At 50.4% G+C, this 70,445-nt stretch overlaps 1 protein-coding gene across 1 annotated transcript; it reads left to right on the top strand.

Moving 5' to 3' along the window:
- Positions 1–30,096: 30,096 nt before the first annotated feature.
- PAX1 (paired box 1) lies at positions 30,097–35,812 on the top strand. Its single transcript, XM_066314466.1, has 5 exons — positions 30,097–30,242; positions 30,942–31,624; positions 33,014–33,159; positions 33,353–33,566; positions 35,467–35,812. The coding sequence occupies exons 1-5, from the start codon at positions 30,097–30,099 to the stop codon at positions 35,556–35,558; spliced, it is 1,281 nt and encodes a 426-aa protein (XP_066170563.1). The 3' UTR covers positions 35,559–35,812.
- Positions 35,813–70,445: the final 34,633 nt, after the last annotated feature.

The raw sequence follows: 70,445 nt of genomic DNA, 5'->3' as shown, positions 1-70,445 counted from the left end.
CTCCCCTCGCGGCGCCGGGGCTCGCCCTCTGCCCTGAGCCAGCGGGCACAGGCTCCTACGCGCGTATCGCGTATAACACAGCGCGGTATCACCCAATGTAATAATAGATATTATAGGAGGAAATGTAGGAAAGGGTGTTGGGCAAGAGCCTGCCTCCCTCCTCTCCCTGCCCGCACCGACCCCGTCTCCGTTCCCACTCCCGCTCCGCGGCTCCGGGAGCGGCCGGCAAGTGTATCAATTTATTGTTTGATAGACCCAAAGATGCGAGATATTGTTTTTCCTTCCCTCCAGCTCCGCAAATAAACAAACGGAGCGGAGGGCTGCACCTTGCCGCTCGGCCCGGATTAGCGGAGCCCACACAAAGCCTTTGTTAAGGGACAGGTTGATTTTATCTCCTAGAATGAGATCCACTTGGAATGAATGGGGAAAGGGAAGAGCAGCCCCGTGTCCTGATAATTGTCGTGAGGAGCTTCACCTCGGGCACATTCCTGTAAGTAACACCCTCTTTGTTTTAAAGTGTGGCGGAGGAAAGCGAAGCCGCCACATGAAAGGAAACAACTGTCCCTGGCCGTAAAAATATAAAACCAAAATTGAAAAAATCAGAATAAAAACGATGGCAGCGAAATAAGCCGCGCATGGAAGGCTTGGAACAGCATTCTCCAGCGCTGGAGAGGAGATTCTGCTGCTGATGCTCAGCAGCGGCTCCGGCTCTGAGGGGACCAGCCACACCAGGCGATGGGCACGGAGCCCACGCCGAGGGATTTCCTCGCAAAACGGCAGCCCGGCCAGGGAGCGAGAGAGACAGAGAAAAAAAAAAATCATATTTCCTAAAATCAAGAGGAAGCGGATCCTCCCGAAACCTCCAGCGCTTACAGGAACTTAATTGTAACGGAGTTTCTGCGGGGTGAAATTCCAGGGTCGTTTCCTGGATGGAAAAAATGGCATTAGCAAAGGCGCTAAGGATGTTTTGGGAGAAAGAAAAGAAAGGAAAAAAAAAAAAAGGAGGGGGGACGAGGGGGTGGGGGTGCAGATCGCCCCGCACGCAGGAAAGGAGTCAGCAGAAGCATTCCCAATGGAAGCTCCAGGGAAAGCCCCCGCCACCCCCAAAAAATCCCCGCGCCGGCCTGCCATTCTCCAATAGACAATTAATTCTCCTCCAGGACATAGGAATCTAAATGAGCTTCCCTATTCTCACGATTGCTCTATCTCCTTCCCCCCGAAGCTTCAAAGGCGGAGAAATCCTTCCAATTCACCGATATTTCTTATAAATCTATAGATGTGGATCTGCCCCGCAGCCGATCTCCCGAGGTGGCGAATTGTCATAGAAATTGGGATTTCCACCCCCCCGCCCCCCCGCGCTCCCTGGGGGCCCGTAGGGTTATGGCAGAGCCGGAGGGCACATGTTAGGGCTTTGATAAATGCACTTTAATGAGATTTTGGAAATTATTGCCCATAGTGATGGAGGCAATGGGGTACGGGCACAAAGCCGGGAGCCCGCAGCCCCCCGACACACATTTTGTCCTATTTAATTCCCCCTGTGCGCTCGGAGGGAGCTCTAAGCCCGGCCAGGGGCTCCCTTTCCTTTTCCAGTCTATTCTAAACCGGTTTATTCTCCGGACAAAGGGGGGTGTCCCCCTCTGGAGCCCCCCGGCTCTGCCCGTCCCCGTCTCTAATGATTAAACGTGTCCCAACGAGATTAAGCTTTGTCAAAAATGATTTTTTTTCTCCTCGGCCGGGAAATGCCGGCCCTCTGGCCCCGGGGCGAAGGCAGACGGCGGGATTTACTCTCTTATCTGAATTCACTTGGCGCTCTGGAGGGCTCTGCGTCCGGGTCACCGCCGGCTGCATATCGCGAGTGGGCTCCGGGGAGCCTCCGAGGCAGCCCACGGTGCCCGCACGCCCCGCGCGGTGCCGCGGACGAACCGGGGCCGGACGGAGACGGGTCCGCACGGGTGGGCTTGGCTCCAAAAGCCGGGGCCCATCCGGGGGCACACGCGTGGCACAGGCAGGGAAGGGAAGGGGTGAAGGAGGAGGGGGGCACCGCCAGGGCCGGGGCCAGTCCCGGTCATTCCCGGTCCTCTGGCGGACTCTGCCGTCGCAGCCGAGAAGTGTCCTGCGGCCGGGGCAGGGGGGAGAGCCCCGGGCTCCCCCGCCCCACTCTGCCCCGGCCCCGCGCCTACCCGTGGCCGTGTCGCAGCCGCGCCGTCGAGGCCGGGGCCGCCCTCCCGGGGCGCTCAGCACCGGCTCCTACCTGCGCGGCCCCCAGAGCCCCTTCCCACCTGCGGCTCCGGCCGCCGGTACCCCCTCTGTCCCCGAGGCTGGCCTCCAGCCTGGGGGCCTCCCGCTGCCCGCCGGGGCTCACCTGTGCGGGTTCCGGCGCCGGGGGAGCCCCTCGCCGCCCCCCGGCACTCACCTGGGCGGGGGTCCCTTGGCTGCGGTGTTGCCCCCGCTGTCTTCCTGGCAGTCACCCGGGCAGGGGACGCGGCGGGAGAGGCTCCCCTGGCGGGGCTCACCTGGCCGGGGCTCCCGAGGCGGGGGGTCCCTAGGAGGGGGGGCTCCGCCGGCGGCCCCCCGCCTCCCGCATTGTCACCGCTGTGTGTCGAGGCCGCTGCTCGTCCCTCCGGCCTCACGTCCCCCGCGCCGCTCGCTGCCCTCCCCGGCGCCTGCCGCCGAGCGGAACACCGGCCATATGCTCCGCGGCCATAAATTGGGAAGAAGCGCAAACACGCCGGTTCCTGGGTGGCTCTTTTAAGGCTGAGCCGGCCCCTCTCTCCCCCCGGGGGGCAGAGCCCTCCTCCCGGCCCCCCTTCCCCAGAGGAGCTGCTGGCTGCGGCCCCCGCCGCCCCCCCCGCCCGCAGCCCCGCTGCTGTGCACCCCCCTCCCGGGCCGGCCGCCCTCCGGCCGTGCGCTGATGGCTCGGTAGCCAGGGCGCCGCGCAGCCAAAAAGCCAGATGTGGCACGTTATTGATGTGGGGAGGCTCGTTGACATTAGATACGCGGCTGATCCGGCCGCTGATAGCGCCGGGGAGCGGGAGATCAGAGCTGCCCTGCCACGGCCGCCTCCGACCGCTGCCCGCCCCCCCCGCCCCCGGCCCACCTTTATGGGGTCCTTTTTGGGTTTTAAACCAAATTTTTAATTTTTTTTCCCCCGATTATTTGTAAGGCAATGAAGAGAAGGCGATGGAGTTGGTGAAGGAGTGCGGTGCTGCGGGACTTCCCCGAAGGATGAAGAGCTGTCATGGCATGCTGGAATATCCTCAGTTGAGGCTAGTCAAGTCCAGCTCCTGGACAACTCCAAAAAACATCCCACATACCCCGGAGCGTTTTCCAAATATCCTGAGGCTGGTGCCGCGGCTGCTTCCCAGCGGTCCTCGGTTGCAGGAGGCTCTTGCTAAAGTTACCATCCCACTGGGATTTCAGGGAGGAGGGAGAGCTCTCAGGGCCACAGGGGCTTCCTGGGCATCCCATGTCCCTTCCAAAAACTTCGTGGGTGACATGCAGATGAGGGACCCGCCCGTGGCTGCTGGGGACAGAGGGAAGGTGGCAGAACCCCTTCTCCATCTCACCTGACCCCTATCCTCCCCAGCACCTGCTCTGTTCCTGGAAAGACCTTGGAGTCCTGTGTGAAAGTCCCAGGGGCCAGGGCAGATACGGCTCAGTGAAATTCCCTGGTCACAGGCAGCTCTAGCAGAGCTGCCCGCAGATAAAGTGATTGATCCTCACCCCGATCAATAAAGATCTTGTTCCACGCAATTAATAACTTTGCCAAGCTTGTTTTTTTTTTTTTTTTTTTTTGGATAAACTGCCTGGATTGCTGACTGAGGGAGTGAAACTCGGGGAGAAGATAATCCTCTAATTTTGTGTCACCCACATAAAACTACCAATCAAACGATGGTGATTTGCAGACGTATTTATTTGCATAAAGAGTCTTCATTTCCAGAAATCTGCAGGGTCTTTGCTTTCAGAGCAGAAAATTCAGGGTGGATGTCCAGGACATGTCTCGCTCCATCCCCAGGGAATGCCGCACGGAGGGATTGGAGCTCTCTAAGTTTGGTCGTAAACCAGCTCCAGCTCCTGTCTCCCCTCATCTAGGAAGGAGAGAAAGTGCAGGAAAAGGCAAGGGAACAAGAGCTGCGTTTGGGGACCCACAGGTGTTCCTTGGGACAGCTGTCCCAGACTCTGCTGTAAAACTTCGGCTTTGCTGCAAACCAGTTCCTATTTTATGAATCAAAACTCCCTATTTTATTATTAAGCCCATTTTTATTAATTGTTTTTACTTGGAGGGTATTTTTGCACCCAGTGTGTGTGTATCTCACCGTGTCCCAGAACTGCTGGAACCAAACCAGCAGGCCTGGGCCAAGACAGTGAGGTGGGTTTCGCTCAGCCTCAGAAATTTCGTCCTTTTTGTTCCTCAGACATCCCGTATGGAATCTCCTGGAGGGGTTGGTGTGAAGGTGGGAGGCCTGGACTCCAGTCTGGGGAGGTTGGGATGGGCTCCACCTCATGACGGGGTGGTTATTCCCAAGTATTTGCAGTCACTCAACTCCTTTTGAGCAGAGTCCGCTGGCACCTCTTTGTGTTGCAGTACTGGGAGCTCCAGGCTTGGAATGCCCAGGTGGGGTGAAACACCCCGAAAATTCCCTGGCTGAAGAGATGTATTTCCGCTTGTTATCCACAGCCCTTTCCCAAAAGTGAAGGAATCCGGAATGCCCTGAGGGCAGAGCTTGTGAAGGCAGCATTGGGACAGGGCAGGGAAGAGCAGGAATTGGGAAGTCTGGGCCGAGTGCCTTATTCCAGCCTGGTTTGCAGAAGGAATTAAAAAGATGCCCAGTCCACCAGAGCAGGGAATGGGAGGGAGGGGATGGGAGCAGGCTGAGGGGCTGGGGGTGCACCCCAACACCCCACCTTCTCCCTTAAGATCTGGGTGTGTTTGGGAAGCCTGAACCATGTCCCTGCCCCGGGCCGGGTGCACACCTGGGGGTGACAGATGGCCACGGGCTGTCCCCGGGCTAAGCACACAGCACAATCTGCTGCAGCTTGCTCCAGCTCCTGCTCCCGGCACCTGGAACACGGCAAGGAAGGGGGAAACCTGGGCAAAGATGGGGATTGCCCCATCCAGACAGGTCGTGATTGGAAGCAGGCACCCACTCCTCAGTTTCCAAAATATAGAATAAAATTTCATTTTATTTCACATTATTCTGATTTTTCCTGGGCGTTGCCCTGGGATGCAGCAGGAGCAGGTGCTAGTGGGAGCTGGTGGGGACACAGCAGCCCCAGGTCAGGACACCAGCTCAGACAGCAGTGCTTGCCCATGGGAGGCTCTGTGGGCTGGGGAGGTCCTGTGACAAGAGTGATTTTGGGGACACCGTGGGGACACTGTGGACTTGACCTTGTCTCACCTGCTTGGCAGAGCAGGGGACATTTCCCAGTGGTCTCATGTGGAGGCCCATGTTCCTGGGGAAGCAGAGGGAGTGGGAGAATGTCCCAGTGACATCAATGACATTCTCGCTTGGACTGGTTTTCTCCTCCCCTCTTCCCTGTCTCCAGAGCCAACCTTGGCTATGCACACCCAACTTTTTTGGATGAAATTCACCGCTGCAGCATTGGGCTCAGAACCCCTCAGGAAGCTGCTCTCCATGGATTTAACTCCCAGCATGATGGCACGGAAAGCATCTGCTCCAACTTCCCCGTGCCCACCCACACTTTCGGATGACGGCTTTTGCCCTGGACACTTCACCCAAGTTCACAAATCCTGCGGGTGAAACAGATTTCTTGGTGGGAAAAACCAAGCAGGGTGGGGAAAAAAAAAAAAAGCAAGCCAAGTGACAGTGATGCCGTAAACCCTGGGAGCGACGCAGAGACACCGGCAAGGCGCAGATAAGGAGCGCTCGCGCCATATCACGGGCACCCCATCAATCACTCGTCCATCTCCCGGCACCCAGACCCTGGGAGTGGTGGGAATGAGTGGTGGGATCACTGTCAGCTGCATCAGCCAGCCTACCATCGGGAACGTTGTGCCCAAGTGGACACTGCAGTGGTGGCCTCAACCTCGGACGGTGGCTTCCTGGGAAGAGAGTGGGCAGTGTTGGAGCCAATGTCGTCCTCAGTAGAGACAGGGCCACAGGGGAGGTTTGAAATGGATATTAGGGAAAGGTTTTTCATCCAGAGGGTGGTCAGGCACTGTACAGACTCCCCAGGGAATGGTCATGGCTTCAACCCAACTCAGAGATGCTCAGGGTGGGACTGTTGGGATGTCTGTGCATCCAGACCCCCTCTGTTGGGATGTCTGTGCAGGACTTGGATCGGATGATGCTGGTGGGTCCTTCCAGCCCATGACATTCCTTGATTCTCTGGTATTCTGGGAGATCACGCTGCTGCTTGGCTCATTTTCCATCTGGACTTGCCCATCACTAATGGCTTCCACGTGGAAAGCCAACGTGGGAGCGTTGGTTGCCGACCCTCCCCGGAATTCCCTGTGTGCCACAGCAGATCCCAGTGGGAGCAGGTCAGCGGTGATATGTGCTCCAAGGACACTCCTGGGAAAGCCTGCCACATCACAAGTGACAGCATGGCAGAGATGCTTCAGGGGCTCTTCAAAGCTGGGCTGGGAGGGGCTCATTCCCAGGTTCTTCCCCTTCTGTGGGAATGGCTGAAAGGAAAAGTGAAACCCCAGTGGAACAGGGCAGCTCTTGTGCAGTGGGAGGATGGATAAAATCTGTCCTTGGGGGTCTCTGTGCCTCGGAGCCCAACCCTGAGGGAAATCGCTGCCATTGCTGTTCAGCCAGGAAAAGGAGAACACGAGGAGGAGGAGGAGGAGGGAAACAGCCACGTCTGCTGCTGAGGAACGGGGATGCAACATGGGTTCCTGCAGGACATCTGAGGAAGGCACAGGGAACCAGGGGGCTCTGAGCAGGACTTGGCCCACTCAGGATGACCTAGGAGCGAAGTGCTCCAGATTTCCCTCATCCCTGACACCAGGGGCAGGACCCTCCCTGCCCACCTCTGCCTCACCCCCTACCCACTCAGCGTCCCCTGAGGGCTTCAGGAGCCCTGCCTGGGCCCGGCTCAGGCTTGGTGCCTCCCCTGGCAGCTGTTGATGAGCAGAAGGTGAGGGAGAGGTGGCAGAGCTGGGTTTACACATTAACCAGGACAGCGGCTGCTCTTTCCTCCTGTCCGGGAACTATCCCCGGCCCTGGCCTGCCCTGGCTAATATGTAATCCCAGCCCTCGCTGTTCCTTCCCACCAGGATGTCCCAGTAGCTAGGCTGGCTCAGGGAGATGTGATGTGCGGGGAAGACTATTTGATGTTCTTGGGTTTTATGAATAAATGTTTTTCCAGCACCCCTGAATGCTTCCTTGTGGGCACGGAGCGGCCCGAGGGACAAAAGCACTGAGCCCAACACGCACAGAGGCTGTCTTCCTGCTAAAATCGGCTTGTTTTCCTTGTCACGGTGGGAACTGGGCTGCTGGAGTTTGTGCTGCTCCCTCGAGATGCTCAGGTCAAGGTGTTGGGTGGCTGTTGCTTGTCTCCACACAGCTACTGCTGGGCACAGCCCTGCCACAGGAATAACTAAAAAATACCTGGATTGGCTCTTCTCCTCAGTGCCACTCGAGATTTTGGGGCTGTGGAGGTGCCTTTAGGGATGTGCACCCCTTTTTTTTTACCTGCTCAGGCTTGAATTTCTGGGACTCAAGCCCAGGGAGAAGCAGGAGAAGCCAGAGGGGTGAGGGGATGAGTGGGGATGGGATCCTGCAGTTCTAGCAAGAAAAATGTGCTCATTTTGGCTGCTTTTTTCTCCCCCTTCTTTTTGTCCTTTAATAAACTTAGCATTTATGTTGAATAATGCCCGTCAAGGGTTTGTTTCCTCCTCTTGCCTCTACTAAGCAAACTCTTTTGCCCAGGAGATAGCACTGCGCGCTTCATTTGTTGCAACAGTAGGTCACATTCCTACTGATCAGGATGCCAAATGCTGCCTCTAACCCAAAGTTTTCCATCAAAGAGAAGGACCTGAATCAAGTAATGAATATCAAGAGGGTTCTACTCCTCAAAGGTGGAAAAAAAGTTGATTCTTTTTGAGATAAAAGCTCATTGGTTGAAAAAAAGATAACTGGAAGTAAAGCTAAAAGATTTCCTTATCACCAAATATTATTCGCAGCAATAAGAAGGCCTGGTTTCCTCCCCCCTGGCAGGCTGGGGGCTCACAAAACCCTGATTTGAGTAAGAGACAGAGGAGAAATCGGCTGGATTTGGGATTTTCCAGGAATCTGGGGGTCTTGGAAACGCTCCTGGCTGGGCGTCTGGAGGGGCTGCTTCTTGGCTTTGCTGAGAGGGGAGTGGCATTGGCAAAACTGGCTCCATTCCCTGGGATTTGCTGTAAATTTGGGAGAAAACTGGGAATTACACCAGTGTTCAATTGCTATGCAGGCAGAGCAAAGCAGCAGGGAGGCCTTAAAAATGAGGAAAATAGGTGGAAAAGAGGAGAAAATAGAACCACCAGCATTCTGAGCTGTACCAGGGGTGCCCCATCCCTGGGAGTGTCCCAGGCCAGGTTGGATGGGGTTTGGAGGAACCTGGGACAGTGGATGGTGCCTGCTGGGCAGGCGGTGGCACTGGATGACATTTAAAGGCCTTTCCAATGCAAACCATTGTGGGATGATTCCATTAATTCTTCCCCAGTCCAAGCTTTTCCAGGGAGCAGGGATGCAGGTGAGCTGATCCGGCCGGGGATTAGCTGGGTGCTGAACAACTGACCTGTGCTGCTCTGAGGGTAATTACCGGGCTGTGCTGGAGGCAGGAGATTCCTGGGCATTTCCTCACCGTGCTGAACCCATTTGGGATTTTTTTTTTTTTTTTTCCCCTCTCAGGTAACACTCAAACGCAGTGGAAGGAAACTGAAGGAGCTTGGAGTCCCTTTTGTGCTCTGCCTCTGTAATCTCAGGGTTGAATGTTCTCCTCGCGGTCATTTCCCGAGCCTCTCTCCCTTTTCATGTCTAACATCTCGTGTTGAATAACTCCTCGGGCCCTGTAATTTCGGGATCAACCACAATGCTGACAATGGAGAACAAATTACACGGGGAGGAGATCCCGCAGCCCCAGCTTTATTCTGCTGCATGTGTGCATCCCTAATCCAAATTAACACCGAGATCAACTTTCTCCCAGGTTGCTTGGGCTCGGGTTTGCACAAAAGGCCGAGGTTCGGCCACATTAAATAACTGATAGCACCCCGGGGCTCCGGAGCCGTGGAAAACACACGGCTGCAGCGGGGAGAGCAGAGGCTCTTTGGGAAAGGGGGATATTGGGGAAGCAGGAAAAGGGATTGGAGTTTCTAAAATCAGGCTCTATGGTTCCCGCTTCTCCAGCTCCCAGCAGGATGGAGCTGCTGGATGCTTCCACTGGGAGTGGAGGGGGGGAAGTCCGTGGATGGGGAATCTTCGTTTTCCTTGGGTATAGGGATGATCCAAGATCAGGGATGCCCAGGTGGTTTTTTATCCCTAGCGGGGCACCCTGTGCGATACAGGTCCTCTGCCCTCCTGCCTGTCCCTGAATCAGCAAACAAGGAGGAGGATCGTTATTTGTAAAAAATAATCCCAAGAAACCCTAGCAGAGGCATCACCTCCCTCGCCCTCGGTGGCCGCCGCCCAGCCTTGCCTTGGGTCACTGTGTTTGCCATTCCAGTGCTCAGAGCTGCTCCTGAGGCACGGCCACCCCAATTTGGCCCTTGAAACGCCTCCAATTTGGGGGCTGCAGCCCTGGCTGTCGCTCCCCACCCCTCGCCACCTTCTGCTCCCCCAGGGAGGTGTCACTCAGGTGAGCAGCATCCCCGAGCAGGCTGCGGGGCTGTTCATTATTCACCGAGGCAGGAGCCTGTCTGCAGGCAGGCGAGCCCGAGGAGGAGGTGACAGCTCGATGAGAGAGGTTCAGTGACTCGTTCTTCACGTGCTGGCCACCTGGTAGATTTGCCTTGAACTTCCCGCACTCGCTCCAAAAGCCCTGCATTATTTTCCTGAAGGACACCCGAGATAATTTCATTCACCATGGAGCGAACTCTAGGGCTGTCTGTAAAAGAATATATGAAGAGACTTAACGCAGCGAAGGACATGAGATGTGTCAGCACTGCTGCGGCTCGCTGAATATGCAGCGAGTCCTCCTCAACTTCAGGGGATGGAAGAGATTGAAGAGCTTGAAATAAATTCACCAACTCTCCTAAGCACACATACACACCAAAAAAAAAAAAAAAAAAAAAAAAAAAAAAAAAAAAAAAAAAAAAAGAGAGAGAGAAGCAAGTGCATTACCGGCGTGGCAAGTGTCAAGTGACTCGGCATTTTAACATTTTCATTATGCTCGGCGAGAGTAAACAGTGAAGCCAGCCAAGGTTTTTTTTTCCTCCCTGCAAATTGCGAAATTGCCTTTGGGTTCCTGAACGCCTCGTGGTGAACTCAGGGCCAGCATGAAACTCCTGAGAATGGGCAAGGGAAGTTGGGTTTCTTCCCAGGGTGACAAGTGTGCAGATGTATTTGTCGCAGCTCAGTTTCCATGTCCCCTCCTCAGCCTCAGCCCCTGCCAAAGGAAGCGCTGATCCCAGAGTCCAAAGCTTTGGGAAGTGCCTGGGGAGGCTTCCCAGCTTTTGGGGCCTCTGTTAGGGACAAAAGATGGGGGTCCTGTTGGATTTGACCCCTGTGGCACAGAGAGGGAAGTGCCGAGTGGGATTAGGGAGCTTCTGGGTGCTGGGGCTCCCACCACTGGGGTCCAGTCCAAGGTGTCCTTTGGAGTCCTCTGGAGGCCGGGAAGTTCTGAGTGGCTGGAGAGGTTTGGGAGAAGGAGCTTTTCCCTGGAGGCTGATGCATAGCGATGACACTTCCAAATAATCCAGCGGGAAGTGTTTGTTCTCTGGCCCTGGGGATAGAACGGTGGCCAGAAGAGCTGCCCACGGGTGGGTGCCGGCCTATGGTGGCCAAAAGCTGCTGTGGGTCACTCGCTGCTGGCACCGGGGCTTTCACCAGTGAAGGACGCCTGGAAAACTCGGGATGAGCTCCAGCTCGGGCGGGATGAATGAGCCGGGGCTGGAGGCGTCCACGGCACAAAGCGGCGGCTCCTTTGTGCCTGCCTGGCTCGGGAGCTCTCGGCATCCGCTGCGGGCTGAAGTGGCTCTTGGGCTGTTTAAAGGTTGAGTGCTGCTGCTCCGAGTGACGGGAGGCAGATTCGGTTAAATAAACACGGCGGCTTAGAGAGAAATTGAAGGTGACGAGGAGAGCTGGAGCAGAATTTAATGTTGGCAGCCGCGTTCCGGCGCGGTTCTCCAGCCGCATCCCTCTGGAATGGAAACACGTTCCCTGGAATGCGGAGGAGGGCGGGTGGGGGCTTCGGACGGGTACCACGAATCGGGAACCTGCTGCAGGGAACTTGTGGTGGTGCTGCAGTGGATTCTTGCGGATTTCACGTCGTCCCTGAGCTCTGGGAGGGCGCCGGGCTGTCCCCGTGCTCTGTCACACCACAGAGCCTTTCAAAAGCCATTTTGTCCTTTAATCACCGCCGGCTCTCCTTTAGTGCCTGGCAGATTATCCAGGTGTCGTTCCCGCGAGTTCCACCCTCGCCCCTCATAAAGAGGTGTCTGTGCTGGGATTGTGCTGGCGAGGCCGCGAGGTTTTGGATTCAGAGATTTTTGGGGGGACCCTGGGCTGTGGTTTGCTCGGGATCCGAAGCACATCCCCTCTTTTTCCCTGCCCTGTCAGCACATGGAAAATCTCCTGCCTGAGGGTCATGGGAAGTGTTTGTACTGGAAACAGGGAGAGGAGAATCTCAAAGGATGGACAAGAAGTTTCCCCTCTCTCTGCTGCGCCACCGTCCCGGGCGAAAAATCCCATTGGATTTTCCTGTGCGGAGAATTTTCCAACCGAAATATTGGATGGTGTTGAAGCAGAATTGTTTCTCTGCTCCGAGGATCCCCCTGGGACAGCCCCCTCCGTGCAGCGGTTGGGTGTCGGTGGAATTCCATGGTGGATTTCTCCAGAGCAGGGATAATGCAGGGAATGGCTGAGGAGCCTGGGCTCCTTCCTAAAGTGCCACCAATTCCCAGGCTGAGGAATCTCAGCAGAGATCTCAGCACTTCAAGTGCCTTTGCAGGAAAACAGAGTTTTGGTCAACACCAGAATCCCGAAACAAGTGCAGTGCAGAGTAAGGGAAGTTTTCGTGGAATTTGGGTTTTTTTTTTTTTCAATCCAAAGCTCATGGAACAATTCCACCTGGTGTGTGCTGCTCCTCAGAGCAAAGCTCAAGGTTCTGCTGCTCCTTGCCTTGTGCCAGTGTCTGCACTGACGGACTTCGTGTTTTCCAAGCCTCGGGAATTCTGGCGTGCAGGATTCTCTGTTTCGGGAGGGGTGGAGCTGGGGAATTTCTCAGTGCCTCGGCAACAGTGTCACTAAAAATCCCATCGAAGGAAAAGGCTGGATGAGGCTTGGAGCAACCTGGACTAGCGGCATTATCGCTGCCCGTGCCAGGGGGTTGGAATGAGATGAGCTTTAAGCTCCTTTCCAACCCAAACCCTTCTGGTGCTCCATGACAAAGAGAGGTTTTGGCGCACGGAGAGCAGGCCGGGGATGGAAATGTTCTGGGAACGTGGCAGCAGAGGACGCGCGGGACAAGGAGCGCGAAGGAGAGGAACGAAAGGAAGGAAACACGTCGGAAAAAGGGCGGAAGGCTGCGGGATAACCGCACCACAGGGGCCATCCTGGCGCAGCTGATCTGTCTGGCTCGGGACCCGCCGGCCCACCCGTGTCACTGTTGCGGCACCGAGGGGACAGGGTGGCTCAGCCCTGCTGCCTACCGCACCCGGGTGACAGCGGTGGCACCCCGGGGTCCCCAGCGCAGGTGAAGCGGGTCCGGAGGAAGGGGACCCGGGCCCCCTGTGTCCCTCCAGGCCTGGCGGGGGACACCGATGGGGCTCCGGCTGCAGATCGGGGCCGCGGATGTCGCGATCTGCGCTGACACCGTGTGGCCGCTCCCCGCATCTCGCCCCGGCGCCCGGCAAGGGGGATTCAGTCCAAACAGTCCCGAAATGTCCCCAAAGTCACCTCTGAGCGCAGAGGAGTGTCAAGCAGGAGGCAGGAGATGGGCCTTGCTCTGGTCCCCTGCCACCCTCGTGCCTGGATCCCTGCATCCCTCAAAACGACACTTTGAGCGCTTCCAAATGAGCTGGACCTGGGCTTTTTTTTTTTTTTTTTTTTTTTTTTTTTTTTTTTTTTTTTTTTTTTTTTTTTTTTTTTTCCCTACCGCAGTTTTAAACTCAACTCGGTTTAAAACTAAATACGATCCATTTAGATAAGACACCTATAAAAAGTGATTTTTTACTGTGGGATTACTGAGGCCCTGGCCACAGGTTGCCCAGAGAAGCTGTGGCTGCCCCAGGATCCCTGGAAGTGTCCAAGGCCAGGCTGGAGCAAACTGGAGCAGTGGAAGGTTCCCTGCCTATGGCAGAGGGGTGGAACGAGGTGAGCTTTAGGGTCCCTTCCATCCCAACTCATGCAGTGGTTTCCCAGAAGGGCCCATCTGGGGTCTGTCCCTGCTCCAAGGGACTTTTAATTCCCCCTGTTCCAGCCAGGCAGCTGATTTGGGGAGGACAAGGACTTTTTATGTCCCCTTTCAGCAGGCACGAGGCCCCGGAGAGGAACCATGCCCGATGTATTCAGCCACTCTCGGAAAAAGCCCTTTCTCCGCAGCCTTTCCAGCCGCAAGGATTTGGCAGGGAAAAGCCCAGCTCTGCCCATGTGGGAGCAGAGCCGCAGATACGGGATGCAGGTGGATGGGGCTGGAGAGGCAGGGGGGCCTCGCTGAGTGGAAAATGAGCTTATTCCTGATTTCTGCAGCACAAACCCATGGATAGAGGCACGGAGATCCTTACCCAGCGCTTCCAAGCGGAGCAGAATTTTAGGATAAATGCCCCCTCGCCATGCCAGGAGGAGCCTCGAGGGCGCTTGCCGTGCCCATCCCCTGCGGGCCCCGGCACAGGCGCAAAGCGGAGCTGAAGGAAGACTTGGAGCTGAGGAAAGAGCCCAAACAATGGACAATGGAGCCATTTAAGGAACAACAAATAACTTTCTGCCCTGTGAGTTTGTCCCGTCGGAGTCACGGGGTGAGCGCAGGGCATGAATGGGGGTTGTGCTGGAGGGAGCCAGGCTTTGCCCCACCGCCGCCACTTCAGATGCTGGCGCATTTATTTTGGTGGGTTTTTTTTTTTTTTGTTTTTTTTTTTTTTTTTTTTTTCACAGGATCAGGGCCAGAGAAAGAGCGGGGACAAAAGCAGCACATTCAGTGTGCAAAAAAACCCCCAAACAACAACAACAACAACAAACCCAAAGCAACACCAAAAACGAAGGGAGGGAGAGAAAGGGCTTCGAAATAAGGCGCAGATGGGAAAACATGAATATTCAGGTGGAGAAAGGGACTGAACCTCTCCCAGTGAAGCTGGTTCAGAGCTGGAGAACTGGGGAAGCTCCTTTCCCCGGGAATTCGGGACTCTGAGGGGCTGTGGTAAGGTTGGGAAACTGAAACCTGTGCCCAGTGATGTGCCCTGGGGATCGGGAATGTCTGTATCCCGGACACCTCTGTATCAGGAGCCTTTGGCTGGAGCAAGTCATGCGAGGAAAGGCTGAAAGAGCAGAAAATTCGGGATGAAAGAGTTACGGGATCTCCCCTTGCCTCTATGTGTTCTGCCTCCAGCCCAGCTGGGATTCGGTAGCAGCTCTGGGCAGGAGCTGTAACGAGGTGACAGAAAGACAGATCCTGCTGGAAACAGGGAAAACGAGGCGAAGATTCCTTCCTCCTGAATTCCAGGCCTGGCTGCCAGATGGAGCAGGGCCGCACTCTGCCTGGAAGCACAGCAGGGTGCTTGGGTGAGAGGTGCTGAGGCTCCTGGGCTCTGCCGTGCTGGATTCCCTGGGAACGAGCTGCGAGAATTGGAGAGCCCACAGGAAAGTTAAAGGGTGTTGTTTTGGTGTGGGTTGTTTTTTTTTTTTTTTCCTTTTTTTCCCCTGCTCTTTGGGAAGCTAAAAATAGTAATAATGCCAGAGGAAGAAATAAAAACACCCAATCAGCCAAACCAAAATTGAGCAAGGGCAGCACTGGAAAGGGAGAGGGGGAGAATGTGCTGAGTTGGGATGTGCTGCTAGCTCTGCTTCCTGTAGGATTTGGCTTTTTGAGGATTCCAGCCCAGTTTTGGATGTTGTAGGCCAGGGTTTGATCCCACAAATAACTGCTTTTATCCAAGGGAATCAGCAATGGGAAAGTCTTTGATGTTAATGAGCCCCAAAATCCAAATTCCTGCCTTTTTCCCCCCCGCCCTTTGGGATCTGGGATCACGCTGGGATCATGCCACTGCCATGGGATTGTCCTGGATCCCAGTGCGACAATCCAGGGATGCTCCACCACGCCGCCAGCCGGCCCTGGAGCTGCTTCTCCTGCAGCTGTTCCGTGTCTGTGAGGTTAATGAGCGCAATTAACAGCTAACGCTCTAATTGCAGCAGTTTAGAGGGAGACCCGACCATCAGTGGCTATGCCCGGCCCTTCATTGGCCAGAATCGGGCTGCAATTGGGCACTGCCTCGTCCCGCTGCTGCCAGGAGACCTCAGGGATGCAGCATTCCAGACTCAGGGTTCCTGGCAGATCCCGCCCTTCCCTTTCTGTCCGAGGGAGGCGGAGTTTGGGGTGAACGGTGGAATTTTGAGCTAAAATCGCCGGGTTTTAGAGGGAAATGTGCTCTAAGCCAGGTTGGTGGGCACTTACAGCGAACAAAACCTTGACATCAATCTGGAGCAGCAATTCCAGCGGGGATTTGGAGATGCAGCTCTCTTCCGAGTGGAATTAGCGCTCGCCTTGTCCAAGTGCGGCTGTCCTGGGCGATACCAAGATGTACCTCAGAGCTCCATCCTCACTCGGGCTGACACCATTCATCCAAGTTTATCTCCCCCCTGGATTTAAAGCTTTCCCCAATCCATATCAAAGCCCTTCCCTTGCTTCCCACATGAATAATGAATGCTGGCGCTGCTTCCCATAAATCATCGTCGTTCCCGGTGCCATGGCTGCTTCGAGTGCAGACATCTGCATCTCAGACCATAGAGAACGTGGAAAATTCACTTTCCCCCCTTCATCCTGGTGGGATCACAGGCTTGGTGCACCCAAGGGGATGGCGACTCCAATTCCATCCTTTGCCTTCCTTTGGTTTTGAGACCGGAGAATGTGGGCTCCTGGCTTTTCCATGCTGCTGGGACACATCCTGGCGCTGCTCTGGGAGCTTTTCCGTGCCCAGCTGATGCCCAAGGTGCTCTTGGAAAGGCCTTGGGAGCTCTTTAATCCCTAATGGAATTCAGGATTTGGGGCAGGTTGGAGCTGGGTGGGTTCCTGGGCAGGGAAGATGGTGTTAGGCACCCAAGCCACGTTTCCCTCCTTCCGTGTGGATCCATTCTTTGCCCTTGGGAGCAGCGGGTTTCTCCCTCCAGCCAGGGCACATCCACCCACATCCCGATTTGCCTTACAGAGCAGATTTTCCAAGAGAAAGCCACAGCATTCCCATTCCAATCCATCTTTTGGGGCCTACAGAGCGTGTTTTCCTCTCCCCAGCGCTCCACAGCTGGTGCATCTGTGGCTTTGAGGGATTCTCCCACTTTTGTCTTTCACCTTGGCTCGTCTTTTATCAGAAATCGTTTGGAAACTTTTTTTTCTTTTTTTTCCCTCTATTTATTTATTTTTATTCATAGGCTTTTATTGTAGCTCTGGCTACGTGACGAGGAGCCTGCTCTGAAGTGTTCTTGAGGATCTCATTGTCCCTTATCGTGGGATTGTATCTCGCTGCAATTCATCCACAGTCATCCTTCAGAGGCGAGCATCTCTCATATGAAGCCCCTTTCATCACGCGGTGACAACTCTTGGATACATCATTATTCAGCGGCGGGGTTGGGAATTATAATCATTAGGCAATTTTTCCACCCCTAATCTGATTTTATAAACTGTTTCTTTTCATTATCTTTGGGCGGCAAACAGTAAATGCATCTGTCTGGTTAGATCCTCCCCGATAGCAGTAATAGAAAAAACCTAGTCAGGACATCTCGGGGAGGGAGCAGCCCAGCTGCTCGCCCTGTATTTGCACATCCAGAGGTTATATAGGCTGGAATTTGCTCGGCTCAAATTCCCCATGCTCAGGTCTCACCCCGCTGTCACCCCTCAGGTGAATTTTGGGGCAGTGGAATGGCATTTGTACCGTTAAAAAGGGAAAAAAGGAGTGGGAAGGAGGGGATGTTTCCACACGCCGTGGATGTGTTTCCAAGCATTTCTTTAGGAATGAGTTGTCTGTCCCCTTTCACCTCACAGCCGGGTAAGGGAGATGCCACCTGTATAATGCGGGCTCCCTTGTAGAGATGATGTTTCCTACTTAAAAACTTGGGTTTTTTTCCTTTATAATAATGGAAAATCCAATCTCCATGGCTCTTTTCCCCTCAGAAACTTGCGAGAGGCAGCCAAACTGCTGGGATGGGGCTGGAGAAAGCCAACGGGCTGCTTCATTAATTCCCTGCTCCTGGAGTGCGTGGGACCAGGATACCCAAGATCCATCAGGATTTCAGCCCTCACTGCCCATTTTTGGGTGGCAACAGGTCATTAAACTCAAACGTGGCTGCCACCTGCTGCTTGTGTGACAGGGACATCAGGATGAGGCCTCCCAAGGGTGACCGTTTCCCCATTTCTTTTAAAACCTGCCCAAATTTCCTCAGAACTGGGCAGGGGAGGGAAGCTCCCTCGCTGCACGTCCCTGGGAATTGGCAGAGCCTTTTCCTGCCCACCCAGGGGCGCTGAAAACTCCAGAGGCCCCAAGCCCATCCCTGTGCCCTCCTGTTCTGCTGTGGTTCCTTCTGCCCGTATCCCGCTCCACCTTCCAGAGGTGAGAGGAGCGATGGGGATCTCGGGGAAGCGGCAGTCGCATTCCCAGGCTGTTTTTTAATCCCATATTTATACCTAGAAGCAGGATTGGGATTAAACAAGGAGCATGCTGTGCTCATCCCCTCCTCCTTTGCCAGGAGACGGGAAGCACCCCTCTCCACTCTTCCAGCCCCCCATGGAAGGGAGGGAATGCTGAGAATCTGAGTGAAATTCCCATTTTCCTCTCCCCTTCCCAAAAAAGCGGAGCCGTGGCTGCCTGGATGCTGCAGCCCAGCAGAGAGAGGAGGGAAGGAGAGAAGGACGGAGGTTTGATGTCTCATTTAGCTCTGCGGCCGCCAGCCCACAGTGACAGAAACCAATAAAACCTTTATTGATACAAGCTTAGTCCATGGAGCTGCTAATCCCGGGGCAGATGGCAAACAGATAACGGAGACACTCCAATTTTCCCCGGTTTATTCGGGAGGACGGAGACAGGTAAAGCAGCGCAGGGTAAATACCCGTTATTGCTTCGAACACGGCAATAAATCCCGCTCCTTTGGAAGGGCTGGAGCGGGATTTTCCTGCGCAGGGCCGAGCTGGGAGCTCGGGGGTGTCACGGGCCCATCAGGCTCCTTCCCGGAGCCGGGAATGCCACAAGAAGATGGAGATTGCCATCTCCCGGCGCGTGGAGATGCTGCAGCGCTGATGGGACCAGCCTGGGCGGGCTCCCAATCCCATGGGAGCACCCACATTCCACCCGCCGTGCTCTGGGAAGCTCCGCCTCCCTCTCCCGGCGGTGGTTTTTTGTTTGGTATGGTGGGGTGGTTTTTTTGTTGTTGTTGTTTTGGGGGTTTTTTGGGGGTTTTTTTCTTTTTTTTTTTTTTTTTTTTTTTCCTTTGTGGGTTGTGGTTGTTGTTGTTGGGGGGGTTTTGGGGTTTTTTGGGGGTTTTTTGGGTTTTTTTTGGTTTTGGTGGTGGTGGGTTGGTTAGTTAGTTTGTTGTTGGTTGGTTGGTTGGGGTTTTTTCGGGGTTTTTTTTTTTTGTTTGTTTGTTTGGGTTTTTTTTGTTTTTGGTTTTGGTTTTGCTTTTTTTGTTTGGGTTTTTTTTTGTTTTTGTTTTTGGTTTTGCTTTTTTTGTTTGGTTTTTTTTTTGGGTTTTTTGGTTTTTTGTTTTTTGTTCTTTGCTTTTTTGTTTTGGTTTTTTTTTTTTTTTTTTTGGTTGGCTGGTTGGTTGATTTTTTCCCCAGCAGCTGCGATCCTGGAGGATGCTTTGCAGGGAGAGGGAGGAGATGGTGCCGGGCGGGGACACGGAGTCTATGAAATGCAGCTCTGGGAAGGCCTTGAAGTGAGAGCATCCCTCAGGGCACAGTGGGATGAGACTGTTCCTCATGGGATGAGGATTTGGGATCTGGGGCGGTCCCTGAGCTGCTGAAAAGTGCTCCGGCTGTCCCTTGCTTCACGGCGACTGTCCCCACGGCTGTCCCCGTCCCTCTCCCTTCTCGGGGACATGGATAGGACAGAAGGGGACGCGTGTGGGGCAGAGGTGAGCATCCAGGTGGATCCAGGGACACTGAGCTCTGGCTTTGGACACTGCCCCACGGATATATCTCAGCTCGGCCAGGGCAAATATTTGACGAGTGGCACTTGTGTGTGTGTTGGCAGGGACACAGGGACACACGGCCAGGGATGTCCGCAGGGCTGGGATCTCTCACTTCCCACGACTGTCAGCATTTCCTGGGATTTGCCACGGCAGGGAGGCCAGGCTGGTCCCTGAGGGTCCCTGCTCCGGGCTTTGGTGGCACCAGCCGCAAATGGGGCACCCAAACGTGTCCTGAGGGCTGGAGCAGGGAATGGCTGGGGCAGGGAATGGCTGCGGCGGGCCCCTTGGGGATAGTTCTGCTGGCTGTCCCCTCCAGAGCTTTTCCTGCTGGGACGAGAGGACCCCTGGTCCCCGGCAGCTCTGGGAAGCGGCACTAGAGGGAGCCGCCAAGCTGGCAGCACATTCCTGCCTCTTTTCCCCTTTTTTCCCCCTCTCCTCCCCCTCCAGGAGACTTTCCAGGCAAGAATTCTGACCCCTGACCTGTTCCGGTGCTGTGCATGGAGACACATCCTACCTGCCATTGGAACCATCCCAAAGCTTCTTCCCAAAAACCTGCCCAGCCCTGAACTTTTCCTCTCGGAAACTATTTAAAAAGGAAAATCTACTTTCCCCTCTTATTTTAAAAATGTAAATCTTTGCTGAAAATGCACGGCTAGGGGGTGGTGCTTACAACCTATAAATATTTCTAATTTTCCCAAAGAAACCCTGGTGAACTTTATCTCCATTCCCAAATATCATATCTTTACATTTCCAGAAATGATGGCTAACAGGATAAAAGTGCCTCCTTCAGCTCTGCTGATCCATTTTTTCCTTAAATTCAGTAACACTTAAAAAAAAAAAAAAAACAAAAAAACCCCTTTAAGGTAAAAATCTGCCTTTTTACACCTGTAAATACTGATATTTGAATGTATTTTTTCCCCCAGAGACTTTTTCAGGGAGGCTTTTACAGTAATTAACAACTTCTCCTGCTCAAGGCCAGCAGCCTGGTACCGTGTTAGGTGTCCCTTCCCATGGAATGGGATGAGCTTTAAAATCCCTTCCCACCCCAAAAATTCTGGGGTTCTTTGTGGATTATTGTCGGTGTCCTGCTGAATCCAAGAAGCATTTTGGGAATTTGAATGTATCTTACGTCAGGAGCACCCATATGGAGCAGCTCCAGCTCTCCTGCCACTTCTGAGGACCTCAGGTGTCCCATCCCCAGGAATCTGCACAGGTACACAGCGAGATGCTCCTCCACACAGGGAATCCAGGAGGAATTTTTCCACGGAAAGGGACGAGTTCCCACCCAGACACCTCTCGCTGGTGCAGTTCTGGCACAACCGGTTCCCCTCAGCACGGAGATTGGGATCAAGTTTGAAGTTCAGGCACTATTGACAGAGATTCTGTCAACAAAAAGGTGTTGAAGGATGGGATATTTGTGGAAGAAGTCAGCGAGAGGTGAAAGATATCCCCTTCAGGGGGCCTTTTCATGCTCAGAAGGCCCCTGCTTGCTGAGATTTTCCGGGAGAAGCTGGAGGCAGGGATATGGTGGCTCCAGCTCCTCCCGGGCTAGCGAGGTTTTGCCAACATCCACCCGGGATGGAATAGAACCAGAGCACTCAGGGAGCAGCTGCATGCTGGAAAACAGCCTTGGAGGCTCTGCTACACGGTGTTTGGGTTTCAAATACCCTAAATTAGGGATAGGGAATCGCAGCTCAGTGTGGAGATATAACGGGGTGACGGAAAGGGAGTTTCCTTGCGTTCTCTCTGGCTCTTTTTCCTTCCCCCTGTTCCAAATTATCCTGGGATATTTGCTCACCTTTCTTGGGCTCATCATCCCTCTTTGGCTGCCTCTGAAAGGACCGTGGGGAGCACCCACAAGCAGGATCCTGGCTGAGCCCTCTCCGGAGAAAATCCCTCTGGTCAGAGGAATAAGCAGCTCTGGAGCCTTTTCCCACGTGCTGGTGTCTCCCTAAGGGAGCCCCTTCCTTGGGATAGGGAACATAGCTTGGGGTCACCCCCAGTTCTCTGTCCCACCGGGAGGAAATGAAGGTTTTGGGGCTTGAGATTGGCCAGTGGATGGTAAAGAAGGTGGGCTTGCAGCAAGGGAGCTCAGAAAGATGGATGGATGGATGGATGGATGGATGGATGGATGGATGGATGGATGGATGGGTGGATGGCTGTTCCCTGTCACTCTCATTTCCTTGGAAAACTGCAGGAGCCACTCCAGCTCCTAAGGGAGATGGGAAGGAATCCCAGAGGGTTTGAACCATTAGGCTTTTTGAGGAAAATCAATCCTGCTCAGTTTTACTGGTGCCTTTGTTAATCCCAGGGTGAGGAATTTTCCCCAGGAGAGCAGATCCTGTGCGGGTCATTGGCTCTGGGCCTCCTCTCCTTGCTGCTGCTCAGGGGCTGGGCAGAAGGAAATGCACTGGAGGTGTTTTGTCTCGGCGTTTGTCTCCTGCCAAGATAAGGATTACTTCCCACCCTCAGCCCGCACCGGGATCAGGTAACCTGGCACAAATGCGGCTTTCAGGATTTTTCAGGCTTTTTTCAGGCTCCTCCTTCCTCCAGGTGTCAATGCAAGGCCTCCTTTAACTTCCTTTTCCCCCTGTTTCCCCCCAGTTTTCTGCAAAGTTTGTTTGTTGCGGTTTTTTTGTTGTTGTTGTTTTTGGTTTTTTTGGGTTGGGTTTATTTTTTGTGTGGGTTATTTTTTTGCTGTTGTTTTGTTGGTTTTTTTTTTTTTTTTTTTTGGTGTGGGGAGAGAATGGGGAGGATGGACACGTCCCCATGGAGCAGCATCCCTCATCCCAAAGCTGGGCAGATTGAGCCTGTTTACCATCAGCCCCTCCTATCCCTCTTATCCCAGTCCATCCTGCTTCATCTCCGCAGCAGCCAGGCCTGACTCTTCTCTTGTTTAAAGAGGGCAAAAACCCCGTTAAACCCCTAAAACCTCCAGGCACTGGGAGGAGCTCCAAGGCCGCTCCATGATGTTTGAGCATTCCCGGGGATTCACTGGCTGCAGTCCCACCGTGCCGCACGCAGCCGGCCCCTAATTGCATTGTTTCTGCTGATCCACGAGGAAATTATTTATGGGCACGAGGAGCCTACTCAGCTTCCAGAGCCTTTCAAGTTTATAGGAGTTTTCCATGGGCTTGTTTGCAGGTTCGGGTTATTTTTACCCCCTCAATTACCGGGGGTTGCTCCCTCCCTTTGCAGGGGGGTTGATTCTTTCCTTCTCTCCCTGTGGGATGGGATGAATGGGTGGCTGGAGAGGGGCCAGCTTTGGCCTCAGCCCATTTCTCTCTGCTCTCAGCAGATCCAGATCCTGTTAGTCCTTTGCTCTCCTGGCTCCACGTCCCGGCCCTGGCACAGCTGATGATTCCCAGCCCCTCACAAGCACATCCATCCCCAAAGCAAATCCATCGGGAGCAAACAATCCCCCTGGAACCATGCTGGAAAGGCTCATCCCAACTCTAAACATCCATTACCCAGGAATATGAACTGCTGGTGGAGCTCCATTTCCTCTGGCTCCTTTTTAATGGGTACCTGATACCCCAAGTGCTTCCACATTGGGAAATTTGCTCCAAGACGTGGAATTGCACGGGATAAACCCCACCACCGGCAGCTTCTCCATCAGGGCAGTCTCTCCAGGCTGGGGTCTGCTTCTCTGTAGGACCCTACTGGCCCTCAACCCCTTTTCCACACCACGGGAATGGCTGGGTACCCTCGGGAGGAGGGAACACAGCCTCATTCCGGTCGTCTCCTGCCTGGAAGTTGTTTTCCATGCTCCCACTTCGGTGGGTTTAGGCACACACACGCTTTCTTGGGAAGGGAGCAGCCTGTGTGGCAGGAATAAACCATCTGAGGTTGCTTTAAACACCCCTTGGAGCAGGGCCAGGAGCCCAGGCAAGGAAACGCTGGGAGCTTGTTTTAATTTAGTGGTGTTGAAGTGTTCGGCTGCAATTAAGCAGCTGAAAATTAAACAGAACCAGTCATTAGGGCTGGTGGGACAAGCACAGCAGACCAGAGGATATAAATTATTTCCAATGGAGAATGCCAGAGCATCGTCAGGATGGGGATGGTTCCCCTCCTTGGCTGTTATCTCTTGGTTTAAATCAGAGGGATTTCATCCCGAGGAAATGAGTCCCTGCAGGTGCTGGCTCTTGGAGAAGGTAAGGAGAGGGAAAAGAAAATCATGGCAGGGGGTTTCCTGTGCTCTCCCAGTCCCTCCATCCCAGGGAATTCCTTCCTCTCCCTACCTGAGCTCGGTTTTGAGCTCCCATCATTATTCCCTGATGTTGATGCTCCCTTTCCCGGGATCCTGCTCCCCATGGAAGGATCTGGAGCCACCAGCTTCCCCTGGGACCAGCCTTGGGTCACTCCCAAGTGTGTTTTGGGGGACAATGACCTGATCCAGGCCGTGTCCTGGGGAATTTCTTTGCCACCTGGGCTGCTTTGGAGGAAGGATTCGGGGCAGGAATTGGTGCCTTGGTGGAGTGAAGGTGGAGAGGGACAAAAGCGGGAATTTGGGCTGGAATCCCTCACCTCCCGTGGGGAAATCACAGCTGAGAGGGGAAGGATGGGGCAGGCTTTCCAAAACCTGCTGGCTGGGCATATCCATGATGTTTATGCAGACAATTCTGGGATATCAGAGCTCCCAGACAATGAAGAGGGACAACCTGGATCCATGAATCTTCCAGCATCCTGCAGGATTCTTTTACAAGCCCAAAGCCAGGTAAGCCCAGGAATGCTCTTTTAAATCCCTCACCTTTCAGCAGAATCAAAACTTAAGCCTGGCTTTAAAGCCAAGCCCAGGTTTTAAGTGCATTCCTGGGATCTGTTGAAGTGAGTGGAAAGCGTCTCCCTCAGCTTCAGTGGGATTTTCCCGGCCTGAAACGAATCCAGATCTCCCGAAATAAATACCCCCGGCTCTGGAGCTGTGGAACCACACGGGGCTCTGGGAACAGTCGTAGCCAGAAAAGGATCCAGCTCATTCATCTGCCCTCATCATGTGTGTTAAATTCTGCTGACATCTCCCAGAATTCCAGGAAATAAATGGGAACCAGTGCCTGAAGAGCACTCGGTTGGCAGTGCCACGGGATGAGTGGCAGGAGCATTGTTTGTGGGCAGCCTTCCAAAGGGAGCTCCCATTTCTCTCTTGCCAGCACAAGATGTGAAATTTCATTCCCATTTTATCCCAATTACTGGCCTGGAATTCTGACATGGAGTACTTCTGATAACACACAATAGCTCCAATATCCCAGGTGCTTTCCCTATGGGAGCAGAGTTGGATTTAAGGTGGGAATTCCACCATATTCCCAGCCCTTGCTACCCATCCTGGATTCCCACTCCAGGCCTCAATTCCAACACTGCCCTTCCAGGAGAGCAGTGCAATTCACCTGATCAAAAAACACATTTGAGCTTTTCTCAAAGGAAATGAAACTTTCCCGGCCACCTTCTTTTATCTGGGGGAAAAAAAAAACTAAAAAAATAAACATACAAACTCACAAAAAAACCACAAACAAAAGCAAAACAAAATACAAAACCAAAAACACACACACACACACACAAAAAAACCCAAAAAAAAACAAAAAAACAAAAAAACAAAAAAAAAAAAAAAAAAAACCCAAAAAACCCCACAAACAAACCAAAAAAACCCCACACCAACAAAAACTAACAAGTCTGAAACCCTAAATCTTTCTCAGCTCAAAATATTTTTACTCAACCCTGTGCACCTGAAAAAAAAATCAACCCAAAAAACAACAACAACAAAAAAAAACCCAAACAAACAACCCCAAACCAAAACCCCTGAAAATCCCATTTTGCTCCAAAGAGGTTTTTTTTACTCCTGAAGAAATTAGTGACAGCAATTTATAAGGCTGTAAATAAATATTTTGTTGTCGTTTATTTGGATGGTCTCCTGTAGGTTCAGGAAGGCAGAGCAGTAAAGAAAAGAGCAGGTTTTATCTCCCTCATCTTTAACTTTAAAGGCCTTGTGCAAAGAGGAGCTGCCAGGCAGGAACGGGAAGCAGACTTTTGGGATGAAGGAATCGACTGGAGCAGACAAGGCAGCTCTTCACAGCTTTAAATCCTGTTTTATATCCCCCATTCCCACACAGGGAGAAATAAACAGAGTTTCGCTGTGATTATTCGGAGCCTTTATGATGGTTGTAATGTTCTCTGCTGCTCACCTCACCTTGGCTTTGCATTTTCACACTGAGACGAGTTTCTGCTGGCAAATGAGCCCTGAAAAGAGTTTACCTAGCTCGAAATGGCTCCAAACCCTCGGGAAATCCTCCGGAGCAGCACCGGAGAGCTCTGGGATGGCTGGAATGGCACCCTGGGCACAGCCAGGGGCTCTGGCGTGTGGCACCAGCAGGAAGAGCTGCAGAGGGGACATTGGAAAATCCAGGACTATTAAATACAGTGTTTATATATTCAATACTACCAAATTCAGCACAATTCAATTCCTATTCAGCCCTATAAAATGTTGTTCAAAACCCCCCTCCACTATTAAAGCAAAGGACCTTGAGGAAAACCAGCAGGGAATTCAGGACTTTTCTTCTCCCTTTTCTGGCTGAGCAACCTGGCAGGTTCAGAGCCATCCCTCGGGAAAGCATTAGGTTATTAATCCCGCTTTTCAGGCCACCCTCGTGTACACCGCACACTTTTTCCTACAAGACCCTCTCAGGACAAGAAGATCCTGCACTGAACGTTGCTGGATGGATCCCTGGCCTAAAGCCTGACTTAAGCATTATAAAACCCTACCGAATCTGCTCCCAACTCTTTTCCAGGAGGAGCAGATTCCCTGCTTTCCCCAGCTCTCTGGACACAAGCCCAGCAAGCCCCCGGCGCTAATCCAGCCTCCCTTAGGTGTTTTTCCAGCAGCACGACTCAATATCCCGCTCCTTGCCAAGTCCGTGGCCTTCGAGCTCCGTGGTGGCCAAGAGGAGGGATCCATCCCGCTAGGAAAAACAAGGGGAATGGCTTTAGCAGCCCCTCGGCCCCAGCACGTGCGGGGTTTGTTTGCAGAGCAGGGCCGGGGCTCGGGATCTGCTCCCGCCTGTATTTACAGCCGCCCGAGGCTTCCATGTGGGCTCAGCCTTAACCGGGACCTTAACCCCAAGGAAAATATCGAGAGGGAGTTTTGTTTCTCTTTCAGAGCACGGGAGGAGGCGAGGAATATTCCCCAGGGAGAGAGAACCACCTGGGCTCCGTAGTCTTGGGAGACTTTTCCTTCCAGCTTCAAGGCTTTCATTCCGGGGGATTTGAGGAGGAGACGAGGGCTTCCTGCGGGAAGGAGCTGCCGGTGTCTCCCGCTCTCCCCAGAGGCACGAGCCCCGCGGCTTCCCAGCGCCTCTGTTCGGCTTGCCAGCAGAGGGATGCGGTTTTCCCGGGATGCCGGGAGGGAGAGGAAGGAGCCTGCCTCCCTTCTGCCGCATTCTGTGCGGGATCCCGGCTCTCGAAGCCCTCTCCAGAGGCGGCGGCTGCTCCCGCTGGCCGGCCCCTCCTTGCAAGCGGCTCCCAGATGCGCCGAGCAGGATTTGCAGGGAACAACCCTTAATCTCCCCTCCTTCCAGCCCCAGACTCCGCCGTGAAGCGGGATTCTACCCAAAATACTCGGTGTTTTTAAATATCGACTCCTGGGAGGGAAAGGTGATATCTGGCACCGGACACATCCGGAGGTGTGGGATACGGCTGGAGCTGCACATCCCCGAGCTCCACTCAGGGTATGAAATGAGATTCCAAACCCAGGCAGAAAAGGAGGAGAAAATCCCTGTAAAGAGAAAAGCAGGACGGACTCATGCGACTTATTACGGGTTTTCAGCGCTCCGGATCAGTAACCTTTCCCACCAGGAATTTTTATGTAAAGGATCCGGGATGCCGCTCTCGTTTTCACGTTGAGAATCTCTGATCACAGAACGTAGAGGCTTTTTTAGGGGGGAAAAAAAAATCACACGGAAGAACTCCCGGGGGGTTTGGTGTGGTTTTAATCCGGGTAGGTTTGAGGAGCCTCTGGCAGGGAGGGATTTTACGGAGGAAAATTGTTTTTGACAAATATTACTGTTAAGTATGGAACCTGTGGCCCTGACAGAGATGCTCAGAGGGAGTTTCGGAGAGAGATTTTATTTTGCTGAGCTCTCAAACGATCTCCTTCAGCAACCAGGAAGTCTTTTTGCGATCCTCCAACTCCCTGCATTTGAGCAAAAGGCTGGAGAAATCCTGTCGGAATTAATTTTGCGATGTCTATGACACACAAAGCACGGGCTGAGGCACCCAGCACTAACTGGGGGTTTTGAGCGTGTTTGATCCCACATGATTTTCCAGTTTGATTTGTTCCCAATGGAAAAGGAGCTCCATAAACTCCCGTAAGAGCTGCAGGATTCCTGAATCAGTAATGAATTATAATAATAATAAAATAATGTAGCACAGCATGGTAGCATTAGATAGCAACACAACAATAGAATATATGATTGTTATTATATAATAATTCACAGTATTATCTATTACAGTATAATATTAATTATTTTATTTTGTAATAAATAATCGAGAACAAATACTGGTGATACACCCCAGGACCTCCTACCTTTGACTATTCTAATCTCGAGCTGCTGCAGCAGAGGAACATCCTTGGAATTCTATCCAATATTCTTCGTATTTCCATCTCGTATTCTTGACATTCCTATTTTAAAATATATTAAAAAAAAAAAAAAACAGAGCTCCCTGCTCCACTGGATTTTTATTCGGCAAAATTAATGACGTAAAATCGCGCCTCTGTCACCCGAGGCTCAGCCCGGGGTAAAAACGCCCACAAAATTTCAGCATCTTTGGCAAAAACGGGGAAGATTTTGGCTTTTAAAGTATTTTTCATGCCGGATTGCGTTCAAGTGGAGAAAGAAGTGCCGGGGAAAGGAAAGAGGAGCCCGAGCAGATGGAAACCATTGTTGCCAGGGCAAGGCAGGGAATGGCCAGGGGGGAGCAGTTTTGGGGTTCCGATGCTGCTCCTGGTGCTCCACAGAGAGCTGGACAGACAGTAAATTAATTGGGATTTTCCTGCCACATCTCACCTGAGCAGCCGCCCCTTTCCTTTCCTTCTTTTCGCCTCTTTCTTTTCCCTTTCCTTTTAATAATTTACTAATGTCTCTTCTTTCTCCTTAGTTCTTTTCCTCCATCCTAATTTTAAAAATTATTTTATTTTTGCCTTTTTCCCCCATTCCTTTTCATTTCCCCCGCTTAACTTACCTCTCTTCTCTTCTACGTTTTTTTTCTTCTTCGTTTCATTTTTAGTTTGATTTGCCTCCTCCTTCTACTTCTCTTCCTTCGTTTCCTTTCCATTACTCCTTTCCCTCTTCTTTCCCTTCCCGTTTCCCTCAGCTTCCTTTCCATCCCCGCTACATCCAGGCGCACATTCCCGCGGGGACCGGATTGCGGTGATGTCCTCGGGAGCCCGGCAGGGCTCCGGGGACGCGGGGAGCAGGGGGGAGGATCTTTTCCTACAGGGATCTTTTCCTTGGAAAAGCCCCATCCCCAGGCAGCGAGGGATGATCCAGCGCCGCTGCTCCGCCGCGCGCGGGCCGTGGAAGGGGGAATCCTCCTCCGCTGGCGGCAGGAGACCCCTAAACCTCCCCGAAACCCAACCCCAGGGATCCGCAGGGGTGCGGGAGCGGCGGCTGCCTTCCCCGGTGGCTTTTCGATGGCCGCCTCCCCGGGGTCCGAGCGCGGCGAACTCATCGCACCGCGGCCGTGTCGGGGCGGGCACCGGAGGCGGGAGGCACCCGCGGGCCCCCAGCCCTGGGCGAGGCGAGGCTCCCGTTTAATCGATCCGCTCTCTTTTCCGGGGGCTTTTTCCAGCGCTCAGGCCCTGGTTGGATTCAGGGCCGCAGCTCGGCCCGGGGGTGCCCTTCGTGCCCCCCGCCCGCCCTGGGGGACACGGGAGTGATGGGCGCTGCATCCCGCTTCCCGAGCCCCCCGCTTTAAAACCCCTCGACCAGCCACTTTTCCAAGCTCTGCTCTCCCCACCCCGAGCCCCCATCCTTCCAGTCGTTTGCGAGAAATACTCACGGTCTTCCCATCGAGTTCTTCGTGAGGGGGGATAAAAGTCCCCAGGAATCCCGCGGCCGCTCGCCCCATTTGCCTTTGACGGGGCCGCTCCCGGGTGGGATTTTTCGGGGCCGAAAGAAGCGGATTTCGCCGCCGGCGGCTGGGCAGCAGCCCGTCCGCGGGCAAGCCTCCTTGGGCAGGGCCCCGTGCCCTCCGAAATCGACCCCGTCCGGTCCCGCAGCCCCGGGCCATGCCCCCGCCCGCGGGTCCCGTCGGGCCGGAGGCGGGGCAGGTGCGTGTCCGTGTCCCCGTCCCGGGTGGGAACGGCGCGGGGCGGGACCCGGGGACGCGCAGGGAGCTGGCGATGGGCCCCCCGCAGTGTCCCCGCCGTGCCCTCCCGCAGGCCGGGGCTGCCAAGGGGGGGATCCCCGGCGGCGGCTGGGCCCCGAGGGGGCGGGCAGAGGGGGCGGCACCCCCGGCCCCGCCGGCCGCGGCCATTTAGAAGCGCGCGGGAGCCAATGGGCGGAGGCGCCGCCGCCGTGACGGCTGCGATTGACGTGATTCGCACGTCAAATTGATGCCGAGGAGCCGCGGGGGCTCCCCGCCAGCGGGGCTCGCTCCCGGCGCCGCCACGATCCCCCGGCCCCGCCGCCTCCCGGGCTCTCTATGCCGCGGCTGCCGAGAGACCGCCCGGCGCTGCCCTCTCCCCGCGCCGGGCCATGGGTGAGTGCGGCCGGCTCCGGACGGGCTCCGGGACGGCTCCGGAGCACGGTCCTGGCGGAGCAGGGCACCGGGAAGGGGCAGGAGGCGGCCGGGGGTCCCGGGGTGCCGTGCCCAGCCGGGAGGGCTCCGGGCTGCTCCGTCCTCCCGTTGCCTCCATTCGCTTTCGCTCCGCTCTCTCCTTGCGACCCCTTCTCCCGTTCTCGTTCTTCTGCCTTCTCTCTGTCTTCTTGTCTCACTTGCCTTTCTTCTGTCCTTTTTTGTCCCCTCGCCGTTTCTGTTTTTTCTTTTTCTCTCGTTCTTTCCCTTTCTTTCCCCCTCCCATCCTCCCCCCCCCCCCCCCGCTTTTTTTACTGTCATCTTTATTTCACTTTTTTCCTGTCTCTATTTCTTCTTTCTCTTTCCTCCTTTCTCCCTTCCTTTGGGCTTTTATCTCTCTCTCTTTCTCTCTTCCTCTCTAATTCTCGTTTTGCTTTTCTCTTTTCCTTTTCTCCCCTTACTTCCCCCTCGCCTCTTTTTTTTCCTTTTCCTTTTTTCCATTTCCTTTTCCCCTCTTCTTTTTTTTTTTTTTTTTTTCCTTCTCTTTTTTCTTCCTTGTCTTCTTTTTATTTTTTTTTTTTCTTTTCCTTTTTTCTCCCTCTCTTTCTCGCTTCCCCTCTCCCTTTCTCCCCTTTTTCCCCCCTCTCCCCTTTCCGGCTGCAGCGCCATCCCCATCCCGCGGGCACCACGACGGCTGCGGTGCCATCCCGACCCGTGCCATGCCGTGCCATCCCGCCCCGCAGAGCACACGTACGGCGAGGTGAACCAGCTGGGCGGCGTGTTCGTGAACGGGCGCCCGCTGCCCAACGCCATCCGCCTGCGCATCGTGGAGCTGGCGCAGCTCGGGATCCGGCCCTGCGACATCAGCCGCCAGCTCCGCGTGTCGCACGGCTGCGTCAGCAAGATCCTGGCTCGCTACCACGAGACGGGCTCCATCCTGCCCGGGGCCATCGGCGGCAGCAAGCCGCGGGTCACCACGCCGGCCGTGGTCAAGCACATCCGCGACTATAAACAGGGAGACCCCGGCATCTTCGCCTGGGAGATCCGCGACCGCCTGCTGGCCGACGGCGTGTGCGACAAGTACAACGTGCCCTCGGTCAGCTCCATCAGCCGCATCCTGCGCAACAAGATCGGCCCTTTGGCCCCCGCCGGGCCGCCCCCGGCCGCGCTGCCCTGCGCCCACATCTATCAGTACCCGTACCCGGCCCCCGCGGGGACAGCCGCCAAGGGCGGCCCACACCCCGGGGGACACCTCGCCGCTCCCCCGGTGGCGCTGCCCCGCTCGTGGCCCTCGGCGCACTCGGTCACCAACATCCTGGGCATCCGCACCTTCGTAGAGCAGGCAGGTAGGTACCGGCAATTCTGCTTCCCCCATTCCTCTCCTCCTTTTTTTTTTTTATTTTAATTTTTTTTTTAATTTTTTTAGCTGGTTTTTGTTTGTTTGGGTTTTTTTTCTAGTTTTGCGGGTTCTTTGTGGCTTTTTTTTTTTTTTTTTTTTTTTTTTTTGGTTTAGGGTTTCTTGATTTTGTGGGTTTTGGGGGGGAGGTTGGGGTTTTTATTGTTGTTGTTGTTGACGGGTTTTTTTCTCTCTGTGTTGGCGGTTTTTTGTTTGGCTGGGTGGTTTTTTTTTTGGTTGTTGTTGTTTGTTTGTTTCGAGGGTTTTGTTGGTTTCGGGTTTTTTATTTGTTTCGGGTTTTTGTTTGTTTCGTGCCTTTCGGCTCGTTTGGGGATTTTTTTACTTGTCTCGGCTTTTTATTTGCTTCGTGCCTCTTCGCTGTTTCGTGCCTTTTTGCGTCTTTCCTCCTTTTTTATTAGTTTCAGCTTCTTAATTTATTTCGAGTTTTTTTCTTGTTGTTGTTTCTTTCTTTTTTTTTTTTTTTTTTGCTGTTTGTTTCAAATTTTTTTTTTGTCGTTTCGTATATTTTCCTTTTTCCCCCCACTATTTCTCCCCCTTTTTTTCTCCCAAGGGCCTCCCCCCGCTCTACCAGCCCGTCGGGGCGGCGGGGCCAGATGCGGCCTCGGCTCAGCCACATCTTGAACTTTTTATGAAAAATGTGGAAAATATTTTCCTAGGGATGATAGATTGCCGACCGCAAATTCAGAGCCCTGAATTTCGCTCCGCAAAGGGGGATTAAAAAAAATTATATATATATATATATATGAAAAGGGGAGGGAAAGAGGGGAAAATAGTAGGAAAAATCAGGGGGGGGAAAGGAAGACACAGCAGCTCAGATCTGACCTCCTAGATTCTCCAGAGGAATCTGGCAATTTTGGGGGTCCGGGAGCACCGGCAGCGCCAAGGCCGAGCCTCGTCGGCTCCAGGGGGAGGCAAGCGGCCCGTGGCAGGGGAGTGCGGGTCCTTTTATCCTTCGAAAAGCCCGACTAAATCAACCGCATGCGTTTCCCCCCCGCGCAATCATTTATCCTTAAAATTCCGATGTCACTTCTCCAAATCCCCTTCGTCGGGAGAGAAATTGGGGCCCCTAAATTATGGGGGATTGGGAATCGGGAAAGGAGAGACGGCCAGAGGGGTTTGGGGGGGGACACACCACAGTCTCTCCCCACCGTGTAATCCCAAATTCCGGGCTGCAGGACGGCACGCAGATCCCCGCGTCCCCAATCCACGGGTTTACACAACCAGGCGTTTGGGAAAGCGGGAATTCCCTCTGGTTCACCCCAGAAAGTTGCTCGGGCCCTGCCCAGGGGGGGTTTGGGGCTAACGCTTTGTTCCCCAGGAGCTCTGGCTGGCACCGAGGGGGCCGCGTACCCCCCCAAAATAGAGGAGTGGCCCAGCGTGAACAGGAGCGCCTTTCCCGGGCCCAGCCAGGCGGTGAACGGGCTGGACAAGGCTGCCATGGACGGCGACATCAAATACCCGCAGGTGAGGGCTGGGCGGGCCGCCGGGGACACGGGAGGGGCACGAGTGGGGCTGCAGTGGGGCGGGGGGGGACAAGGCGGGGAGAGCAGGGAGGGGCCGAGGGCGGTGGGAAGAGAGGACAGGGAGCTCCCACCGTCCCCGAGCGGGTCCCCCCCGCTCCTGGCGGGCTGTTCTGAGCTGCTGTCCCTGCCTCCAGCCCGGCGCGGGGCTCTCCTCCATGGGCACCTTCCTGCCGCCCTGCGCTTACCCCCCGTCCAGCCAGCCCGGCGTCTACGGCGGCTCCCCCGGCGCCTACATCGGCCCGGGTCCCCCCTGGCAGCCGCAGGGGACACCCCTGGGCCACCACGGCCACGGCGTGACAGTCCCCGGCGGCGAGCTGCCCGTGGCCTTCAAGCAGCCCGGCAGGGAAGGTGAGCAGGGATAGCGCGGGGACAGAGCCGGGAGGGACCCCCGGTGTCAGGAGGGGCCGCCCCGCTGGGGGTTTCAATAATCCATCCCATGCCCCAGGCCGGGATTCAGTGGATCCCCGCCACGTCCCGGTTCTCCATTGGAATTTCCCTCCTCGCTCTTTGGGAAGCGCCGGGGAATGGGAAAAATTGCCGGGCTGCTCATCCCCCCCGGGAATGTGGGAATAGGGCGGGCCGGAACAGGAGCCTTCCCCGTGTTCCCTCGAAGCCACGCGGATCGCAAAAACCGGGAGCTTTTCGGGAAAAGCAGAAGCCTCGACAGGGAATCGTTAATTCCTAGTAATTACCTATTTATTATTTACTGACATCAATGATTTCACGATTTGTTTGTTGTTATTAGTTATCATAATGAGCTGTGATTTTATTTAATTGGTTCCCGGGATTATTGATGAATTATTTCCCTCCGAAGGCTCCGCTGGGAATCCCACGGGAACAATTTGAGGCTGTCAAAGGGGGCATTGCTTTTATTTCCCGTTAATTATTTCGCCTCATTAACAGAGCTCGATTCCCTCGTTTTTAAAATCCCGATTTTTCCGCCCTGGCCATAAAATCCCCTTGAATATTATTGTCATTTTCCCCGCGCTATTTGACTTCCTATTATTTTAATTAATTTGCAATTAATTCCCTGTTTATTCTTCCTTTTTTTGTTGTTTTTTTCTGGGGTTTAAAATTTTTGTTTGGTTGTTCTTCTGTTTGTTTGTTTGCTTGCTTGGGATTTTTGTTTGGTATTTTTAAAAAATAATTTTACCATTTCTAATCTGCTGCGAGTTGTAACCTCAGCTGTGCTGGGGAGGAGCGATTGAGGGTGAAAATAAATAATTTAAACCGATTATTAAGCTTTAAAAAAAGAGGGAAAAAAGGGGGGGGGAGGGGGAGAGAAAGGAAAGAGAGAGAAGGAAGAAAAAGGAATGGAAAAAATGAGAAAGAAGGAAAGGAAAAAAAAAAAAGGGATATCAAACGACCAAAGCCACCTTTGGGTATTTAACATATTTTCGAGGTATTTTAAATTATTTGGAGCCTGAATTTTCTGATTTCCCATATTTAAAGCTGTTTTGTCCCAAGACTTTCTCTAAACCTTTGTAGGTTTTTGATTTATTGGTGGAGTTTCTTTGGGTGTGGTGGGTTTTTTTGGTTTTTTTGTTTTTTGTTTTTTTTTTTTTTAATTGATTTTCATTTTTCTCTTTCAAGTTTATTTTTAAAATTTCCTCTTTTTTCTTTTGGGTCGGTTTTCTGGTTCTACCACTTATCTGGGACGAGGAAAACGTTGGATTATCCGACAAACAAGCTGGAGGAGGAAGGGTGGGGTGCGGGTACCTGCAGCCAGTGGGGAAAATGGGAAAAGGCTGTCAAGAAGGAAGGAAAACCAGACAAACCCAGCCAGGCAATTTCAGCCTGTTTTTTCCCAGTTTCTTGAATTTTCCCCGAAAATTCTCCCTGCTCATCCCAGTGCCTCCAGCAGCCCTGGGGTAAATATCCCCGTGTCTGAAGGTGGAATTCCCGAGGGCTGAGCTGGGATGGAGCTCAGCAGGAATTTCATCACCTCTGGAATGGTGGCACCGTTCTGTTCCCTTCCCCACCCCGGCACAGTCCCCTCCCAGGACACCCCAAATTTTAGGAATTTTAAGGATGTGTTCTGTGCGTGAATGGGACTGGTCGGGGCCACCTCGCCACGTTACGCCATGTCCCTGGCAGTGCCACCAGCATTGTCCCTGTCACTGGGGGGACACATTCGCTGTTGGGGAGACCCCGAGCGAGTCTGGGGGCGGTTTCTGGGGTGTCTCCGTGCTCGAAGTCCCCCCATCCCCTGCCTGGTGTGTCCTTTTCCCTCTCCCCCTTCCTGCAGGGGTGGACAGAAAACCCCCCAACCCCGTGGGAAAAGCTCCGGAGCCTCTGACCGCTATCCACGGAATCTCCATCCCGACCTCCTCGTCCTAGAGCCGCCGAGCAGCTGCCACGCGACTCCTGCAATCTTGGAATGGGCTCCTGCGGAGCGGGACTGAAGCCCGGAGTGGGGACAAGGGGACAGCCTGGGCGGTGACAGGTGACCTTCTGCCTCGGCAAATCTCCGGCAAGTCATTCCCGGAGGGACACTTTACCTCCATCGGATCGGAACGGGATGACGGAAGAGACTCAGTATTCCTTATTTTTTTTTTTTTACCCTTTTTTTTTTTTTTTTTTTTTTCTTTTTCTTTTTTTTTCCCCTCCCCATTGCTTTCAGCTTTTCCTTCTCAATCCCCATATTCCTGACGACTGTTGGATGCTGTGATTCCCTCCGTCCCCGGGCACTGCTGGGAGCATTCCCGGCTCTGTCCCAGTCCGGGGGCGCAATTCCTGGCTTCCCCAAGGAGCATCTGTGCTGGAGCCCTTTCTCCAGCCCCTTTCCAGCGCCTCTGCCCCGGGATCGAAACGGACCAAAAGTGCTAAGACGTTTTATGGGATATTTTTATAATAAGGAACCTTAATAAAATGTGACAACCGTGGGCACGCTGCGGTGACCTCCCTCAGGGTGAGCATCGTCCCTTCTCCAGGGCTCTCCAGGAGCGGGAGGACTCCGTGGGATCCCTTGGAATCGCTCCTTGAGCTTCCTCCCGGGATTCTCCCGCATCCTGGGGGTCTGTGGCCACCTGCCCCCCACCTTAGCTGGCCCCGGAGGGCTGCCCACCCCCAGGGGACTGGGCCCGTGTCCCCCCTGCTCTTGTCCCGGGAAGCCGGCTGGGATGCGTTCAGGACGGGATTTTGCATTCCCTGGCTCCTCCAGACGCTGCCGCTGGCGTCGATCCCTTCATTGTGTGGGAAGGGGCAGGTCCTGCAGTGGGGCAGGGAGGGAATATCCTGGCAGGAGAAAACACGCCGGGATTTCTGCGGAGAGGGCGTCTCGGTGGGAGGGAGAGAAGGAGCCAGGAGATGCCAAACACAGCCCACCCCGGGAAATAATCTTCTCTCCAAACGCAGCGTGGCAAAATTTTGCCACGCTAAAGCCTCTGCTAAAGCCAGGCTTTGATTCCCACTGCAGCACTCGGCAGGGAAAGTTGGGAAATTCAAGGAGGTGAGAGCACAGTCCCAGGGCAGGATCTGTAGCTCGACTTGGCTGAGTGGATTTTATGGATGTGAGGATGGAGGAGTCACCTGAACCAGAGGAGGAGTGGCCCTGGTCCATCCCCTGCCGGGTTTATCCATTAAATGCCGCATTCCAGTGTGTGGAAGAGCAGCTTTGGGAATGATGAGGGACAGCAAAACCCTTAATGTGTGGTGTTTGCTGTGTGCCGGTTCTCAGCATCCTCTGGGGCTCCTTGCCACATTCCAGGCAGGAATATCCCTACGGATATGGGACTGGGAGCTCTGGGATAAGCAAGGCCGGAGTCAGACCCTTTCCATTCTTGTCCTGCCGGGATGGTGCACGAGCAAGTGAATTATTTCCTTCTAAGACTGCCATGGACCTGCCAAACCCCTGGGAAAATGGCTGGATGCTGAGCATCCAGCCACAGCCACAGGGCAAAGGTGGCCATTCCTGGGGACTCCCTGGGTGTGATTAAAAATGCCATTGTCAGGATTTCCAGTGGAGAAGGGATTTTTGCCTTAAACATCCCCAAAAGATTTTCCTGTGCCCAGTGGAATTCCTGGGGCAGGCAGAGCCACCAAATACCCCAATCCAGAGGCCCTAAACCAGCTGGCACCTGTTAGGAGGGTCCCCAGGGAGGAGGGAGAAAGGAGGAGCTTTGCTGGGTGGGAAAACAGCACCCATGGGAGCTCGGGGAAAATCCCTGGGGGAATTCAGTGCCGCAGCTCATGGAAAAATGCTGGGATCAGAGACCCCCCCCAAAAAAAATCCCCCAAAGAAATAAAATCAAATTGGGTTTTTGGGCAGGGTGAGGTGAGGGGTTGCTCTGCCCAGCCACAAACCAGGCAACCTGACAGAGTCCAGGGAAAATTTGACTTGACGGGAGCAGGACTTTTGGAATTGATGGGAACAAAGCAAGGGGGTGGAAACAATCAGCTCTGACACTTCTGCAGCCATGGTCCTGTCAAAATCGATCCTGTCCCTCAGAACACGGCAATTCGGATGGAATGGGGTTTTCAGTCTGGAAAAAAAATGAGGCTGGAACTTTTTCCATCAGCTCCACCTGCTCCATATATCTTTAGCACCCTTTGGAGAGCACAGAGCAGGATGGGGAATGTTACTGGACACTTGCTGGTGGACCTCAGATTGATTTCCTTCCTGGCGTGTTTGGAATCCTAAGGATTTAAACCCATCCCTCTGCTCTAGGAACAGGCTGGGGCTTGCAGATGTTTGGCACCAGCACAAGGATCTGCTTTCCCGGGATTCTGGCACTCCTCGCTCCAGGTTGTGGCTGGAGAAGCTGGAAGGGGCTGGAGGGGATCCTCTTGGAGATCAGGGATGGCCCAGGGAAGATCCAGGCTCATCATCCTGTGGATGATCCTAACATAGCAAAGACTGGGCCCTCACACACCCAGGCTGGAAAACAGCCGATCTAAAATTCCCAAAGTCAGACTGGTGCAACTTCTTTCAGTTCTTCGGAGCTAATCCTCCTCCTTGTGCAGGACCTTGGAAAAATCCGTGCCTAGCTCTCCAGAGAAGCTGCAAATCCCCCCCTCATTTGCAGGGTTATAAACCTGCCCGCAACTTCTTAAGTTGCACTTGGAAATGAGAATTTGATTCCCAGTTCCCTCAGGCACTTTATAACATTCCCTCTTAATAGGGAGTTTTCAATTTTTGGGGAATCCAGCAGATTTTTACCTGTGGAATCTTTCCCCAGAAGTTTTCTGCTGCTCCCAGGCCATGGCCCAGGAAAATCCCTCTTCATTTCCCAGTGAGAGGCTGGAGAAGGGGCTTTTATTCCCTGGAACTGTTGGGAGAGGTTTGGAATGGGAAGGTTTCGAGGGAAATCATCAAAGATCAGTCTGAGATGTGTGGGATCAGCCACTCCCTGGGACTGAATGGCTGCAGGAGTGCGGCTGTGGCAGAGTTTTGACAGAGTTCTCCATAATTTGTAGAAAACTGTGGATGATAAATGGCAGGGAAAAGTTCCCTGAGCCCTAATTATAGTTTCACTTCACCATCAGGCAGCTCTGTGGGTTCAGGACTCTTTGCAGAAGCTTCCAATGGATTTTGGAGGAATTGGGAAGGATGATCAATGACAGGGCTGACAAACCTTTTCTTCCTTGTTATTACTGATAGGAATTTAATCATTTCCATGGGGAAAACCCCCCTCCTCCCTGCATCCCTTCTCCTGCAGCAGGAATACGAAAGTCCTTTTAATCCCAAAGTTATATGGACCTGGCAAGGAGAAGCGAAACTTTCACTCCTGGAGATAGCTCCATTTTGGCACCATAATCCCAGAAAATGATGTCATGCGGGATTCCTGTGCCAGAGTTTTCCCTTTCTTCTTCGGATTTGTGGCGATGTCAAAGTTCCTCTCCGGAGCAGGTCTGGTTTTAATATTCTATATTTACGTTTTTCATTTCGGGGCTGGCTGGAGCTTCCGTCAGCCCCAACTTCGCGGATGCCGCCGGAAGGAGGGAGGAAGAGGAGCTGGGATGGATTGATGGGCACTGTTGCGTTCCTAAACCTTAGGAAGCGGCCCTAAAATAGTCCCTACTCATTTCTCAGGAGCTGTAATTTCCTCTCCTCTGCCCCACTGCTGTTCCCATGCCCCTTCCCACAGATAACACCTCCCTTTGCCAGGAAGGAGCTCGGAGCTGATCCTGGAGCTGCCAAGTTTCACGAATCCATGAAAAATCCCCGGGAAGTGAAAGACCCAAGTTCCCAAAGTATCCATGCCTTGTGAGATAGTGAGGAGCACAGTTTGCTGAACATTTTCCTTATCCTAGTAGGAGACAAGATCCATCGTGGGGATGGATCCATATTCCTTGGGCTGCTTGGTGCTCCCATGAGGTAAAGTGGAAATAAACCAAGCAGCTTTGGAGAATCCCAGTTACCCAAAACTCTTCTGGAGCCAGCAGGGAATTTGTCTTTTGGCTTCCTCGGACTGACAGAGCCGTATTTTTAGGTCGGGAATGGTTGTCAGCATCCAGGCACGGCCCCTGGAGCCGGTGACGCAAATGTGACAGGAGGCAAAGTCAGGTTACAGATGAGGCTGCTCCAAAGTCTCTCTTAGGGAGCCAGAGGTCTGGGGAAAGGGATGAAATGTGCCGGAAGAAAAAACAAAAAACTCCCAGCAAAGTGCTGGAAAGGGAGAAGAAAATTCCCACTGGCAGGAACTTGGTTGCTTTTGGAGGCAGCTGGTGGATTCCAAAGCAATGCCCCCCCAAAGCCAGTGCTCCACCTGGAATCGGCAGCAAAGGGTCCTGTGTCAGTGGGGTTCGGAAGTACATCCATGAGGGACTCCCAGCTTGGGTCTTGGGTGAATTCCATCCTTCCAGGAGACCTCAAGCAAGGCTGAAGGGGGAGGTGAGAAACTGCCAAGGGACTCCATCGAAGGATGGTTGAAATTCCCTGCATTTCACATGCTGGGTTGATCCCAAGACCATTCCAAGGAGTTGTGCGCCTCCATGAACTTCCCTGCCTCGTGAACATTCCCTTTCTTTCATTCCACCTTGGATGAGGCAGGGTCACCTGGCTCTATCCAGTCTGGGAATCACCTCCAGGAAAAATTCCATGCCGGAAAGAGCTCCCACAGCCAGAGCTGTCAAACTCCATCTTGCTCTGGGATTAAAATCCCTCCCATCTCCCAAGCAATAACAAAACACCAACGTTATGGAAAAGCTGTCAGGAATTCAGTTGTTTTCCAAACACCACGGATCCCTCTCCATTTCAAGGAACGAGTAGGGTTGCTTTTGGGATTGGAAGGATTGAGTAAGCACAAAGATTCCCAAACAAAACTCCGTTGTTTCAGGGAACTGGGAAGCAGCTGTGGCAGAGGAGTACCCTGAATCTGGAATTTTAACTTCAAAAAAACCCCAACCCTAAAAAGGGTTAAAGAACAGCAAACATTTTATCCTGAGTAACGGGGGTTGGAAAGGGATCGGCTTTTAAGGGAATTGCCCATAACCACAACAATATTTGGGGGCTGAGCAGAGCCTAGATTGGGTGCAGATGTTCCGCTGGCATTCACATGCATCCCGAAGGAAAAAAAAAATCCCTTTTTTTCCTGGAGTGCCCGGCACCCTGGAGTCGCTTGAGCTTTACAAACTGATTATGAACACTAATTACCTGTTCTGCCATGAGGCCGGGTTGCACACTTGGGCCAAGCTTTACAAAACCCAGGCTCAGGCCTGCCCTGGCTCCTGTTCCATACACAGACAGTTTTTAGGAGCAGAATGTGCTGATTTACCCAAAATCCCAATTCCTCCGTTAACCCTCCCGCTCCCATTCCAAGTATCCCAGGGCAGCTGAGGATGGAATATTTTGGGTGTTCCCCATGCTTTTTTCCCCACTTCCATTCTGAGCATCCTGGGAAAGGTGAGGCTGGAATATTTTGGGGGATTCCTTGAGCTTTCATTGCGGTGGAGAAAGGAGGTGCCTAACTCTTCTCTTCATCCTCTGCCATTGATTTTTCCATGGAATTCCTGGGGGCTCAGGCTCTGGATGAGGTAAAGAGTGTTGGGATCACCTTGAGAGTGCCAATGAGTTGTTTCAAATATTCCTATTCCAAGCCTTTTTCCTGTTATTCCTGCAGGGAATAGTGCCAGAGTAATGTGATCCAGAGGAAATATTCCCATTAAAACAGAGCCTGGGCATTGGGAATGATGGACCCAGGCAAGGACTGGGAAAATCCAGCTCAAGGGCTGCTCAGGGAAATGTTTTACGGGAGACATTCTGCAGGGAACGGCTCTGGAGCAGGAGAGGGACTTTTCACTCTATCCACGGTATTAATTCCAAGAGCTGGGAGCAGATTGGAGCCTGGAATGTGCCTCCCAGGTTAATAAATCCACACAGGTTTATTGTCCAGGATAAAACCCTTTTTCCTCAGCAAATAACCAGGATCATTCAGGGTTAGAGCCATTCCTCAGGAAATGCTTCATAACCAATGTTTTTATTGGTATCCAAGGAAATTCTTGTTGCAAGGAACACGGGCCTGTAACTTTTATCTGCCTTTAAAACAAAATCTGTTATCTTTTATGGCCACTTCCAGAGAGTCCCACTATCACTTTTCATAAAATTCAACAACATTCCTCCTCCAGCCTGAAAAATCAAGACCAGAGCTGGGGGAAAAGTGAAAAAGTCGTTTTTTGGGGAATATTTTAGGAATTTCTGAGTTGTTTCCATTTCAAAGCCTCCGTGCCCAGCTGGGGCCTGGCAGAGCCCCCTCGGATGCTGCTGCTGATTCCTCTGGAATAGCTTTAAAATGGCTTTGGAGGATAAGTTTTCCACAATATCCTCAGCCTGAGCAGTTATCCTGCTTTTCCTGCCACGTGCAAACCTCCCAACAGAAGCATTTTCACCCCAGATTGTGTTCCAGGTGAATCCATGGATCCCTCTCTTAATTATCCCATTGGTTCTTTGCACGATTCCTGTGGATCCCTCAGGTTTGTGGTGGGATTCAGCCTTGGACCATTCCCATCACAGGTGTCCTGCTTTTTGGGGAATATTTGCCAAGAAATCACTCCCTTTCCCAATGTCACAGGAGTGACACCACAATGAGCAACTTTCTCTCTATTTTTTCCTCACCTCCCTGTTTTTTGGGATGGAAAGAGCCCAATATCCCATTCCCACATAGCTCCATGCACCTCAGGGATCCCACTCTCCTCCAAAGCCATTTCTCCACATCCATTAGCCAATCCTTCATGGAACCACTCCATAAATAACTAGTCATGGGGAGAGCCCAGGAGCTCATTAAATCCATGGAAGTTTCCTCCAGGAAGCCAGGATTTTTTCCCCCCTGGCCTTTGAATTTCATCAGGAATGGCTCAGGGATGGGACACAGTTAACAACAAACCTCCCAAAATGTTCATTTTCCTTGTTAGAATTGTCCCACCCGGCTGGAGCCTGGGCCTGCGCCTGCTGGAGAGAACGGGTTGGATCCCTTGGGAATGAGAAAAGGGATTGGAGCCTTGTGTCTGAGCAAGGATGAAAAATACTGGACAAGGATAAAAAAATCCAGGCAGTTATTGATGGAATGAGGGTTATTTGTAGGAAAGATTAATCCTTAATTCACTTCATGCTCCAAAGGTCGCTGCAACCTCCAGAATATCCTGCAAATCCTCAGACTCATTGCTATTGGAGGTGACGGCTCAATATTCCACAGAAAATATGGAGCCTCTGAGAAAGAGATGAGGGGTTTTTTTATGGAATTTAAGAAACACAGCGTTTCTCCAGCCAGGAATGTGATTTATGGAGTGAAGGCTGGGATAGATGGGAAATAGGTCATCGATAAATTAGAAACCGGCTTGGGCAGGATATGGAAAAATGCTTAAGTGGGATGGATTTTCCCAAATTAAGACAGGCTCCTAAATTTCCTTGGATCTTGGTTAACAAAACTGATACGCTGGAAATTCCAGGAGAGATGGATTCCTGTGCAGAATCTGCTGGAAAAGCTGATGGAAGGCAGGTCCAAGGTCCTCAGCCTTCCACAGGGATAGGTCCTGAGCCCTGGAATCCTCTGTGTGCTGGGAAATGAGGGATCCAAAGCATCAGAATGTGCCCACAAATCCCAGCTATGTCCTGGATTTTCTTCCCTCCAGAGTGGAGAAATTACAGAATATTGAGGATGAGCAGGGGGTATGGATGGGATGGTGATGATCCATGCCAAGATCCTGAAGGAATTCCAGCTAATCCCTGGAATTATGCAGGAAATTTGCATTAACATGCCCAGGTGCTTGTGGCAGCCACTCGTTCATAAATCCTGGGAAAAAAGCAAAGGAATTCCTGTTTCTTTACCTGCTATCGTTCCAGTTTATATTTTAACTTGTGTAATCCCAAAATTTATTTTAATAGGGATATATATTAAACTGGAATAAAATCAGACCATATTTAAATATTAATTAATCTGAAGTAATTTAGTATTTTCCACAATTTTTGGTATATATTGATTTAAGCATTATTAAATTGACTCACCTGGTCCAACTTTTCCCTACAAACTTCCCAATCTGGAAAGAAAACCGAGAAATACTTCCTAAATCTTCCTGAGAGGAAAATTGGGATGGGCCGTGCATTCCTAGATTCCAAGGTGTCCAAGGAGCACTTGGAGTAAATTTAACCACCTGGAAGGAGCCAGATCTCCAGATAATTCCTTAAAATCTCCTGAAGCCCTGAGAAATGCCAACAGCAACTGCTGGGAGGAACTGGGATTCGTTATCTCCCGGGATTAAATTCCCCTACTGATCCATGTGGCAGTGCGTCCGGGATAATCCCTGAATCCTGGAGCGGTGATGGGGGGGGCAGAGCTACACTTTTAGGGAAGGAACATTTTCCACAGGAAACTTTCCCAGCAAAGGGAGTTTGAGAATTGTGCTTTGGCTGGGGTGCATCACTTCCCACCCGGAATAATACAGATTCCCAGGAATGGCAGCACCTCCAATCACCATAATGGTTTGCAGGGAATCCCCAGTGCAGGGAGTGGGAAGTATCTTAAAGTTTATCCCATTCCATCCTGCCATGGACACCTTCCACTATCCCAAGTTGTTCCAAGCCCCATCCAATCTGGCCTTGGACACTTCTAGGGATGGGACAGCCACAGATGGTCTGGGAATTCCATTCCAGTCCCTCCCCACCTTCTCAGGGAAGGATTTTTCCTTAATATCCCATCAATCCCTGCCTAAAGTCTCCTTCCTCTCCATATCCATGTGTTGTTCCACCATCCAACAGGGCTCCTTTCCCATTCCCATCCCAAGGAGGGAACACCAAGATCTCCCCCTACCATGAAAGCTTTGGAAAAGCTGAGGCCATAGTGGATTTTTTTGGCCAAAAATCCCAGCACATCTTGAATCCAAACTTTTTTTGGGGAAAATCTGCAACCCCAGTTGTGTCATGCTGGGTCAGTCTGAACCATCCTGAGGGCTTCGTTTGGTTTTCCCGAATTAATTGAACTCTTTTGTTCCTTAATTTGGGTCAAATTGGGAATAAACAAATGCTTTTGGGAACAAAAGGGTTTGCTTGGGAAATGTCAAATCTTTTACCGAGTCTGCAGTGAAATGTTTTGACATTCCCTCAAAAAAGAAAGGGAAAATCCGTGCTTTTCCTGAGCTGGAATCAATAGCTGTGTTTGACCCTGAAGTGTGAAGAGTTTCTCTTTTCTTTTGCAATTCCATTTTTTAATGGGATTGCTTTTATTGGCAAATGAAAAAAAAAATCTCAAGCCTGAGTGTAATTCTGCTTCATAATCCCTGCAGGATTCCACATGGGATCTCACCAGAACCCCCACTTCCCTGCTGTAGGATCAGCCTGGGATTGGGGGGTTTCTGGGCAGCCAAAAAAAAAAAAAACCAACCTCATTGGTGACATATTCCAGTCTTTTTTTCCCTCTCCCTGATTTTTCCCCTGTGCTTGACAAATGGACAGAAATTCTGGGATGAAAGAGATGGACAGAGGGATAGAAGGAAAAACAAGGAGAGCATTTAGGATAACAAATGGAATAAATCTCATCAGGAAATAATCAAAGGGAATGTCCCTTGTTGCAGATGCTGGAATGTTCAGCAAATCCCATGGGAAGAGAAAGGTATCCTGGACTGAGTTGCCTTCTTTGGAATGCTGGGGCTTCTCAAGCTGCAGAGATGGATTTCGGGCTGCAAAATCTTGCATGCTCAGAAGGCCAGGATGCAATTCCTGGTGATTTGGGATATAATCCTGTATGCCAATGTTTTGCCAGATATGAGCACAGCAGATGGGACTGAGGATGATGACGGGTATTTTCCTCCCAAAAACCCACAGATTTAGTGACATTCCCTGGCAAACCCTGCTATGAAGGAGCAGCCATCCCCATTTCCCCAGCAAAGCTGAGTGTTAATTGGATTTTTCCAAAACTTAATTTTTCCCAACCATTACATCATTTCCTCACTGCTTTCAGCAGATGGATCCAACAAATGTTTCCTATTTTTCCTCAGGATTCAATCCCAAGATGGGCTCTGGCCTTGGCAGGAATTGAAATTTATGGCATTTAGGGACATTTATTTTCATTTCCAAGGAAAGGCTGAGCTGCAAAAACATTTTTCATCCCTTTTTTTTACTCCATGCACCACTTTTCCCTGCTGCAGGAATTATGAGATGTCTGCTTCCAGAGCCAAGGGAAAAGGGAAAAAAAATTCCTCTTTTTTCAAGGGAAAATATGTACAATTAATATCAGTTTACGTATCTGGAATAACATCAAACATCTGCATCCCGGGGATTCCTCAGGACATAAATCCTGGAAGGGCCATAAAGAGTTGTTTAAGGACCTTGTAACAGCTTTTATTAAGGAACACTATCCAATATTAAAGATTTGTGGGAATAAGACTGTGGAAGCACTGCTGGAGTTTCCTTCACCCAGGAAACAAATTTTCCCAATAAAAACTTAAAAGCTGGAGCAGATCCTTGACCAGTTCCAATAAAGAGAGGCTATTCTAGTTTATCCAAGCTGGATAAGCTCTGGAAGAGCTACTGGTGAAGGAATGTCTAAGCAGGGCTTAAAACTCTGGGATGAAAAAGCAGGAGGTTGCTTTTTAATCCCAGAGAAAATACCTGGAAATGTTCCAGGCCAGGTTGATGCAACCTGGGCTAGCTGAAGGTGGAACTGAATGGATTTAAGGTCCTTTCCAATCCCAACCTTTCTGGAATGCTGGGACTGCAACCCCTCTGCATTGGGAATTCCCATCTCCAGCCAAGGAATTTCACTTCCCAGCCCCTCCAACCCACGGCTGACTCGCCTCTAATCCCAACTCAATTCCTGAGGCTCCAGGAATTACCTTCCCAGGAAAAATGATTAGAAGTGCTCTCAGCAATCCCTGTCTTTCAAAGGGTTTATTTCCCTCTTTCTTCCCTTCCAGGATTTGGCTCCCTGGAAGAAGGGGATAGGACTTTTAGTGCCAATAAAGTTTCATATCCTTTCCCTAATATTTACATTTTTACATGGAATTTGTTTCCCAACTGTGGAGTACCTGACCCTGCAGGGGTGTAAAGGATTTACTGGCAAATATTTGGGATGGGGGAAGAAATTCCCCATTTTTATCTCCTTGTAAAAGTTTTAATAAAGTCAAATTATGGAGCATTTAGAGGGAAATTAACCTTTAATTTTACTGGAACACCGGAATATTGCCAAGCTGGCTCAGCATCCCCAGGAATCAAGGAGCATGCAGAGGAATAAATTGATTTAGCCAGGCAGGATTCCTGAATTTCCCACTGTCCAGGGGGATGAGAGTGCCAGCTCCATCCTGAGCAGGAAACAGGAAAAGCCTGGGATGGAGACTGGGATCTGGCAGGGAAAGCTCCTGCATCTCACCCCCTTCCCACTGTCCATGTGCCAATTATCCATGGATCAGCATTCCCAGGGGTTGCGCTCCAAGTATCTCTTGCTCCCTGATCCCTCTCATGGTCCTGGTGGAAGACCAGCATCTCCCAAGGGTGATCCCAGCTGCCCTATGGAATCACCTTTCTTTCCCAAATATTTCAGGCTGATCCAAAGCCAGGTGAGATCCAGATAATTGTGGGAATGAGGAGCTGGAATTTTGGCTCCAGGCAGGAAAATGGGATAGGTGAGGGGATGGATCATGGGGAGTAAATCTACCCAGACAGGGGAATTTTATTCCTCTTTTAGAAGATCTTTACCAGAGAATTCAGGGATTGCAATTCAGGATGGGGATTCAGGAACTGTGAGGAAGTTCAGCTGCACAGCCAGCACTGAGAAGAGCTCCAAGATATCCCAGAGGAAGAATCTTCACCAGCTCCAGGCAGGTGAAGACAGGATCATGGAATCACGGAATGGGTTGGATTTGAACGGATTTAAAGCCTATTTCATCCCAGTCCCTACCATGCCAAGATATTCCCATCTCATGGTTTTGGGACAGTAGGAACTGGGAATAAGACCTGCCAAGCACTGACTGTGGCTGCTCCATCCTTCCAGCCCAAATTCCCTCAGCCATGAAAAAGGGAAAAGCTGGATCTGCCTCCTGTTTTCAATCAAAGCATGTTTTGGTTTGGGAAATCCCAGCAAAAGCCATTCCTTATTTATGGACTGCAAACAACTCACTTGTGTTATGATCCCAAAGTCATTAGGCATCACATTGGATATTCAGATGGATTAATTCCATATATTCCATGTATTCCATAAAAACCAGGGGGGTAGCAAAGGGGCCTGACTCCAGGCTGCCTTCGGAGATATTGGCTGCAGATAATCCAAGCTTTTTTTGATTAAAACGGAGGAGAATTTGAATAGGAATGCATTGTTTGGAATCCATTTCCATCAGGCTCCGGAAGAATTCCCGCTTGGAGATAGATGTGGTTCCACTTAACAGGCGAGGGATTAAAAAAAGCCCTGGGGTTGGGGCTAATTCCTGTCATTATGTATTTTTGGGGAATATAAATGGATTCGGTGTAATGGGGCTGATTGGAAAATGACCTGGTTGGGATGGGAAAAGGAAAGGGGCTGTTGGAAAACTGTTGGGATTCTGTGGGATGCTGAGAGGCTGCTTCAATCCAAACTCTGATTGGAAAATTGTGGCTTTTCGCAAGCGGGTATTTGATCCATTAAATTGGTTTTCATTCCCGATGTTTTCCTTGTGCTGGAATAGCATGAAATAAGCATGTGTTGGGCATTAGTCAGGATAAACACGGGAAGAAGGGAACAGGGGAGTGAAGCAGTGGCTCTAATTGGGAAAAGTAGCCAGAATAACCCAAAGTGATTCCACATCAAACTGGTGGCACTGGGAAGAGAATCCGGTCCCTGGAATACGGAGATGGAAAATCTCAGCTTTATGAGCTCCGCCCATCCAAGGATTGCTCCACAGGGACCAGGCGGAATGGCTTTGTCTGGCCCGCATTTGCATTATCCTGGGGACAGGGATCCTCCGGCTTCCCTTGGAGGACTTTTCCACATTCTAATTGTTCGGAAATTGTTCATAAAATTTAGGAGCTTGGAAGTGAACGAGGGAAGCCGGGCAGAGGCGCTCCATGGAAAGAGCTACGGCCATATGGAATGAGTTAGGCTGGGAAGGCAGAGAGGAGTACAAATGAGTTCAAGAGACATCCCAATTTATTTCTGGAGAAGGGAGAGGCACTGGGAGCATGTAGAGAAGCCGGAGCTGGCTTTCACAGGGATTTAGGAAAAGCAGGGAAGCTTGGTGTGAGGACATTAACAGGGAGAGCACTTGGAGGATGTTTTTCCAAGGATTTCCTTTTTTAATTGACTTCTGTAGTGTGGGACAATCCCTGAAGTACAGAATTCCAGGGAAAATTCAGCAGATAAAATGCTTTACCCATTGAGGGCATTGCTTTTATCCTGCTCCTCTCCCAGCCTTACCCAGAACCGTCCCAGGAATGGGCGGAAGTCCTGGGAATTCCCAGTTGGCCTCAAAAACCTTTACACTGAGGACTGGGATGACTCCAGCCATTTCCGGTATGCAGGAGGCCACTTCCAATGTGGTGGGAGCTTCCAAAGAAATACCTGCCACTCTCCCTCCACGCAGAACAGTGGCACCGGGAAAGGGTGGCAGAAATAGAGCTGGAGATTTCCCGAAACACATGGATTGTGTCCAGCTTCCCTCAGGGACCTGTGATGGCTCTGTGGGGGCATCTGGTGGCCAAAAGATTCCCGGGGATTCACCTAGGAGCAGGTCCTCCCTTTGCCATTCCCAGCAGGGCTTGGGAATCCTGAAGGATTGAGTGGGAATGTTCCCACCATCTTTTTCATGAGATAAGCAGAATTGTAGCATGTGGGAAGGGATTTATCCCGACCTCAGGAGAAGGCACTGCTGGCTAACCATGCCTGGAATCAGGAAAGGCTGGAATGATTAAAAGTGAATACAAGGGGGATCATGGCATCTCCTGAAAACTGGGATGTGTTGGAGCTGGATTAAAACCAGAGCTGATGCTGCTCCACGCACTTCCCAGATTCTGGCCTCATTCCCAAACTGGCCCATTCCCACTTAGATTCCCCACAAAGTGGAGTAAACGAGGATTTTCAGCCCTTCCAGGTGAATTTGAGTGAATTCCGCTCCCTTTGAAAGTTGCCAGCCATCTCCTTGGAAGGAATCCCAAAAAACCCAAACAATGACACCTTAAACTTTAAAATCCTTGGAATGATTTCCTCCCAAGCCTTTCTCCAAACAGCTTAACCTCCTATTAATAATGGGAGCTGCTGTTTACTTGGGTAAATAAAGCATTTTCCATGGATCTCCTGGCAAACAGATTAAAGGATTACTCTAAAGACCTTTCCAAATTTTCCTATTGGGGTCCTGGAATCTCTGTATTTGATCCTGACCCTGCTGCCAGGCTGGAAAGGGACTTTTTCCCATCAAGTACATCCTAGAAAAAAAGAGATTTTAAAGGATTTTTTTTTGGTTTATCTTCCCTGTTCCCTCTTCATACAGCATCAGAGCACAAATGGGGCTCATGAAGAGTTCCTGTTAAAATTCCCAATCTGGGAAGAATTTATTGGATTTCTAATAATAAATACAACATTAATAAAGCAGAGGAATAAATTTCCCTCCCTGTCAGGGGTGTTTTGGCAGTTGGTAATTTGGGTTCATAAATGGCTTTCCAAATGATTAATGGGATGTGGACATAGAGAAATATTCCTTGGATTTCCAGGAGCCAGGATATTGATGTTGTAGTGTTTGAAGGGCTCCATCCTGAGGCAGGATTGTCCCATTTATAATCCCTCCAGACAGGAATGAAGGGGCTTTGATGTAAAACATTCCTTAAATGATCTCCTGGATGGAAAAGCAGCATTTTCCCCTTATTTCTGGCTGCAGAATTCCATCGTGGAGCTGTTGGAATGGTGGTTTCTGGAATGGGCAGAGGAGGAATCTGGATATCAGTGCCTTGGTTTATCCCAGTATTTTAGGATTTTCACCCTTCCTGATAACTTTAGCTTCCTTTAGAGTAAAGGGAGATTCTAAACAGCTCTTTGATTATGGAGCCATGGCTGCCCCATCCCTGGAATTCTTCAAGGACAGGTTGGATGGGGCTTGGAGCAACCTGAGAGAGTGGAAGGCAGATGGAATTTAAAGGTTTTGCACTAAAATGGAAATTAAAATAAAATTAAATTAAAATTTCCTGGGTGGAAATTGTGTCCAAAATTATCCCAGTCTCAAATATCTCCCAAAGAAATTTTTATCCTTTCAAATGGATTTTAAAAATAATTAAAAAAAAAAAAGCCTTGGAGCGCAAAACCTGCCCTGAAAATAACCAGCTTTTTTAAGTGGCATTGGACGCAGTCCCTAAATCCATGGGAGACAGGATTCTTATTGGAATTTGGATAAAAAGATGGAACAGTTTTTAATCTATGGGAGGTTAAAGTCACCATCTGAAGTTGGTTTGGGGTTTTTTTTTCCATGTCCCAGGTGGTTTTTTTACCCCTCCTTAAACAGATCCTGCTCATTTAAAAATTCATAAATAAGGGAAGGTCGTCAGTCCCCACTCCATAAAATATTTGGGTCACCTTTCAGGGAGCTGCTGGAGCCTTTTCCAAGGTTTTTCGGGCAATATTTTACGGGGCTGTCAGCCTTATTACGGAATGATGGCCACTGGAACTCCTTCATCCATAAATTCCCCTTGCCATGGACATTTCCACCTTCATTAGGAGGAGATGAAGGAACCACAGAGGCTTTTGATGAACTGAGGCTGAAGGGGAAAAATTCCAATGGGGCTGGGTTTGGGATGGTTTGATCCCAGATATTCCATGCTGGAGAAGCTCAATGTGTGTGGAAATTTATTGGCTGGGTATTTCAGGGATTTTAGGCTGAACTAAAAGCCTGGAGCAGGTCAGGGCTGAGCAGTGCAAGGGAAATGAGGGGTGGCACTCCAATTTACAGTCCTGGGATAATATTCCAGAGGGTCATATATCCATGCTCATATATCCATGGACTTAGTATCACATTTTGTCATCTTGGGTCACTATGTGGCATTTAAGACAGTGACAGTAAAAATGGAAAAGGAGACTTCCAAATCCTAAAATCCAACACTGTCTACTTTTCCCAGGCAGCGAAGAGTCTGAAATATTAAAAGCTCCCAAATACAACGCAGGGTATCATGGAGACACTGGAATTCCATGGACTATTTAAATTTTGCTGTGCCAAAAATAAAGTGACCTCCTGTGTTCCAGCTGTGCTCCCATTTGGCTGGAATCCCACACTCCAGAGAATACAACCAAGTGCCTTTTAAAAATTATTTAAAGTCCATTATTCCAGGTTTTTAAGATAATTTGGAGAAAGTCGGGAGGGGAAGCCTCTGGCAGAGGATGAAAAGCTGGAGGCGGGAGTAGTCATTGCTGGAAAACCAAGGAAAATAAACAATGAAATTCCTACAAAAATAAGTGATGACATTTGCAGCCATCACTGGGAATTTGGCCACGGAACGTGTGGCTCTGCTCCAGCCTGGAGCGGGCTTGGGAAGGACGGAATCCATGGCTTGGGAAGGATGGAGACACCTTGGAGGGACCAGGAAGGAGCAGACTGAGATCCAAATCCCTATCCTGCTCCATGGAAGGAAAAAAACCTGGATTAAACCTTCAGAGATGTGAGTGGTGGATGTAGAAATTTGTGGAATTGATCCGGGACAGGCTGGAGAGGGCTTGTAGCAACTTGGGATAGTGGAAATGTCCCTGCTTCCATGGACATGGAATGTGATGGTCTTGAGTGTCCCTTCCAACTCAATCCCAATGTCTCATGGATGATGGAGAGGAATTCATCCCTAGGGAATGGGAGTTTGAGCTGGCATATATCCAGCCACTTGTCACTAATTCCTTCCACTGGCTATGAAAGCAGAATTTCCAGGAAGTGGCTCTGCGGTGGGGCTGGATGAGGAGACCTCTCCACACCTTTTCCAGTCCGATTTGTCAGGGATTCCTCCTGCACAGAGAACTAACCTTCTGGAATGTTTGGATAACTCTGCAATTCCCCGCCTTGACAGCCATTCCTGACCAAAACGCCAACAGCTGGATCCCATTTCTCTGGGCTGGGAAAAGGAGAGTGAGGTTGGAAGATGGATGGACATGAAAGTTGGGATGAAATGAGTTGTTGGAATCTGTTTGGAATCGAATGGAGTTGAATTAAAGTAACTTAAAGCTGATTTAAGGCAACCTCAGGAATATTCCTGATTTAAGGCCCTGCCTCCGGAGGGGGCTGGATGAGGGACTGGATTTATCAAAGCTGAGCCCTTCCAGGCACTAAAGTCTGGTATTTGCAAAGGCACAGGGAAAGTTCTGGGCACATTTGTAACCACTTACCCCAATCCAGGCCGTTCCAGTGATCCTGAGGGCCAGATGGGATCTCTGGAGCATTCCAGCATTCTGGGAGAGAAATATCCTATTTATTGCCTGGTTTTGCCACTGTTCCCAAAGTTTTCATGCTCCTGTGGATCCGTCAGCTCCTGCTTAAGCTGCAGCTCCAGATCTCCCACATACACTGGCTACAGATAGAAAGGGAGGATTTCCCTTTCTAATTCCCTTGGAAAAGCTGTCTCTTTTATTCAGGGGATCACCAAACCACTGGGATTTTGCCCCATCAGACTGGAATACTTGGGTGACATCCAAAGGCAGGAGATACCTTTGGATCTCTTGCAGATCCCAGGGAGCTGCCATTCCAAAGGGAAAAGACCCAGGATGAAGCGTTGAGAGAGAGGAGGGAATTTAACTTTCCAAAGGGTTTATCTTTTTAAGTGTTTATTTTTTGGGGAGTAACATTTGGGCTGTGTTTTGGAACAGGTTCTCAGAGAAGTTGTGGACACCACATTCCTGGGAGTGTCCAAGGACAGGCTGGACAGGGCTTGGCACAACCTGGGATAGAGGAAGGTGTCAGGGTTGCAATGGGATTAAAGGTCCCTTTCAACCCAAACCCGTCTGGAATTCCATGATTCAAATCCTCCAGTTTGCCACTAAATCCTCAAATTCCTGGGGGAATTCCCCCTAATCCTACACCCAGAGCCTTCCATGTGCATCACACTCCGGGAATTCACTTCCATGCACTGCTCATTCCCAAAAACCTTCTCCATGTTTCCAGGCACCATCTACCTTGGGGTCAGCCCTGGGACCATGTGTTTGGAATATTTCATGGCTCCGGCACAGCTGAAAGTACTTGGTGTTCCCTGGGATTTTCCTTGGAATCGTAGCATGGGAAGCAACGGCTGTTCAGACAGAAAGGAATCCCACTGCCTGGTTTTACCCTTATCCATTTTGGGAAGATGCTCCACTGTTTCCTGGGATAACTCATCTCCATGGCTGGTTGGATATGAGCATCCTTCTGGTGTCAGATACCTGATATTTCCAGCACAGTAATTCCTGGGAATGTCGCCTTCCCAAGGCTCCAGCCCACAGGACTGTGCCCTCGAATGATTTCCTGAAATCCTGGGAGGTTTTACATCTTATTTTCCGATTTTGTTCTATTTTGACTCCTTGTCTAGCTACCAAATAAATTAAAAAAATATTCCTAGGGTTCATCTTAATCCATAAGGAATCTCATCCTTCATTCCTCACCCCTGTGATGCCCAGCATCCCACAATCCATCCTCCTGGCCACTTTCCTAGGTGAGAGGCATCCCAAAGGAAATTCACCCCCTCCCGACCATGGATTTAAACTTCCAGAGCAGCAAATCCCTCTCTTTTTCCCTATTTTCTACCAGCCCACCAAGAATATCCCAAATCCCCTCCAAAGCTGTCAGCAGAGTGAAAATTCCTGTGGGACAGAAATGCTGCCCCCATGCTGTGTCCCCAGGCAGCTCCCGATTCCTTGGATACCTTGGGAAGGTCCATTAAGCGCTCTCTGCTTTCCCCCTCCTCCCCGTGTCTGTCTCCCGAAAAAGCGCAGGGAAAATCTGTTCCCTTTCCAGACCACACAAGTGCAAAAGCGGCTGGAAAACAACTCCCTCTGCCCTCTGCCTCCATTTTAACAGCTCTCCAAGGAAAAAAAGGTCAGAAGTTCATGGATGGCAGGAAAGACCTACTGCGGACTCAGCTTATCCCAAACATTCACTGCCCCATCCCCGATTTATAAAAACCTCCAACAGGTTGAGCTTTCCCCCTCGGAGCTGGATGAGTTTTCCATCTGGGATGTATTTTTAGTGCCTGGAACTGTCCTCTCCTCACTCCCAACATGTGTTTGGAGCTGCTCTGTGCTCCCAAATCCTGATAATTATTTTAGCGGCTGTTTTGGAACATCGGGAAACGTTGTTGGTTCAGCCCAAATTGATCCCGGTCAAACGCCTGGAATAAGCTGCGGATAAATCCATGATTTCATCACCTCCAGCCTGCCGACCCCCAGGAACGGGAGTGATCTCACTCCACGTGTTGATGTGTCCCAGGAATAAATGAGCTCCTGAGCCGTGCTTCTGGAATAAACTAAAACAATCGGAATGTGTAGGAAGGAAAACACTGCCTGTGGTGAGCTCTGCTCCCCCAAACTCACGGCTAGGCTGCTCCAGCCATAAATTATCCCTAATAAATATCCTTGGATGTTTAATGCCATCGCTGTCCTGCCAAAATGGGGGATTTGGGAACGGGCTGGATGATGGGCTGAAATTCCTTGGGAATGTTGAGGCCATTATTTGTTTTCCTTCCAAGCTTTTAAATACCCCCACGTTATCCTTCAAGCAGATGTCCAGGGAAAGGCTTCTGACCCATTTAAACCTTTTTTTTTTTTTTTCTTTTCATTTTTATTTTTTTTCTTTTTTTTGTGTGTGGGGGAATAAAGTCCAGTTTGGGGCTGACTTTGCTGGCCAGCACCTGGCAAAACTCGGGAATGGGAATGCAGAGCTCTAATGGCTCCGGGGTGTGACTTTTAATGGCAAGGCCGAGGAAACGAAGATAAATTAAACCTTAATTGGGGCCGTTAACGGCTTTCCCAGCCTGCACATCTGGACCCCAGGAGAATCCTTGGAAAAATGTTACAGTCAGCTCCTGTTGCACAACCCAGCCACCTCCAGATTCGTTCCATGCTTTTTAGGGATAAAAATCCATCTTTCAGTGTCCAGAGCCAACACAAGGATTGAGATTTTGATTTTAATCCTCAACAGATTTGCCACATTATAAAAATTATCCCAGAGCTATTCTATAATCCCAAATTCCCCTTTCCAAAACTTCCAAGCTGCCCCAGCAAGGGAAGGCCACATGAAGACACTTCCCGCTCCTACGGCTGGGAATCTATGGAAATAAAATTCCAATAAATACAGGGAAGTGGTTACAAATCCTGCTCGAGCCCTGCTTAGCATTTCCCATAATAAAAATCTCAATCCCTGGGAAACCAGTGGATAAAAAACTCCTGTGTTATATCCAGGAATAGAAACTTCCCTCTTTTCAAGCCAGCCATGGATCCAATCTGGAATTACCTGATGGAATTGCTGCAGAAGTTTGGGATGCTGCTGTAAACTCATTCATAACCTTGGACACATTCCCTCCAAGCTGGATTCTTGGATCAGGTGGATGAGAACAGCCCAAATCTTTAAGACTACAAAGAAAAAGCTGAGTCTTGGAGGATGAGAAATGGGAATAAAAATCCAGAAAAGGAATAAAAGTCAGGGAAAAAAACCTTTCAAAGCCTCCCCAGATGTCTCGATTAATTAATGAATTTATCAATCAGTATTCCCTCATCCTCTTTATTCTCCAGGGGTTTTGGGGAGCCATGGCAAATAAATTCAAGGAAATATCTGTTTCTTGGGAAGCAAAAGAGCAAAGGGCAAACAAGAGCATCTCTGACACTTTCCTAGAGCGGGAAAATTTAGGGACTTTTAGGCCAGGAAATGAAGTTTAGGATAAGGTTTGGGATAAGCCCAGCGGATTTGTTCCTTGGGCTTGGATTTTGCTCCTCCAAAACTAGTTATTGGGAAAGGAGAAGATTTTTCACCATCCTCTCTTATCTCCTCCAGCTCCAAGGACAAAACCCTGACCCCTCCACCTTCCCAAAATTTTGCCGAGCTTCCAGAGCCACCAAAAAATCCCTGCCTGAGGTTTTCCAGTCCTGTAATACATGATTCCTAATAAAAACACCAGAGAAGAAGCCATGGATTTTCTGATTTCTCCCCCCACGTTCCTGGGAGGTTTGGGAATGTTCCGTACTTTTGGGATCAGGTCCAGATTAGTTGTGCTGAAATGGAGGAAAATAGGGATTCATGGCAAAATGTGGGGATGGGAAGGAGCAATCCAAGTCCCCCCCTCACTAAACAAAGGATATGAAGGGGCTGGAGGACATTTCAGGAAGGAATGGAGCTGGGAAGGAGCTAGAGCACCAGGAGGGAGCTGGGAAAGCTCAGACTGGAGTAAAGGAGGCTCAGAAGGGACATTCCCATAATCCCTGACAGGAGGGTGCAGCCAGGTGGGATCAGGAAGTGCTCCCAGGGAATGACAGGATAAGAGAGAATGACCTCAAGTTGCTCCAGGGAAGTTTCAGGTTGGATATTGGGAAAACTCCTTAGGAAACAGTTGTCCTGCTCTGTCAGGGATTTCCCAGCCATAGATGTGGCTCTTGGGGATGTGATTCCATGATTCTCCCACCTCATGTCATGGGAATCTACCCAGCAAACCCAGGCACATCCCAGCTGCTGGATGATGTGGGAAGAGCTCCAGGCTCCACTCCCTTATCCCACAGAATTCCTGGCTGGCTCCTTTTGGGGTTAAGGATTGTTGGTTTAGCCCTGGCAGCCTCAGGAGTTCCAAAAGCATTGGCTGCATCCAAGGAAAACACAAGGCAAGCTTGGAATTCAGGCAAACACAACACTAAAAATAGTAAATCCTTGACTCTTCTCACTTCTCTTCCCATTTTTCACTTGGCGTCTCCCCAGTTTTTCCCTGCAGTGCTACTTCCTAGGGGTTTGATGCTGTTAAAATTGGCTGTATGTAAAAAACGTAACCCAAAATTCAGGGATTTGACCTAAAATCCAGGGATTTAAACCAAAACCCACCCAAGGAATTTGCTAAAATGCCCAAAGCTGGGATTGTGATTCCATGGATTCCCATGGATTCCCGTGGATTCCCAGGAACACTCTGGCATGGGAAGGGGTTCCATTTGTAGAATCAGTGTTTGCAATGCTCTGGGTAATCCCAATTTCCCTGGACCAGCATCCCAAGAACCAGGGATACTGCAGACATCCCCATGGAGCACCACAACAATTCCTTGTGTCTCTGCTCCACAGAATCTCATGGATGGAGCCAGTGAACAGGGATCCATTCCCAGCTCCTGAATGGCTCAGGAGCACCTGATCCACCCCTGTCAGCATTCCATGTTCCTACACCTGGAGCTCCTGACGGAATGTGAGCCTTTGAAACAGGCACTGGGACACATCCTGCGCTTCCTGAAAAAATAGGATGGAAGGAATGTAGGAATGAGATATTCCTTGACTCTGCATTCTTGCCTTCCCTCTAAACAACACCTGCTTCCCAGAAAAACACAAATCCCTTGGCACGTGCATGTTGGGGATGGATATCCATCACTGAGCTCCCAGGAGCCAGGGAAAAGCTCGGGCATCCTTTGGCACTGGCATTCCACAGCTGTGTCTCTCTGCTTCCATCCCACACCTTTGGATCAGGCTCTGTCTTTCCAGTCCCGTGGAAAGAGCCCTTGTAGAGGCAGCAAATGCCAGCCAGAGTTTGGGAAGCAGAATGCCAGAGGGAAATCTTGGAAGGTCCTTTAAAGACGCTCTCATTCCATGCCCAGCCATGGGCAGGGACACATCCACCACCCCAGGTTTTTCCAAGCCCTGCTCCGCCTGGAACTGGACACTTCCAGGGATTGGGTATCCACAGCTTTTCCAGGGTCTCCCCACCCTCACAGGGAAGAATTCCTTCCCAATATCTAATTTATTAGAAGTAATTAATATTTAATTCCAGCTTTGGAAAACCTCAGATCTTCCTCTCCTCCTTCATCCATCCATCCATCCATTGGTGCTCCCAAATTTTTATGGAGAGCAGCCAGGTAAAGGAATCTGCCCGGAATCCCGGGAAACCTCTCCATCAAGGGAAGATCAAAGGCTCTGTTTCCCCACGGATATTGAGCTCCACGTGCCAGAGGCAGGAGAGGACAGATTTACAAGGAAAAGGATGAAATCCAGCCAATGGATTAATGCAGCACTCAATTCCAGTGAAATCCCAGAGTGGGAACTGACACATTCGGGATAACACATTTGGGATGGAGAAATTTCAGCTGCTGTGAGGAACAACCTGGGAAAACAACAGGAATTTTGGGAATAAATCAAAATAAAATTAGGGTTATGTATTTTTGAGCTGTTCCTGGGGAAGTCATATCTGCTCCTGAAGATTTTAGGAATTTTTGGTCTCTGTTCCCCATTTTTCCTGTGTTTTCATTTAAGGGGATCCATCTGGAATGGTGTCCCTTGACCTTGGCACAGCCTGAGGCCAAGAACAACCCATTTTCCACTAGAAATGCAATTTTCAAGGAAAAATCCAATTTATTTCCATCCAGATGTCTTATCCTTGTTGTCCTTTGAGCAATTCCCTTTCTGGTCATAAAATTTCCAGGAAAATCCAACGAAACCACACAGTATTTGTTCCCAAATCCCAAGTTTTGTACTGACACAGCCTAAACCATTTTTCTTTCTAAGGCACTGAATTATTTTGTCTTTAAATTCCTAAAAAAAAAAAAAAAAAAAAAAAAAAAAATTCCAAACCTTCTCAGAATCTGGGGTTTAATCCAGCCTATCCTGGGATTCAGGAAGGATTAAAGGATGCATGGATGGCCCACCCCTGGAATGTTCCGGGCCAAGTTGGAGAAACCTGGGATAGCAGAAGGTGTCCCTGCCCATGGAACGGGATGAGCTTTAAGATCCCTTCCAATCCAAACCATTCCATGATCCCAAGATTTTCCCAACCCCTCCATCATTCCTGGGGCAAAATAAAAACCTCCAGATGGACACTGCATTCCAGAGGGATTCAGCATAACCATTCCCACCCCTGCTGTCCATGGTGATTCTCTCCTCCATTCTCAACAATGGCTTTTCCCAGGTTTCCAAGAATCTCCAGGAATTATCAGTCAGGAATCACTGGAATCACTGGGAGAGATGGTCCCAAGGAATCATCCTTAAATCCCCAAACTCCAGCTGCCCTCTGGCTTTTCCACAAAAATCCCCAAGCCCTGGGAAATCCATTTTCTGTGATTTGTGCAGTTTTCCAGCAGGGAGGAGGGAGATCCTGGATTCCAACTTCACCTGGAGGAAGGGTAGGGATTCAACAAGGAAAAATTCCATTGACCTGGAAGCAGGGAGGCAGAGCTCGGATTCAGGAGTGGTTTGTAGCAGGAATGCTCAAAAAAATCCCAGATCCCTGAACCCAGAAGGCATCCACCCTCCTCCCTCCCAGTTTCTCATCCCAAATCCAGCTTTTTCCATCCTTTATGGAGTTAAGGAGAGCTTTGCCCATCGGGAGTATTTCTGGAGCAGCTGAACATTCCAGCTTCCCACCGTTTTCATGAAAATCGGGAGAGGGAGGAAAGCCAAGGGCTCAGCTGGGACACAACCCAGGAATGCTGGGACTTGGGAGATTGGGATTGATGGAATGGTCCTTGCCAGGACCCATTCCAGCTATGGGAGATCCAGGAGGAGCCGTAAATCAGGGAAAAGCCAGGCACATCCACCCTCTGGAGTCTGGCACCTGAGAATTCCAAAGACAGGAAAAACCCCAAGCTCCCATTCCCGTGCCAGGAGCTTGGAGCTGCTCCTGGAACCAGTATAAATCAGTTTTCCCTGCCCTGCTCCAGACAAAATTCCAGCTGCTGGGTTGTTTGGATTTGGATTCCCCCTCCTTCTCCTTATTTTTTCAGCCGAGGTGCCTGGAATGAAAAACAAAGCCCAATGTGCCATAACAGAGTTTCCAGACATTGCTGCCAGGCAAAGGAAAAATCCTGGGAATAACCCCCCTTAGATCCCTGGCCCAGAGGCAGAGCAATCCCAGATTTAACTGCAAGGTGGGGAGAAGCCCTTCCCAAATAAATCTGGGATGCATGGATCCCTCATCTCATTTCCTTTAGTGTGGCAGAATGTCAAATCCCAAAAATCTCATGCAACCAAATCTACACCGAGGGAACAGGCAAATGGGATAACCTGGATTCTTCTCTGATGATTTTAAGTCTCGGGATTAAACACACCTGGATGCTAAAACTTGGGAAAAGGGAATTCAATGTTCAGTTTTCTGATGGATATTCCTGTCCCCAGCTGATGGATGTGACATCTATACATTGTCCTGTATCCCTGATCAATCCCAGGTGGAGAAAAACAAATGGCTGTGAGTTCATTTTTTTTTTTTTGGGAAAACGGAGTATTTACACCTGGATAAATATAGGAATAACACCTGAAAAGAGGGGGAAATCTAGATTTTTTTTTGTTTTTTTTTAAGTGAGATCTGACAATTCCAGAAGGAATCAAACAGCTTTGGAACACAGGCAGAAATTGTTTGGCATTCACTGCAGCATTCTTCCTTTTCCCATCCCTTTTTCCCTCAATTCCAACAACAGCACTGGAATTCCCCATTGCACATCAGGGAAATTATTTCCAAACTGGAAACCATTACCCAGGGTTTTGGGAACATTGGGTAAGGGAAAGGAAAAGCTGCCACACCTTCCTGAGGCAGGGGTTTTGGGATGTGTTCTGCATTTTCCCGAGTTTCCAGTTTCCTCTGGTGTCCATTTAGGAGAGGAGGGAGGGCTCCAGAGGCACTGGGAATGGCAAATCCAGAATGGTGAATCCGGAATGGCAAATCTGGAGTGGCCATGAAGGGGAGCCACTTGGGAGCTGGGGAATTCCTTTCCTTATATATCCCAAATCCTGGGATCCTGATCCTTAAATCATGGCACTCCAAGGGGATGGAATACAGATATCCGGGACAGCCAGGATCCCAATATTGGGATGGGGCTGGGGTGGAACGGGGACCAACATTTGGATCCAGGATTTTGGGGCTCCTTTGGATGCTCAAGCAGAGACCACTTGGTTATTCCCAGACTTTCTCCCCTAAATCCCTGGACACATCCAGGATGAGAACTCCAAACCCATTCCAATTTTTTTCCTTATCCCTCAGCTCTACGGTGAAAATGATGCCCAGAATTTTATTTCGCTGTGATTCCAATGTTTGGCTGGGCTTTTCCTTGGCTTTTTTTTTTTTTCTTTTTTTTCAATCCAGCCAGCTGAAAAACCTGGAGAGAAATAAATAACATTTCAAGACCATCCATCAGCCGGGAATGAGTGCGAGGCTGTTCCCTGAAACTCCCATTCCTGCTGGTGGCCGAGGGAAATCAGTGCTTCCCATCAATCCCAAAGTCCATTTTTCAGCTTTAATGAAGACGTCGTTTTCATGGAAGCAGAGGGAACATAAACAATCTGAGCCACAGAAAATGAGGAATGAATTGCCTGGAAAACCTGGAGCTCATTTGGACTTCTCCAGCTGAACATGGCCAGAGGCTCCTGAGTTTTTTGGTGGCGGTTGGATGTTGAGAAGGTAAAAAAAAACAGGGAAGTTTTAGAAACAGAGCTTGGAACGAGCTCCAGGAGCATTTTCCATTGGTTTTGTCCTGCTGGAGTTGGGAATTAATTGGCTGAGTGGGCAGGGAGTGCAGGCACACACCTGTGAATTCCTTGGAAAGGGAGGCACAATCCCAGAATTAGGGAATTGTTTAGGTGGGAAAAGCCCTCTGGGATTAGAGCCCAATCTGTGCCCAGTTCCCAGATCCAGACATTCCTTGGATATCTCCAGGGATAAGGATCCATCCTGCTCCAATGCTTTACCACCCATTCTATGAAAAACAATTCCTCCTGAATCCAACCCAACCCTCCCGTGGCACAGACTGAGGTGTTTTCCTCTCATCCTGCCCCTTTTTCCGTGGAAAGAGAGAGATCTTATGGATCTGCTCCTGGATGTATGGAAAACACTCCAAGGGGAGCCATTTCAAGCTTTTCCTTTCTTCCAGCTGAGGAGCTGAGAATCAAATGGAGTCCAGGCGTAGGAACCATTCCCACTGCACTGCAGTAGCATAACCCTAAAATTTCATGATTCCCAGGGAAAAAAAAATCTCCCAAAATCACCTAAAACATGGAAGCAACGTTGTCCTGAGATTTCCTGGATAAATGATTCACCATTCTAGGAATTCCTTGTTTATTTCCTTCACCAAATCCTCAAAGGATTCATGGAAAGGTCAATACCAAATCCATACCTGTTTCAAGAGGAATTTGGGGGTTTGGAATTTTTGGATTACCACCAAATTCCTCAATGGAAAACAGGAATGTGGATGCCAAAACCTTGTCCTATGTCATTCCCACCAGCTTGAATTGTAGCTGGGGAAAAATAAATAAATAAATAAATAAATAATAAAAAAGTATAAGTGGGATACTTTTGAATTTCCCTCTTTTTAGATCAGGATGGGTTTGGTGCCACCCAAGCCTGGAATTGCCAGGAAAATCCTGGAGATGTTGGCACAGGTGGCAGCTCCAGGGCTAGAGAATGACTTAATTCCATGTGGCTCCCAAGGATTCCAAAAAGCCCCAAATTACTGCCAGGCATGGGTGCTTCACCTTTGGATCCAGGGCTGCCTGGAAATAAACAGATTTCATGGGTGCTTCACCTTTGGATCCAGGGCTGCCTGGAAATAAACAGATTTGGGAGCTCCTAATCCTGAGAGCTGCAATCCAGGGAGATCTGTGGGATCTGGAAGCTCTGGAGCAGAAATTCCAAGCCAAGCAGAGCTGTGTTTTCCATCCTTCTTTTCCTGATCAATTTGTGGAAAGAACTCCAGCAGGAGCCTGGATCTCCATGGGTGCTTCCCTCTACACACTCCTGCCAAGAATTCCAGCTAATTCCATTTTTCTCTTACCCGTCTCACTTTTCCCTGCTTCCAGGAGCATTCCTGAGGCAATTATTCCCTCCTGGAAAGCCTAAACTATCCAGGGAACTCACTGCTCCTGTTGGGAAGCTTTGTTTTATCCCAAGGGAAAAATAATCCCACATTTCCCTCTCCTGATGGGAGAGAAATAACGGCACAAGGATTTTTTTTTTATAATTTTGCCATTCAAGGCTTTTCCATCCCTGGAATTCCCTTCCCTGGATGGGGCTTGGAGTGACCTGGGATAGTGGGAGGCGTCCCTGCCCATCCTCACAGGATGATCCTTAGGATTCCTGTGCTGGGGATCAGCTCCTGTTGGAACACCGGGCAATAAACATGAGAACTGGGAGGAAAAATTCTCGGTGCTCCATCAGCCTCCAGAGAGGAGGAAGGTGCGGAAAATTCAGGAGCTGCTTTATGGCTTTACACCTTGTAAACAGCTGCTGGGAATTTTATGGGAGCTGTGGGGGTCCTGTTCCCTGGGAAAAGGAAATACCAGACCCACAGCACTCCAGTGCCTTCCCAACCTGGGATTATTCCAGGGAACCACTGGAGTCAAAGAGAAAACCAAACTGTGATTTTTCAGTTAACAAACTGTGAAAACCAGAGGGATCTTAAAGGATCATGGAGTGCCAAGCATTCCATGGTTCTTCCACACTCCTAGCAGGCAGAGCCACAGGATAAGGAAATGCCTAAGGATAGATCCAGGATGTTCGAGGTGCACCTCAGCCATGTCCAGGCACTTTCCTGGAATCCCTCTCCCCATCACTTCTTCCTTCCATGCTGGGATCCATTGGAATTCTCCTTTACAGCATTGTTTAATCCCAGAAATCCCCTCCTGCCTGGCACAGCCGTGCTCCCACCATCCTGGAACATCTGTTCCCTGCTCATCCCACAGGAAAGGTGGATCCCACCTGGATCCATCCAAAAGGACTTGCCCACAACTCTCTCCCTTCTCTCCCTTTGCCTTTCCATCTCCAACAGGATTTTTTGGGAAGAACTGGCATGCTGGTGAATGGGATGGATTAATTAAATCATGGGGAATAAAAGGGAAATTGAGTCCAAAAAATTCCCAAGTATCCAATTTTATTCCCTGGAAATGAAGCACAAGCATCTTATTCTCTATCCCCATTACCCCCCCCCCCTGCTTTTTTTTTTGTCAGCCACTTCCAACATATCTTATCCTACTTTTTTTCCCCCTCCTGTATTTTTCCAGAACTTTTTCCCCTTGGCTTTTTTAATCCCAGCCTAGAAAATTCAGGATGACCTCACTTGCCCAGGAATGCTGCTGTTACCCTTGGAAAAGCTCCTTGCCTAGAGTTGTATATTTGCCTTGGCTACTCCCAGCTCAGATCTGACTTGGAATACCAACCCTCTCAAATGTTCCCGAGCCAGATCCATCTCCCAAACATGCCATATATATCCCACATTTCCAAATAGAGATGGATTTTTCCCGGATTTGTTTGATAAATCCCGGCCCACATTCCCAGTTGGAGCTGTCAGAATTCCTACTGTTTGCTCCATGTTGGTGGCCAAGCCTTAATCACCCAACGCTTCCCAGGAGGCCATAAATCCCAGGAATGAGCCAGGCCTTTGTGCAGGATTTGGACAGGGCTGAATTTAGGGGAAAAGCAGAGCCAGGATTTACGACTCTCCAGGGTTGGAGGCTTCCAGTATTCCCGGCTGTGTGAAAACAGATGGATGCACGGACACTACGGCACACCCCGCCTGACCTGAGACTGCCAGTGCTGCTTCCAAATGGGAGCCAGATGCCTGGAAAGGTCTTCATTATCTGGCCTCCCCACTTTTCCTTCAGGATTCATCCAGAAGGATTTCCCTAGGAAGGGATCATCCCATTCCAACCCTCCTGGGACACTTGGGAATGAGCTTGGAAAAGCCCCAGCCCTGCCAATCCCACTCTGATCCCTCCTTTATCTAAACGGGATTTTCCAGGCAGATTTCTGGGATATCCAACGGGATGCAGCTGGATATTTTCAGACGTCAGCAGCAGGTTTTCCCAGAGTGAAACACTGCTCCCACTTTTCCCTGACAAAGCTGCCTGGAACAGTTGCTTGGAGCCTCCCAGATTTCCTTGTGCTAGCGGAAAACTGGGAATATTTTTAATTGTTATTCCCAACAATAAAATCTGGAGGATTTGAACTGATTAATCCCAAGTTTCAGCCCAGCCCTTGGAGCAAAGCTCAGCTTCCCAAGGGTGGGAATTCCATATCAGCAATTATTTTAGAGAAGAAGAGCTGCCAGAGTCTGCAGCATCCTCTGGAATGCGGCATTGCTCCCGTGGGAGCAGCATCCCTGCAACCCATCTAGATTTCCTCAATATCCAGGTATAATAGAATTAAAACATTAAATCCAAGTGTTCCAGCTGGGATGGGGCAGTCCCATCCTGGGAAATACAGGATTCTCCTCCAAAAGTGGGAATTCCCAGGGAACGTTTTCCTGCCCAGGAAGTGCATTTGGCATCTCCAGAGCTGGGGCTGGCTCATCCACAGGTATGGACTGAATTTTCTGGAAGCTGAGGTGGGAGTAGGAAGCAGGAGCAGAGCTTCTCCAGTTGGACACCCCCGATAGCTGGCAGAGAAAAGCTGGGCTGGAGCAATGGCGGCCCTTGGGAGGAGCCAGAGGGCAGGAAAAGGAACCTCACTAGGACAAAAGGCAGTGTGATTCCGGGTGCGGTCCAGCTGGGTGGAGCGTAGCAGTGCCCGAATGTAGAACTTTAATGGTGGTCTGATCACCAACGCGGTGACCGCACGGTTTGGGAGGCAGCATCCAAAGACCCGGGGCATGGCTGACTTCACAATATACCAGGTCACCCGGGGGCAGGGGTCCACTCCTGGGCGGGGGATAGGGGTTGGACTATATATGTCAACAGTCTTGAACCAATGGACAAGCAAAACTAGAGACATGACCTATTTCGGAATGATGCCATTAGCATACAAATTTCCATATCCTGCCTCCCGTGGTCCCAAGTTTATGGTTTCTGCATAGGCGACTTGGGCTAAGGTGCTGTCCACCTCAGCTGACTTGGCAGCCACACCGCACAACAAGATGGGTGCGCCCTTTGGCTCTGGGGATTCTGCTCTTTGCTTTCCAGGGGGGCTTTTTGGAGTGAGGCTTTTGTGAGAGTTGTCTTCCAGGGGCCTTTTGGGTCTTGTGCCTTGAGCTTTTTGGAGACTCTGCGTTTTTTCTGGGTGCTTTCGGAGACGGGGCTCCCTTCTTTTTTTGAATTTTGCTTTCCAGGGGGACTTTTTGGCGTGAGGCTTTTGTGAGAGTTGTCTTTCAGCGACCTTTTGGGTCTTGTGCCTTGAGCTTTTTGGAGACTCTGCGTTTTTTCTGGGTGCATTTGGAGACGGGGCTCCCTTCTTTTTTTGAATTTTGCTTTCCAGGGGGACCTTTTGGCGTGAGGCTTTTGTGAGAGTTGTCTTTCAGGGGCCATTTGGGTCTTGTGCCTTGAGCTTTTTGGAGACTCTGCGTTTTTTCTGGGTGCATTTGGAGACGGGGCTCCCTTCTTTTTTTGAATTTTGCTTTCCAGGGGGACCTTTTGGCGTGAGGCTTTTGTGAGAGCTGTCTTTCAGGGGCCTTTTCGGTCTTGTGCCTTGAGCTTTTTGGAGACTCTGCGTTTTTTCTGGGTGCATTTGGACACGGGGCTCCCTTCTTTTTTTGAAACTTTTGCTTTCCAGGCTTCGGCCCTCCAGGAGTTTCACAGATCTGCCAGGCGGCGCTCGCTGATGGCGTCATCATTCAGCGCCGCCGCAGGATTCGGCGTTACTGCTGCAGGAGCCCTCACTTCCGGGTTCCGAGGCAGTGCCGGCAGTGACGTCATCGCACGGCCCGGCGGCTCGGGTCGACTTCGCGCCGCCGGCTCTCTCACTGCCGGCTTCCGAGGCGGCGCCGGTCATGACGTCATCGCGCAGCCCCGCGGCTTGGCTCAGCGGCTGCAGGCTCCCGCTCCTCTTCCGGGTTGCGAGGCGGCGCCGTGACGTCATCGCGCAGCGCGGGTCAGTCGGTGGCGCGTGGCGCACGTGCTGCGCGAGGCTTCGCGCCTTTGGGGCTCCGCGCTTTCCCTGCGGGCTCCGCGCCATCGCTGCCCGCAATTCCCAGCGTTCCCGTCCTGGGCGACGGCAGCCGGAGCCACGCTGGGGGCGGCGCACACCACCGCGCTTCGCCTGGAGCTGCATTTTGCCTGCAGAGGCCTGCTGTGTAACGGTCCCAACGCCCGGGTCCCCAGCCCGCCCTAACATTGGCACAAAGAGGCTGGCTCTGAACCTGTGAGAAAGCAGGCTCGCCCTTTACATTTTTGTTTTAAATTTCATCTCTTCGTCAGGGATGAAAGGGACGGTGCGCAGCGCTGGGATGCTTGGCAAAGCGCCAGAGGCGCGCCAGTTAGATTAAAACGAATTTCTTATATGCTTTTTCAATACATTGGTTAAATGCATATTCATGAGGATTATACATATTCAGACATACCTGTGAGTTTACATGTTCCGGGAATTTTTTTCTTGGTTCAACCCTTGACTCATCTTCTTAAAGTACGTGCCGTCCTGCAGATGAAATTCTTTATTTTTACTCCTTATCGAAGCTCTGTTCTACTGTTTGACACTTCTTGATTACCTGAGAGTCAGTACTAAATCCTTCCTTGCATTTTTTCTCTTGGTGCTTATTTTCCTCGTTCTTTTCAGTGTTACCATTCAGATAAGATAATCCACAAGTCCATTAAATCAACATTATCGGAGTTATTCTCACTACTGTCATTTAGTTACACAAGTAAAGGCATTTAACACTACAATGCACAACACACAGTCTCTATTTTAATATTTTGCAAAAGCCTAAGCTACATTATGTATTTATCATCCTACTCTATATATATATATATAGATATATACACTGCACAGTGCATTGGCTACAAAAGCTGATAGATTATACTATGATAAAGCAGATAAAACTGATTACAAACTGTACTATATCAAACCTGTTGTGATTAATAATAATTTGCAAGAGCCAATACATAATAGTGAAAGCTAATGACTATGGTAATTGATAACAAAACCTTTCAGGAAGGCAAGTGAGGGGGAAGACAGGTCTCTGCCGCACCCCCCAAATACAGATAATGCTTTGGGCGAGGGGTTACACCTTGGTGGGTTTTTTGGTGTGGTTTTTTTTTTTTTTTTTTTTTTTGGTGTGGTTTTTTGTGGGTTTTTTGTGGGGTTTTTTTGTGGGGTTTGTTTTTTTGTTTTTTTTTGGTGGGTTTTGAGGGGGGCTTTTTTGAGGGGTTTTTGTTGTTGTGTTTTTATGGTTTTGTTTTTGGGGTTTTTTTTTGGGGGGGGGGGTGGTTTGTTTGGGTTTTGGTGGGGTTTTTTTGTTTTATTTTGTTTTGTTTTTTGGTGGTGTTTTTTTTGGCGCACTGTTACAGAAGGGCAAAACAGCTTCCCGAGGAGGGTCACACCCTAAAACTTGCAGACCCTCCGAAGAGTGCTCACCAGGAAGACACAGATCAGGGTACCGACCTAATTAGCTGCACAGATGGGGCATTACCCTTCCCCAGAAGGGCCACGTTGCAAGAATGTTATAAATAAATGCGTAGATGTTGCCTTTCACTGTTATATATTAGCTTTTACGAATTATTTTGATATTGTGCAGTTTGTAATCACTTTTTAACTGCTTTTGATGGAGTACAATTTGTTAGCCTTTTTACCCTAATCCCTGTGTAGATTATATACTTTAATGTGATAAATATATTATAGTTTAGGCTCTCACTAAATATTAAAATAGAGACTATGTGCTGTGTATTACAACATTAACTGTTGCAGGAGGAGTTAATGCTTTTATTTGTGTAACTAATGGACAACAGTGAGAATGACTCAAATAATTTTGTAAAATAGTTCCTGTTGATTTAATGTACTTGTGAAATGTCTTAGCTGTATGATAAGATAACATTTAAAAAGAACCAATAAGTAAACATAGAAAAAAAAAAGAATGCAAGGAAGAAATTACCTTTCGGTTATCAAGAACTACCAAACCACAGAAGAGAGGGCCTTGTGAGAAAATAAAATATATAAATTTCATCTGCATGCTGTCTGTTTGGCATGTATTTTAAGAAAACAAGTGAAGAGTTGACCAAAGCAAAAGAATTCCCAGAAGATATAAACTCACAAGAATGTTTGAATATGTATAATCTTAATGAATATGCATTCGACGAATGTCATGAAAAAGCACATTTAAAATTTTATTTTAAGTTAACCGTATGCCTCTGGCTATGGCTATGGACCCAGCGCTGTAAAAGTCCCTTTTATCCCTTATTAAACTTTTAAAAAAATTAAAGAGTGAGCCTTGTTTCTCGCAGAGAATCCTCCAAAACGCCCCAAAAGCTTCCGGAGAGGACCAAGGCAGCTGCACACAAAGAGTTACAGACAAAATCCGTCTCAGAAAGGGCCACACCGTTAAAGTCCCGAACTGCCTCCAGAGAAAACATTTTGCCAGAGGACACAGGTTTAATTAGTTAAATTAGTGGATAAGGGGGCGAAATGTTTCTCAGAAAGGGCCACACAGTAACGAGTCTCTAACTGCTCAATGGGAAAAAACACTTTCTGAGGAGACACACCCGCATTCAGGGAAAGTCACACCTTTATTTTCTCCTTAATCTCCCAGCGAGATCTCTCCCTAAAACGCGCCCGAAGAGGTTCACGAACATACCGCGTTTTCCTTCAGGAGCATCCCACCGCTGCCACCAAGTCAAAATTTAAAAAACGTCATCAGAGCAGCGCCGAGCCGAGCCCATTGATAAAAACGGAATCCGCGTTTGGAAAACGATCGGGATCGACCCCGCCGATAGCGACCTTTTTCTTCCTTCTTTTTTCCGTCTTTTCTTTCGGCTGAGCAACTCCTTTTTCTTTTCCTT

This window comes from Sylvia atricapilla, chromosome 3 (assembly GCF_009819655.1).
Source record: "Sylvia atricapilla isolate bSylAtr1 chromosome 3, bSylAtr1.pri, whole genome shotgun sequence".
In the NCBI taxonomy this organism is placed as follows: Eukaryota; Metazoa; Chordata; class Aves; order Passeriformes; family Sylviidae; genus Sylvia; species Sylvia atricapilla.
The sequence above is the reverse complement of the archived record's forward strand: the minus strand, read 5'-3'. Positions and strand labels throughout refer to the sequence as shown.

What these genes read in the sequence shown, in the direction of transcription:
- PAX1 (XM_066314466.1), top strand. Translation starts at nt 30,097, where the DNA reads ATGCCGAGGAGCCGCGGGGGCTCCCCGCCAGCGGGGCTCGCTCCCGGC. An exon ending in CACCTTCGTAGAGCAGGCAG is followed by an intron (nt 31,625 to 33,013) that starts GTAGGTACCGGC and finishes TTTGTTCCCCAG; the next exon opens with GAGCTCTGGCTGGCACCGAG. An exon ending in GCGACATCAAATACCCGCAG is followed by an intron (nt 33,160 to 33,352) that starts GTGAGGGCTGGG and finishes CCCTGCCTCCAG; the next exon opens with CCCGGCGCGGGGCTCTCCTC.